At 50.0% G+C, this 70690-nt stretch overlaps 2 protein-coding genes across 2 annotated transcripts; both read right to left on the minus strand.

Moving 5' to 3' along the window:
* Positions 1-17415: 17415 nt before the first annotated feature.
* On the minus strand, positions 17416-29014 carry NT5C1A (5'-nucleotidase, cytosolic IA). Its single transcript, XM_032227785.1, has 6 exons — positions 28901-29014; positions 23105-23272; positions 22657-22786; positions 21679-21801; positions 18156-18340; positions 17416-17781 (listed from the first exon to the last, which is right to left on the minus strand). The coding sequence occupies exons 1-6, from the start codon at positions 29012-29014 to the stop codon at positions 17416-17418; spliced, it is 1086 nt and encodes a 361-aa protein (XP_032083676.1).
* A 7037-nt stretch (positions 29015-36051) lies between these two features.
* HPCAL4 (hippocalcin like 4) lies at positions 36052-38828 on the minus strand. Its single transcript, XM_032227200.1, has 3 exons — positions 38667-38828; positions 37476-37691; positions 36052-37041 (listed from the first exon to the last, which is right to left on the minus strand). Exons 1-3 carry the CDS (start codon positions 38826-38828, stop codon positions 36844-36846), a joined length of 576 nt encoding a protein of 191 aa, XP_032083091.1. The 3' UTR covers positions 36052-36843.
* Positions 38829-70690: the final 31862 nt, after the last annotated feature.

Genomic DNA, 70690 nt, shown 5'->3' on the forward strand with positions numbered 1-70690 from the left:
GTCACAGAGATATCCAGGTCCTAGGCCATCTAGGGCTTTAAAGGTGATAACCAGCATCTTGAAGCATGTTTGGAGACCGATAGGAAGCCAGTGCAGCTCACGGAGGATAGGTGTGACATGGGTGTACCTAGGTATCACTCACACGGCTGCATTCTGGACCAATTGTAGTCTGAACACTTTTCAAGGGCAGCCCCATGTAGAGCGCATTACAGTAGTCAAGACTTGAGGTGACGAGGGCATGAGTGATCATTTGGAGTGCCTCCCGGTCCAGGTAGGGCCGCAACTAGTGCACCAGGCGAACCTGGGCAAAAGCTCCCCTGGTCACAGCTGACAAATGGTGTTCTAATGTCAGCTGTGGGTCCAGGAGAACACCCAAATTGCGAGCCCTCTCTGAGGGGTGTATAATTTCACACCCCCCACACCAGGTTTAACGATGGAATATCTGGACTGTCTTTGGGAGACAGCATCCAAAGCCACTCAGTCTTGTCAGGGTTGAGCGCAAGCTTGTTCATTCCCATCCAGACCCTGACAGCTTCCAGGCACTGGCACATTACTTCCACCACTTCACTGAGTTGGCACGGGGCGGACAGATACAGCTGGGTATCGTCCGCGTACTGGTGGCATTTAATCCTGTACCGCCGAATGATCTCACCCAGCGGCTTCATGTAGATGTTAAATAGGAGGGGGGACAGGACCGAGCCCTGTGGCACCCCATATTCAAAGGGCCTAGGGGTCGACCTCTGTCCTCCGACCAACACCAACTGCGACCTGCCAGAGAGGTAAGAGGAGAACCACTGTAAGATGGTGCCTCCCACTCCCACCTCCACTAGCCGCCGCAGAAGGATACCATGGTCGATGGTATTGAAGGCCGCTGAGAGGTTGAGAATCACCAGGATAGAGGAATGCCCTCTATCCCTGGCTCGCCAGAGATCATCGGTCAGTGTGACCAAAGCGGTTTCGGTGCAGTAGCCAGGCCTGAAACCAGACTGAAAGGGATCTAGATAATCCACTTCATCCAAGGACCGCTGGAGTTGGGAGGCCACCACCTTCTCAACAACCTTCCCTAGGAAGGGGAGGTTGGAGACTGGACGGTAGTTTTTAAAGACACCTGGGTCCAGAGCAGGCTTCTTAAGGAGGGGTCTCACCACCGCCTCCTTCAAAGGACGCGGGAAAGACCCCTCTCGAAGCGAAATGTTAACAATCCTCTGGATCCAGCCTTGTGTCACCTCCCTGCTGGTCAAAACCAACCAGGAGGGACACGGGTCCAGTAAACAGGTGGCACTCATCGCTCCCATGGCCTTGTCCACTTCCTCAGGAGTGGCAAGCTGGAACTCAACCCACAAGGTTTGATCAAGGCTCTCCCTCGGCATTTCTGATGGCACTGTCGAAGTGGAGTCCAGGTCCGTCCAAATCTGAGTGACTTTATCCGACAGAAACTGAACAAATTCCTCAGCTCTTCCCTGTAAGGGTTCACTCGCATCCCTCCCTTTCAGGAGGGAGCGGGTTATCCTAAACAGGGTGGCCAGGCGAGATTCTGCAGGCACATTTTGCCACCCGTATCGCCACTAAGTAAGTCCTAATAAAGGTTCTTAGGAGTGTTCGGTCGGATTCAGAGTTACTAGCCCTCCAGCGTTGATCTAGGCGTCTTTTTTGGCGCTTCATTTCCCGGAGTTCCTCAGTTAACCAAGGTGTCCTCCTGGATCCACTGCTGCGGAGAGGCCGCAAAGGCGCAATCTGATCTAGAGCCCTAGCCGCCACTGTATTCCAGGCAGCGACCAAGGACTCAACCGGATTGTGGGCAAGGGAGTCAGGTATCTCCCCAAGCTCTGTCTGAAGTCCCAGTGGGTCCATCAGGTGCCTAGGGTGGAACCATTTAATCGGTTCCACCTCCCTGCGGTGGGGGAGTAGCTTCCGGAAGTCAAGCCTCAACAGGAAGTGATCTGACCATGACAAGGGCGAGATCTCAATCCCCTTTAATTCCAGATCATGTCTCCACTGGTCTGAGAGAAATACAAGGTCGAGCATGTGCCCCGTCACATTTATTTATTTATTTATTTATTTGTCTTGTATGCCGCCCACTCCCGGAGGACTCCAGGCGGCTCACAAAAGACAAAGGAAAGGGGGGAACGAGACAAAGACAACATATTAAAAACAAAACCAACATTCACAATTTCTGTGGAGGTAGATGCTTCTCAGTTCCCCCCAGCCTGCTGGAACAGCCAGGACTTGGTGGCTTTGCGGAAGGCCGGGAGGGTAGTAAGGGTCCGGATCTCAACAGGGAGCTCGTTCCAGAGGGCCGGAGCTGCAACAGAGAAGGCCCTCCCCCGGGGAGTCGCCAGCCGACATTGGCTGGCAGATGGAATCCGGAGGAGACCTAACCTGTGCGATCTAATTGGTCTGAGAGAGGTAATCGGCAGGAGGCGGTCTCTCAGGTACATGAGTCGGACCCTGAATTACTTGGGTCAAGTCCATGGTTGCCATGGAAGCCATGAACTCCTGGGCCCCATCAGAGCGTTTGCCAAGAGATGGCAGGTTAAAATCCCGCAACACAATAAGTCTGGAGAACTCAACCGCCAGTCCGGCTACTGACTCTAGGAGCGCAGGCAGGGCTGTTGTGACGCAGCTGGGAGGTAGGTACGTCAGCAACAAGCCCACTTGACCCCTAGGTCCAACTTCACAAGGAGGGAATCACATCCGACATTCTCTGGAGCAGGGAGCCTGCGAGGCATCAATGACTCCCGGATTATAACAGCGGCTCCTCCACCCCTTCTCTGGTGTCGTGGCTGGTGCAGCACCTGAAACCCTTCTGGGCACATTTCTGAGAGGGGGACTCCTCCCTCATGGCCCAACCAGGTTTCAGTAATACATGCCAGGTCTGCCCCATCGTCTAATAGTAAGTCCTGGACGAGGGGAGCTTTATGGACCACAGACCTGGCATTCAGCAGCAGCAGCCTGAGACCAGGGCCCTGGTTTCCCATGTCACCTGGTTCCCGAGTTGAGCTTTCAGGGCCGGAACGAGGGATCACTGTGACATAGCGAACCCTCCTTCCCAGGTAATGGCTAGCTCTTAAGCTCCCGTTGTACCTGCCCCTCCCAGTCATAACTCTAATGCTCCAGCCCGCCCCCATGCCCCTAGATCCCCCTCCATCTCCCACGGCCCCCGTTCTACTCGGCAGGCCATTCAATCCAGACACTCTGGGATGAGAGGCGAGTCTGGGCCCCCATCCACGTCTGCTACTGCACTCAGTGGAGGGGGCTCCAGGCCGCACTCTCAATCCCCTCAATCCCGCTCTCAATCCCCATGCATTCTCCACATACATACCCCACTACAGATTAAAAGAATACAACAGTACAATAAAAAATTACACTAATTTAAAAGAATGTGGGATCATTCACTCACAGGCATACACATACACTCCACATACAGAAAAGAGGGGGGTGCACAGATATTAAAATCGGTATTAATGTTGTGCAAGTAGGATTGTTCATTCACGGGGCGGATACACAAAGGTCGGGTCAGTGGTAGGGGAATATAGAAGAAGTCGTTCGTCTTCTTTCCTAGATAGTGTGGCAAAGGGGGAGAGAAGTCTGAATGGTTGAAATGGTGTCTCTAGAGTAGTAGTAGACGACAGTAGTCGTGACAGGGAAACAGGGTCGTAAGTCTGGGAGTCCAGGGGTCCAGAGTCTGTAGATCTGCGCAAACTGTTTTAGTATATGGAGTGTCTCAGTACGTATGTTAATGTATGAGCCCACTTTTTATTGTTTTTAACTTTTATACCCTGTTTTTACTGTATCTACTGTTTTTATTGTTATAGTGGGGTGTGCATGTTACGTATGGCTGTTTGGTGTATATGAGGGGACTGAGACTGTGGCCTCCCCCCCCCCCCCGCTGTGTGCAGAAGCAGAAGTGGAGGGGGGCCCGGAAACCGCCTCTCGTCCCGGAATGTATGGGGTGAATGGCCTGCTGAGGAAAGTGGAGGCCATGGGTTGGGGAGAGGGGTCTACAGATGGGGGGACAGGCTGGAGCATCCCGGTTACGTTTGGGAGAGGCAGGTACAACGGGAGCTTCAGGGCAGGCCATTATCAGGGAAGGAGGGTCCACTACGTCACAGCGGTCCCTCGTTCAGGCCCTGATAGCTCATCTCAAGGACCAAGTGGCAAGGGTGATCAGGGCCCTGGTCTCAGGTTGCTGTTGCTAAATGCCAGATCTGTGATTCACAAAGCTCCCCTCGTCCGAGACCTGATATTAGACGAGGGGGCAGATCTGGCATGTATTACTGAAACCTTGTTGGGCCATGAGGGAGGTGTCCCCCTCTCTGAAATGTGCCCTGAAGAGTTTCAGGTGCTCCACCAACCGCGACAACCGAGAGAAGGGGGGGAGTGGCTGTCATCATCCGAAGGTCATTGGTTCCTCGTGGGATCCCTGCTCCAGAGATTGTCGGATGTGAGTCTCTGCTGGTGAAGTTGAACCTCGGGGGTCAAATGGGTCTGCTGTTAACGTACCTACCTCCCAGCTGCGTTGCAACAGCCCTGCCTGCACTCCTGGAGTCAGTAGCCGGACTGGCGGTTGAATTCCTCAAACTTATAGTATTGGGGGATTTCAACCTGCCATCTCTTGGCGAACGCTCTGATGGGGCGCAGGAGTTCATGGCTCCCATGACAACCATGGACTTGACCCAGGTAATTCAGGGTCCAACTCATACAGTGGGACACATGCTCAACCTCGTGCTTCTCTCGGGGCAGTGGAGACGTGATCTGAAATTGGAGAGCATTGAGATCTCGCCTCTGTCATGGTCAGATCACTTCCTACTGAGGCTGGACTTTCGGAAATTACTCCCCCACTGCAGGGAGGTCGAGCCAATTAAGTGGTTCCGCCCCAGGCGCCTGATTCTATGGGATTTCAAACGGAGCTTGGGGACATACCTGATTCCCTTGCCCGCAACCCGACAGAGTCCTTGGTCGCTGCTTGGAATATAGCGGCAGCTGGGGCTCTTGACCAGATTGCGCCTTTGCGGCCTCTCCGCAGCAGTGGATCCAGGAGGGCTCCTTGGTTCACTGAGGAACTCCGGGAGATGAAGCGCCAAAAGAGACGCCTAGAGCGACGCTGGAGGGCTAGTAACTCCGAATCTGACCGAGCACTGCTAAGAGCCTTTATTAGGACTTATCTCGTGGCGATATGGGCGGCAAAATGTGCACATTTTTCCACTCTTATTGCGTCCGCAGAATCTCGCCCGGCCGCCCTGTTTAGGATTACTCGCTCCCTCCTGAAAGGGAGGGATGCGGAGGAACCCTTGCAGGGAAGAACTGAGGAATTTGTTCAGTTTCTGTCGGACAAAGTTGCCCAGATTCGGACGGACCTGGACTCCACTTGGGCAGTTCCTGCCGAGATGCCTTGATCGGATTTCTTGGAGCAAGTTCCAACCGGTTACTTCTGAGGAAGTGGACAAGGCCATGGGAGTGGTTAGTGCCTCCACCTGTCTACTGGACCCATGTCCCTCTTGGCTGGTTTCGGCCAGCAAAGAGGTTTCACGAGGCTGGTTCCAGAGAATTATTAACACCTCTTTATGGGAGGGATCTTTCCAGCAGCTCCTAAAGGATGCGGTGGTGAGACCCCTCCTTAAGAAACCTTCTCTGTATCCAGCTATTCTTAAAAACTATCGTCCAGTCTCCAACCTTCCCTTTGTTGGGAAGGTTGTTGAGAAGGTGGTGGCCTTTCAACTCCGACGGTCCTTGGATGAAGCTGATTATCTCGATCCCTTCCAGTCGGGTTTCAAGACTGGTTACTCCACCGAAACTGCTTTGGTCGCGCTGACTGATGATCTCTGGCGGGCCAGGGATAGAGGATATTCCTCTATCCTGGTGCTTCTTGACCTCTCAGTGGCCTTCGATACCATCGACCATGGTATCCTTCTGCGACGACTGGGGGAGGTGGGAGTGGGAGGCATCGTCTTACGGTGGTTCTCCTCTTACCTCTCTGACAGGTCACAGTCAGTGTTGGTTGGAGGACAGAGGTCGACCCCTAGGCCCCTCAAATATGGGGTGCCGCAGGGCTCGGTCCTGTCCCCCCTCCTATTTAACATCTACATGAAGCCACTGGGTGAGATCATTCGCTGGCACGGGATTAAACACCACCAATATGCGGATGATACTCAATTGTATCTGTCCGCCTCATGCCAACTCAGCAAAGCAGTTTAAGTGATGTGCCAGTGCCTGGAGGCTGTTAGGGTCTGGATGGGAGTAAACAAGCTGGCATTCAATCCAGACAAGACCGAGTGGCTATTGATGTTTCCTCCCAAAGATAGTCCAGATTTTCCATCTATTAGCCTGGGGGGTGAAGGTCTGTACCCCTCAGAGAGGGCCCGCAACTTGGGTGTCTTCCTGGATCCGCAGCTGACATTAGGACATCATTTGTCGGCTGTGACCAGGGGGGCATTTGCCCAGGTTCGCCTGGTGCACCAGTTGCAGCCCTATCTGGACTGGGAGGCACTTCAAATGGTCACTCATGCCCTCGTCACCTCAAGGCTCGATTACTGCAATGCACTCTACATGGGGCTGCCCTTGAAGAGTGTTCGGAGACTACTGTTGGTCCAGAATGCAGCCGCGTGAGCAATATCGGGTGTACCTTGGTACACCCATGTTAACACCGATCCTCCGCGAGCTGCACTGGCTCCCTATTGATCTCCGGACAGTGCTGGTGATTACCTTTAAAGCCCTACATGGCCTAGGACCTGGATATCTGAGAGACCGCCACCTGCTACACACCTCCCAATGTCCGATAAGAATCCACAGGCTAGGCTTCCTCCGGGTGCCATCGACCGGACAATGCTGGCTGGCGACCACTTGGGGGAGAGCCTTTTCTGTAGCTGCTCCGGCTCTGTGGAACGAATTACCAGCAGAGATCTGGACCCTTCCCACTCTCGTGGCCTTCCAAAAAGCCACCAAAACCTGGCTGTTCCGACAGGCCTGGGGTTACTGATCTCCAAATCAGGTTCAACCCCAGTTAAGCCTAATGTATGTTGTGTTTTTTAAATTGTTTTTGTTTCTTCCCCCTATCTGTATTTTATTTTTATCTTGTATTTGTAAGCCGCCCGGAGTCCTCCGGGATTGGGCGCCATATAAGCCCATTAAGTTACAATTACAATTAGGCAGTCCGAGGTCCATAAATAGGAAGAGCCAGATGGCAGAGATGATAAGGAGAAAAAGGCCCCACAGCCACAAAAAGGGCAAAGGGAGAGTCCGTGCGGGACAGCACAGAGAGAGTCTGGTCGAGTGGAGGGGGGGGTGCCCGAAGGGGCCGTGGCAATGATAAGCACAGTCACATGCCCACCCTTGTCCAGCACCATACGGGTCAGCCACCCCACTCCTTGAAGACAAACAGCGAACCGACACCCCTCCGAAAGCTCCAGGGGCTCTCCCAGTCACAGAAAGCAAGGACGAAGGTCGCCAGGACTGCCATAAGCCAAAGTGTGATGGCTTCCTGGGCAGGACCTTGCTGATGGTAGCAGTTTAACAGAGCTGCTCCCGAGTTCCTGGTCGCGTTATCTGTTTAGATGATCGTCTATCAGACATCTGACAGGTACCTTATCCTTCAGGCAAGAAGGGAAGGAGAGAGGTCCAGCTGGGCAAAGTGCCCTTTTGATCTTTGCAGTTTTTCTGTCTGCGAAGAGAGGGGGGCCAGCCGAAGCAGAACCATCTCCGTGCCGGAATCTCCAGCTGCTTTGCAGCTCGAAGTAAGAATCTCCCACTTAGAACAATATTTGAACTATTTGATTTTAATACAAGCAGAGTTCGTATGCGAGAACTTCATTTGTTTATTTAAATCCTAGCTTCATTTTTACAAGATCTTCCTTTGTTAATTTTGCTTTTAAAATGGCGACGATGAATTCTCCGTAACAATGTTTACCTTTCTAATCTTCTTGTGAAGAACATCTGTAAAACTTCAAAGGAAGGGAGTGAATCATCACTTTGCCTCATAGCCAGCCAGCAGATTTTTACTAATTAGTTTCACTTTATAAGACTGTCTTTTATCAATCTTGCTAATATATATCTCTAATATAGAGAAGCTTAAAATGGCAATGAGTATGCTGAATTGTCTCGTTACGATGCTTATTTACTGAAACTTCTTATAAAGTTATAACGAGCCTCAAAACTCCAAAATAAAGGGGGAGATTCAGTACCTCTTTCCTTAGCTGTACAGTGGGCCAGTAGAGTTTTATTAATTGCTTGAAGATAAAACTTGGAATGGCTTCAAAACCAAATCCGAATTTGAAACCCCCCCCTCAACTCTCAGAAGTACATCTCCAATACCTAACACAAAGTCACAGCCTCCGCTCTCCATGCCCCCTGCTGGCGATTTGTTAACGAAAGAATTATTCGTGAGGGAAATGAGTGAGGTTATCAACACCCTGACAATTAAAGTGGAAGATAAACTTAAAGTCTTTAAAGAGGAGATAAAAGAGGAGATAAAAGAGGAGATAAAAGAGGAGATAAAAGAACTTAAAGAGCAGCTGTATGATAAGATTGATGCCAGGGTTGTTAAGGTTAAGGATGATATGCTGGGGCTGGTAACTGTACTGACAGAACATGTTTCTGGAATTGAAGATAGTCTAGAGGATCTTAATGAAGCTAATACCAACTTGACTGCGAAAACAGAGGTGGTGCAACAAAAAGTTGAACATGCTGAGAAAGAAATTATTATGATACAGTACAGGCAAATGGAACTGGCATTAAGAGTAAGGGGGTTGCGTGAAGAGAAACAGGAGAATTTGAAACAGATTCTTTCAGAAGCTTTTGACTGTCTGGTGGGAAGACCGGGGGCTAAGTTTGACTGGCAAATCGACAAAATTTACCGCGTCAATTCATGGATTGCAAAGCAGAAGCAGCTTCCTCGAGACATTGTTATATATTATACTACAAGAGAGCTCAGAAACACGATATTGCAAGAGTCTTATAATACTAAGCTCCAAATTGGGGGTCAAGATCTGACTGTTTTGAAAGAGATACCACATCAAATGCTAAGAGCCAGGAGAGATTACACTTTTTTAGTCGAAGCACTTAGAAACAGTCAGATACAGTACAGATGGGATGCACCATTTGGTATTATATTTACATTTGATAGGCAAAGATATCGTCTCAACTCAGTGGAAATCTCGAGATTTTTACCATAATATTTTGATGGCTGGACATCCTGCATCATCTGGACCTGGAGAAAGACCACAAGAAGGACAGGACAGACAGCAAACTACACAACTACCAGACAAGATGGAGCATCTTTCTCCCCTAGAAGCGCAAGGTGTTATGGAACAAAGACCTAGCCGTATGATTACTAGACAAATGGAGAAACAAGCTAAAAGGCAACAACTTCAACAATCACCGGCCATCGATCAAGGAGCTACAGCAACAAGTACAGAAGCAGTGGGAGGAGCTAGGCCAAAGGTTAAACAGGCCATGCAGGAGGCTCTAAAAAAGCTTCAGGTAACCAGAGATGACAACTAAGATTTTAACATGGAATGTCAATGGATTGAATTCTCCACAGAAGAGAAAAGAAGATTTCTCGCCAAAACACCAAGATGCGAGCAAAGCTACCTAAATCCTTTTTTGATATGATGGATTACTTTGAACTGAGAGATATTTGGCGAGAAAGAAACACAGAGGAATATGATTTCACTTTCTTTTCTGATAGACATCAATCCCTTTCTAGGATTGATTTCATACTAATCACTAATGATTTACTTTCTAGGGTGAAGAAGACAAACATTGCGGCTAGGGTCCTTTCGGATCATAACCCAGTTTGGATGGAATTGGGAAGGGTGGTACAGGCAAGAAGGTCCTGGAGATTGAATGAAAACTTATTTAGATATGAAAAGTATATCAATGATTGTAAAAAATTGTTAACCGAATACTTTGTTTTTAATATGAATAAGGATACACCTATGGAATTCGTATGGGATGCAAGCAAAGTGTATATGAGAGGAGTACTGATAAATATAAATAAATCACATAGACATAAACAAGGGGTAAAATGAACAGTTTAAAAAAAAAAAAAGAGCCCTGCGCATCTATCTGAAGCAAAGCGTATATGAGAGGAGTACTGATAAATATAAATAAATCACATAGACATAAACAAGGGGTAAAACGAACATGTTTAAAAAAAAAAAAAAGAAGAGCCCTGCGCATCTATCTGAAGCACACGGCGCCCCTCAGGCATTCAGAGGCCTCTTTGTCTCCTTTCAGGTGTCTACCCAGGGAGCCAAGGTTTCCCTGGCCACCATTAGCAGGTGGAGCAGAGCGGCCATCTCAAAGGCCTACGAGGCACGGGGACTTCAGGTCCCAGAGGGCATCACCGTGCACTCCACCAGAAGTGCAGCCACCTCAGCGTCCTGGGCCACCCAGGCTTCCATAGAAGAGATTTGCAGGACTGCCGCCTGGTCCTCTCCCTCGCCTTTCATCAGGCATTACCAGCTAGACCCTTACGCCTCCAAGGAAGCGGCCTTTGGGAGGAGGGTTCTTCAGGGAGTCTTAGACTCTCAGGGGGCTCATTGATCCCTCCCAAGGATATCTAGCTTTGGTTGTCCCATGTGTGACTCCTCCCATGCCTCACTTCGGAAACTGTCAGTTGGTCTTACCTGAACTGCGTGTTTTGAAGTTGGGATGGGAGTAGTCACTTCCCCCCTGTTTTTAGGGCACATTGCGCCAGGGGCCTAAGTTAGTTCAGTGGTCAGGCAGGGCCAGGCAGGAAGGATGTGTGTGTGTTTTCTATCTGTCCCTTCCTTCCAGGTGCTCTGCCATGAACCATCGGTTAATCTGGGAGGTCAGAGGAGGAATGGAGGTGTGGCCTCAAGATTTACCTCAGTCTCCAGGGCAAAAGGGTTAATACCCATGTGTGACTACTCCCATGCCAACTTTGAAACATGCAGTTCAGGTAAGACCAACTGACAGATTCTTGGATCAGTGGTGTCCTCTGGATGCCCAAGAGAGGTTGTCAGCCCTCTTCCAGAGAAAGGTCTCTATTGGTGCCTGAAGACAAGCAAGATGGCCTCGATGGGGCACCGGTCGGTCCGTTCCATCCTCAGCGAAATATCGCTCTAAATCCTGCCCACGGTTGCCAGAATTGTTGCAGAAAATGACAGGCTTCAGACTTCTCAGGATACAGGAAAAGTTTATTTGGGAGCCAGGTTCAGAAAGCTAGCCCATGGCTAGCATTGCAAGTTCTGAACAACCTTCATTATCGAAGCACGCACTCTTATACATTCTCAAAGGCAGCGTAACACAGAAATACTTAACTCATTTCCTATTGGTTACCTTGAGGAAAAGCCTTATAAGGAGATGGGGGTCTTACTTCTCCTTTTGTTACAGGTATGGACTACGTGTCATTAACGAACTTTATCTGAACCTTGTGGTTTGGACTTTTGATATAGGGACGTTGTCAGGCCTGCAGCGGTTCCTTTAAGAATCTTTGGCCTGCCACACTCTCTCTTCTAGCTTCATCTTTAGTATGCATATTCATTAAAGGGGGGAATAGCAAGGGGTAGAATGTGTTGTTTTCAAAATAAAAAATTCCTTCCTAGAAGCTCAAGGTTATTCCTTGTCTCTGAACCTTGGCACCTGACCGGAACCAGCTGGGTGGAGATGCCAGCGTGGAAAGAGAAGATTGGACCATGTGATGGATTTGTGGGTGTTGGGACAAGATCATGAACTTTTAACTGGGTGGAATCCCAGGAAGTTTTTCAGAATTGGGATTCCATAGTACGATGCCAAAATGTCTGTTTTATTATATTGGAACTTTAAGGATAGCTCTGCCTTGGACTCTGATTTAATTCTGCATGATATTTGGAACGCTGACATGTTGGCTAGCACATCTTGTGGTTAGAGAATTTCTTTTAAGCAAGCTTCTAACTATCTTTTTTATGCCATGTCTTCATTCTTATATTTTTAATCCATATTTTATTCTACTTTACTAAGATTTAATCCGTCAGGTCCCGGTGATTGATACTCATCAAGATCAGATAGATGTTCTCTAACCATTTTCTTGCTTATTAATTTCTATTTCTATTCTGTCTTTTATGGTTATGTTTTTGGTCGGTTAGGCTATAGTTTTTTTTGCATGAAGACTGATAGAAAGTATGAGTTAAGCAGTTCTGCTTTCTCTCTGTTGCCTGTTACTCCCTTGCCATCTTCTCTTTTAAGTGGACCTATTGTTTCCTTGACTTTTTTCTTGTTATTTATATGTTGAAATAAACTTTTTAAATTATCTTTATTTTTGTTGCAAGTCTTTATTCATTCTGAGCTTTGTTTTCCTGCCTTCATCTTTGCAAATTCGGGCTATCTGCTGATATTATTCTACCTTAGTTATGTGTCCTCTTCCCATTTTTTGTACTTTTGTACTTTTTGTCTTTCAGTTCATCATAGAGATCTTTGTGCAAACATGCTGGTTTCTTCTTGGATTTCTTGTTTTTCTTTTTCAGTGGTATTGTATTGGACTGGCCTTCTATGATCATATTTTTCAGTGTTTTCCACACTTCTTGAGTTGTTTTCCCCTTTAACAATTTGTTAATTGTTTAGCAAAAAGTTCATCTATTTCTTCTGCTTGGTGGGTGGGCTGTAGTATACGCCTATAACAGGGATGTCAAACTGGTGGCCCGTGGGCCAGATACGTCACGTGGTGGCCACATCCACCCCAGCTCTGCGAAGGGGAAAACGTCATGAAACGTCTCATGATGGCAACATGATGCCGCGAGTTTGACACCCATGGCCTATAGCAACGTCATTCTTTTTTCCTTTTATATTGACCCCTATGGATTCTAGGTTTTCATCCTTGGTTTTGTGGGTTTCAGTACAGATGTCATGATCTTTTATGTATAATGGAACTCCACTTCCTCTTTCGTTAGGTCTGTTTCTTTTCAATAGTTTGCATCCTTCCATCCGTACATTCCAGTCATGGCTTTCCTCCCATCATGTTTCAATAATGGCAGCTATGCTATGTCTGCCTTCATGTACCCACACTTCAAGTTCCCCCCGTTTCTTTCCTAAACTTTGAGCATTTGTGTCTAGGCATTTGAGTCCTTTGTGTTTCTTTTATCTCCTATTTTGTAACTGGGTTTTCGTCCTTCCCATCATCCTTCATTGTGTTTTCTGTTTTTCTTTTTCTTCTTTCTCTTTATTCCCTACCTCCTTATATGATTGGCTACCTCGTGGTTTTTGCTTGGAATAAGATTCTAAAGGTCTTGAAAACTGCCCTCCCCTCCACCCTCTCAATTTAAGTTTAAAGCCCTTCTGATAACATGAGCCAGTTGTTGTCCAAATATGTTCTTTCCGGTTAACTTGTGAGGTGCACTCCAACCCTTGCCAGGAGCCCTTCATATCATCGTGAGGGTGAAGCTATGGCACGTGTGCCACAGGGGGCACACAGATCCCTCTCTGTGGGCACATGCACCATCACCAGCCAGCTGGTTTTCAGGTCTCTGCTGCGCACGCGTGGGGGGGAGGGGTGCATGTGGGAGACACGTGCAGGGATGGATGGTTGTGCACATGCGCAGGGGGCAGGGTACGTGTGAGGTAGTGCACATGCATGTGTGGGAAGGGCGGGGGAGCACAGGGGTCACACACACATTGCATTATTTCTGTTGAAAAGCAAGACAGTTGTTAAATGAGTTTTGACCCATTTTACAATCCTTCCTGTCATGTTGTTAAGTGAATTGCTATGGTTGTTAAATTAGTCACATGGTTGTTAAGTGAGCAAAGTCAGTGGGTTTCTCACTGCAGGTCAGAAGGTCATAAAAGGAGACTATATGACCCCGGACACTGCGACCGTCATAAATATGAAGCAGTTGCCAAGTGTCCCAATTTTGATCGCATGACCGTAAGTCGTTTTCTTCAGTGTTGTTGTAACGACACTGAAGAACGGTCATTAAACGGATGCTTCTAAGTAGGGGAGAACCAGTATTTTTTTTGTTACACAGGTCCAGAGCCTTGGAACGGAATTGAGGAAGAAATGACATTTCTTTTTGCTGCTTTGCAAAAACAGCTCCCGGCCTGTTAACTGCCCCTTCCTGTTTCCTCCCTCCCTCCACACTTTTGCACACACACCCCTCAATTGGCCCTCTATAAATAGAGGCCTCCTCCGGGAAGGCATGACAAGCAGGTAAGCTGTGGCTGGAGCCAAGCCTATTCTTAGCGCTTTGGCAGAGGGAGCTCCGTAGCCCCAAGGCGCCACCCTCCCCTCCCCTTCCCTTAAGCCTCTGCCTCTTCTCCTTTGGGGCGCTGGGACAGCCTCCTACTCCTGTCCAAAGGCTCCGTTGAGAAGATTTCCATGGGCACAGACTGAAAGTCAGCAGGGGGGAGTCCTGGGCATCCAGAGCATTGGCCGCCCATGAAAGAGCTGTGTGTTTGGGTGCTTGTTCCAAGGCACCCGGCTCTCCCCCAGGGATGGGGAAGCCCAGCCCAGCTGTCTCCTGCTGCTTGGTTGGGCTGCCTCCCTGTCAGAGATCACCCTGCAAACCTGCTGCAGGCGAGCCAGGATCAGGACGCTAGCAAAGCAAGGCCCAGGCTGAGCCCCAGGACAGCTAAACTGAGCGGTGCAAAGAACAAGCGGCTGGGGGGTGTTCAGAGGAAGTTATTGGGGCACTGATGAGGAGCCCAAGGATGTGGGGGTCCCTCGATTTCAGCCAGATGGAGGACCCAGGCTGCAGAAGAGGAGGATGGGGCCCTGGGCACCCTGCTGGCCCCAGAATCAAAGCCAAATGTTGCCTGCAGACATCATTAAAAGGGATGGAGCTTTGGTGACCCCTTTATGGCGATTGTTTTGATCCTCTTCTGGCGCTCCAGCTATAGGCAGTCCTTGACCTGCAACCATCCATTCTGTAACCATTCAAAGTTACAATGGCGGTGCACGAATGGTGGTTATGACCCGTCCTCAGAGTTCTGGCCATCCCAGCAGTCCTGCTTTCTTGTGATCGGGGTGCTTGGTAACTAGTACACATTTACGACCATTTGCAGCACCTTGCAATGGGGAAGCCAGCAGGGAAGGTAACCCCACCCACATCCCCTCTGCACTCACACCACACCAGGCACGTGGTCACTCCCATGCATCCTGCCCCACACGCTGTGCCTCTGGGCTGTGCCTCTTCCCTGACCTACACCCACCTCTTGTCTCCCCCTGATCCCCCCCCCACCCTGGCCACACCTCTTGCACATTCCCCATGCAACCTCCACAACCCTTGCTGCGCCTCTCCTCTGCAGCCCCTCGCACCCTTCCCCACCCGGGAGCAACCATTTACCTGGCTTGGGATTTGCAAGTATCTGCCAGTTTCCCCACTGATTTTGGTTGTGGAAAGCTGGCAGGAAGTTGCCTAATCTAGTGACCATGGGATCCAGTTAACGACAGCAATCTGGACTGCAGATTGCTTTCTGACTGCATAACTTAGCAACGGAAATGCCACTTCCAATTGCTGTCATAAATGAAAGACTGCCTATTGGCTCAAGTAAAAGCTGCAGCAAAATCCCCCTCCTTACATCATACAGTAGGCTTTCATAGGCTGGGCTTCACACCAGATGTTTGGCTTGCTGCAGCTGGGGTTCCTATGATATACAGAATCACATTTCAGCTAACTGGCCTGGGTCTGCAACACACCCAAAGACATAAGAGAAGGACCAGGGGCCAGGGGCTGTGTGGATGCAGCCAGAGGACTTAAACCAACCAGTTTTGAGGAAAGATTGGTGGTTGAGGTCTTAGTGCAAGATTGCGGAAGGACAGCCCATTCCCAAGATGCCCTGAGAAGAGGAGAATCACCATGAGGGGCACATTCGCTGTCTTCAGTGCCAAAAGAAGAGCTTGGACTTTGACCACCATAGTTGCACCTGGGAGAGACGTTTCTCGGGAGAATAGCTCAGGTTTTATCTGTTGGGAGGCAATATCCCCCCCCAATTCTACATGCTCCTAGACCTTATGTTTTAAAGATACATTGGCAGGTGACCAGGATAGTGAATAAGATACAAGGGAAGGTGTGGTAACAGAAGGTTTACTACAGATCCTTCCATCGAGTCAGGCAGATGTGACGGTGTTTCACTCACAATCATGAAGATGAAGAAAAATTATTTCTGCAAAAGGAAAGAATGCACTCCTGGGGCAGTGAGTTCCATGGGGAAATTGTTTCTTGGATCTTTTCCCAAGAGTAATGTGCAGTCATACTGAAAGTGGAAGAAACTTCATTGAGGACACCTGCTTTGGGCAGGGGGTTGGACTAGAAGACCTCCAAAGTCCCTTCCAACCCTAGGATCCTTTGATTCCATTCTGGTCTGATGCTGTGGATGAAAAGCTCTCAGGAGCCCTTGGAGGGAGGCGATGGCTTCCACTTTTTAAATTTAATATATTTAGAGTGAGCAACTTGTTCAGACTACCTTCTGAGTTTCCACATTGAGTCGGGATTTGAGCTGTGGCCGTCTGCTTCTGGTCTCAGCCTGCAACCTCAAAGCTTGAAAAGGAAAAGGACAAAAGGCTTTGTGTGTTCTTCTCCTTCCCCCAAAGGGTGGTCAGTGTTGTAAAGGGAGCCCTCTCCCCCTTCTTGCTTGTGGAACACTGTGTGACTCTCACATGGAGCCCGAATTTACCCAAGGCCCATTTTTGCATTCAAAATCAGAGCCAAAGCCCACTTTCCCCACTTTCGCTCCTGCCTGGCTCACAGGAAAGACTGCATCCTGAATGACACGTGAAGTCGCTCCATGTGCTTGGCAAACAAGGCAGCTTCTGTGGCTATGAATATGCTTATAACCTCAGAACTCCTTTCCTGGCAGTGGCACTTTGGAGGGGAGGACAATGAATGGCCCCCTCCCCCTGTGGCCAGAAGAGACGGGAGGCAGGAGAATTTCTCTCAAATGATGAGCCTCTGCTGGCTCATCACAGGGACTTCCCTCTTCCCAAGCAGGCTCCCCTCGGCTGAATGCTTCAAGCTGGTCTCTGCCATGTAACCAGCAACAAATGGCCTTTTTGCAAACAAGAGAAGGTTGCAAGCAGGTCTTTTGACAAGGCTCCCATGGGCCTCATCAGCAATTCCTGCATGCTGTACTTGTGAGAGTGTGACATATGTAAGTTCACTTAGCATAGGTCACAAGAAAATGTCCCCAGATGCAAAATGATCCCATTTTGGAGGAAGAGAAGGCAAGTTCTATCTTGAAGCACTCTTGATTACAGGAGGGACACTAAAAAGCCCCTGCAAATGCTCCAAGGGCCCTGCAGGAGTGTGTGGGACACAGCTATTGTTCTGGTGGGGAAGAGCATAAAGTGCAACATGTACAGGCAGCAGCAGATCCTTCATGGACCACCCCAACACCTTTGCTTCTAGTCATCCTAGAGGCTGGCGCTCAGCAACCGAGACGTCCTTCTCAACCAAGCGCTGACCCAGGCCAGGCCATCCCTGGGCACTACTTGGCGTCCTGAGCTACCTTTCTTTGTCCTGAGAGCTTGTACTTCTGGGCAACCCCATAAGGAACATGGGCGGCGACAGTGCCCATTTCTTTTGCTCCCTCCACGTGAAACATCTGGTCATCAAAGAAAATATGTGGTCGGATCTTCTCCAGCAAGGGGCCTTTGGGTGCGCCGGCCAAGAAGAGGGCCTCGTCCGTTTCTAGTCCCCAGCTCCGGAGAGTCTTTAGGGCTCGGGCCCCGGAACTGGCAGCACTTCGAGCAGTGACCAAGTAGGTGCGGATGGGGCATTCCAGGCGGAGGCCTTTGGTGTAGAACTTCTTCTGAAGCTTCCCCAGCACTTCTAGGAAGCCCTTCAGTGGCCCCTGGACAGAGGAACACACAGCATCAGCCCCAGCATGTGGCCCACTCCCCAGGTAGTCAGGAAATGGGGACCAGCTCAGGCACATCACCCTCTGGAAGGCCCCGGGGCCAGAAGCTTCCCTGCCCTCACCCCAGCCATGCCCAGATGGCCTCCTATTCTTTGAATTTGCCAATCCTTCTTTGGGTCTAATAGAAGCTGTTACACTGAAATGGTGTTGCTGTCTTGTTTTGTTGGCATTTAGAATGTTTTTTCTCCCTTTGTTCTATCTAATGTGTTTGTTAGCAGGGCAGACATAAAAATAATCCTCTTGCTCTTGGCAAAAACAATAATGAAAAGGTTGATTTGGTCACAATGCCACCAGTCCCTGAGTCGCACCTGAGCAAGAGGCTTGTTCTCGTAAGTCTTCTCGTGCTCAAAGAATTTGTCTAGGCCGTGAGCCTTCACAATCTGCTCCGACTCATCTGAAAACAGCACAGCATCTCCATCAAAGGCAACACGAAGCTGCTTCTCTGAGACTTGCACATCTTTCTTGGGGGTGAAAATAGTGGCAGCTGCGATCCCTGGGAAGGGAGGGAGGGAGGGAGGAAAACATCCTTCAATTCCTGTCGCCCGATGCTCTTCAGTTGGAGCAAGAATAAGGTGACCAGATTTTCAGATTGGTAAAGAGGGACACCTTTGACCGGAGGGTGGGGAGGCTTGATTAAAAATTTTATATGGACCAACAAAAATTTTCATAAGACGCAAAAATAGTATTGTAATATGTTTTTTTATTTCAACATAACTACAATTTACAAATATAAATTGTAACTGTTGCCAAATATCAAAATTTTGATCACATGACCATGAGGATGCTGCAACGGTCGCTAAGTGTGAAAATGGTCGCTAAGTGTGAAAAATGGTCATCAGTCACTTTTTCAATGCCATTGTAACTTTGGTCACTATATCACCTTTCTTGCCACAGTTCTTAAGTGAATAACTGCAGCTGGTATTTTGTATTTTGGATAGAATCTTTTTTAAAATAGTCTAAGACAATTTAAAAAAAGAATCCACACAGAATAAATTGAAGTAAAACATTTCAAACTATTCCACACAGAATAAATTGAAGTAAAACTATTTTTAAAAATTCTATGCACAATATATTTCAAAGTATTGTGCATAGAATTTTTAAAAATGGTTTCACTTCAATTTATTTTGGATAGAATCCTTTTTTTAAATTGTCTTAGACAAATTTAAAAAAAGATTCTATCCAAAATACAAAATACCAGCTGCAGTTATTCACTTAGTGACCAAAGTTACAATGGCATTGAAAAAAGTGACTGATGACCATTTTTCACACTTAGCGACCATTTTCACACTTAGCGACCATTGCAGCATCCTGATGGTCACATGATCAAAATGTTGATGTTTGGCAACAGATTCGTATTTATGATGGTTTCAGTGTCCTGGGGTCATATAATTACCTTTTGACAAAGTCAAATGGGGAAACCAGATTCACTTATGTTACTAACTTATCAGCTGCAGTTATTCACTTAAGAACTGTGGTAAGAAAGGTGATATAATGGGCTTAGTGACCAAAGTTTCAATGGCATTGAAAAAAGTGACTGATGACCATTTTTCACACTTAGTGACCATTTTCACACTTAGCGACTGTTGCAGCATCCTCATGGTCACACGATCAAAATTTTGATGTTTGGCAACAGTTACAATTTATATTTGTAAATTGTAGTTATGTTGAAATTAAAAAAAATATTACAATACTATTTTTGCGTTGTATGAAAAAGTTTGTTGCTCCGTATAAAATTTTTAATCAAGCCCCCACCCCCAGTCAAAGGTGTCCCTCTTTACTGAAAATCTGGTCACCTTGCTTTTTAGGATGCTGTCTAGATTTGCCATAGCTTTCCTCCCCAGGAGCAAGCGTCTTTTAATTCCTTGGAATTGGGTATGTCTAGTTTAATGAAAAGAAGGACCGAGGTATTGTATTGTGGTTGCTGCAATTAATATACTTAATAACTCCATTTTTATTCTTTATTTTTTAATAATAATTTTCATAACAGTTGCTCCTGTTTTTGTAATTACTGTTTTATATTATTATTTTAGTGGATTGTTGTCACCCCTGAGAGTCATTTCTATTGAGATGTACACATTTGAACAATAAATGTATTTATTTTCATATTTAAGGAAAGGCATCATCTATAAACTAAGCAAAGGTGTAGCTTCCAAGCTGTGCCCTTGGGATCTTGAAGTTGGTGGGAATCTACTCAGAGATTAATTGAGGAAAGCTTAATAACAGGGAATTCTTAACTTAAATCCACACAGAATAAAACTATTTTAATAAATCCTATGCACAATAAATAAAATATTTTAAAATACATTAAAAAATAAAAGAAAAAAACCCACTTACCAGTAGGCAGACACTCCAAGTCAATCCAGAATGATGTAGATGTTAATACAAAGAACTGAGCAAATTAAAATGGTTAAATAGTCCCAGGGAAATAGTTTTCAAAGAAAAAAGAGCACCATTTTTCCCACACAACACGAGCAACCTCCAAAATCCGTGCCCCTCCCCTCTGGAAAATCCAGGAAGTAACAGTTGCTTTCCTCTCTAGCCAGGTGTTTCCTGCAGCTCTATGGTAATGGTTCATTTTTTCTTATAAAAGTGAGTAAGGGCGGGGGGGGGGGGTGTCCGTTTTCTTGCTTTAAAGTTTTAATATCTTCAATGAAAGTACTGAGACAGAGAGAGAGGTTAGTTAGACAGGGTGTCTTTTGTCTTGCCCCGGTTAGGATTTCTTGCCCCGGTTAGGATTTCTTAAGCAAATCCACTGGGCTTTCAACATACATGAAGCCAGAAAAAAATCGGGACTTTTTTAAAACGCAGAGGGACACGTGAAAAATTGTTATAAAGCGTGCTTGCCACGCTGAAATCGGGACGTTTGGTCACCTTAAGCAAGAAGTTCACAGACTTCAGTGAGGTCTATTTCAGGCTTATCTGTGGATAACTATAGAGTTTGGGAAACAGTAAAAGGAATTTCCAAATCTCATTTATAATGGCAAAATCTCTGAATGATGTGTGAGATCAGTTGTCTCACTTTCTGTATCTTCTCCTTCCATCCCTCTGCCATCCTCCCCACCACTTCTCACATCTGGCAGGAGGATTCCCTAAAAGTCTCTTTCCTGTCAAAGTGTCCTCTAGATGTGTAAGCTTCTGACTCTTTGGGACTTAGCAGCTGGCCAATGCCTTTGATCAGTCTTGTGCCACTGAGCCAACAAGATCTTCACATTCTTTCGACTGGCAGAAATCACAACCTGATTCTAAGCAACCTGATTCTGATAAAGCAATCAAACTTCAGTTAAAGGTTACTTTGCCCCACGAAGGCCTCTCTTACATGCTAAGAGATTGCAACAGATGCTTCACCTCTGTTTCTGTCAGGACATGGAAAGCTAACAAGCACATAATGTGTGTGGGGGGCTGGGGGACGACAACCACTAAATCTTTTTCTAAAGTTCTGGTTCTTGGAGACTGCCTAGACAAGTCCCTGCAGTTTTCATGGCAATTCAGAAATTGGTTTGCCATTGCAAACCACGCAGCTGGCTTTGTGCCTAAAGTAGGACTAGAACTCACAGTCTCTTGCTTTCTGGCCTGATGCTCTAAGTGCCGCACCAAAATGACTCTTTATAAACCTAAACAAACGCATCTAAATGGCTCACAAGACTGTATGAGTAAAATTGCAACGGTCATGATTCCTGGAGTAACAAGTGGTAAAGTTGGCTTTGCTTTGGATTTTAGAAAACGTGTGTCCCCACAGGTACCTACAGACTCAAATCTGTCTTATCTTCCCACTCTTTCAGTCCAAAAGGTCCCCAAACTTCTGCTATGCTTCCACACAAAAGCATCACTCACCCTCTTCTATGGCCTCACTCACTTTCTCACAGTCCGAGGATAAGTAGAGGTTGGTGTGGTAGGCCTTTAAGTAGCAAATGGGGCTAGTCCCACCAGTCATACAAAACCTCTCAATGAAGAGATCTGGGAGGAAAAGAAGAGATGCTTCATTGGTAAACAGGATCTAGCCATCCCCAGGCTTCTTTGTGGATCAAAATCCCTGGCCAGCACGTCTGGAGGACACCATGGTGGGAAGGGAGAAGGATCCTGGAAGTACCTGAAGAGTTGCCAAAACTGGCCGTATTTAATGTAACAGCACAAGCACTAAAGGAGACAGAGAGTTAATCTGGGCAGAAATTTGGCAGTGCAGTTCCAAAAGAAGAATGCCGTATAATGGTACCTTGGTACTCGGCTGCTTTGAAACTCATCAGATTTGGTTCTCAGTGCATTTTGATGTGAAATTTGTGTCCCAATACTCATCATTTGTTTGGTACTCAACACAAAAGCTAGAACCTACCTGTCAGTGTTGGCTGCCTTGTGACTCATCACATTTTTCCTTGTGGGAAAAATTTGTTTGGTACTCAACATTTTTGGTATTCATCATGCCTCCCGGAATTAATTATCAATGAGTACCATGGTTTCACTGTATATTAAAAACCTCTGAGAGGCTGTGTGCTGAAAGCCAGGCTCCTTAGTAGTTGCTCCTGAAAAGAGCTGTTCCTTGGTGTCCAAGACACTGTTTCCTATTGAGCCAGCAGAGTTGTGACACATAATGTGAAATGAATATAAGGCAGCCCATTTCCAGAAAATAAGCTCCCTAAGGGAGTGAAGAGGTAGAGTTTCCTCCTGTCTCGGTGGATGCACTGATGAGAGATGCAGGGCTGTACAAGTGGACAAGCCTTCCAAGCATTGAGCCCACTGCCCCATTTGGTGGACATCGGTGAAGGGATTAGTGGCTGGGTGGATGTTGGCAAGGGATCTTGCCTTCCGGTTACTTACTGTAATGGTTGATGCTGTTGATCAAGCGAACGCCCACTTGCGCATGGTTGTTGGTCACAAGGACAATATCAAAAAGTTCCTCACTGTCTGGGAACAGTTCCCGCAGCTGGATGTTGACCGATTCCAGAGCCTGGGAATCCAGCGAGAGAAAATGGTTGGACCAGAGAGGTAACATGTTCACTTAAGGGATCGTCAGATAAGAACGGCTCAAACTGTCCGTGCCTGCTTACTGACGTTGGCCCAACTAACAATCTCCAGCAAGTATGGGAGTCCTGCTCTCCAAGGCCCAGAGAGGGCCTGCAGATGGGCGGAAGAGCAAGATGGGGGAAAGCCCCAGACCTTGCCTCTGAGGAAATGGCCAGGAGTGCTGACCTCCCCCACCCCACCCCCAATGTGGACCAGCATCTGCAACGTTGGCATGTGTGAACGTGAGCCAAAGAGACCATACCTTGACAAAAGGGAAAGCCGCTCCGGGCAGGAAGGGCTCCTCCTCGTGCTCCAGCTGATACTTCACGTAGGCCTCCATGCCCTGCTCGGTGTAAATCTTCTGCTCTTCTTCCATGCGGAAGAGGGCTCGGGAGGACACAGCAATGGTGATGGCGTGTTGCGGCTTTGGCTGCAAGAGAAGAGTGGTGGTTGCATCCCCCATAAGAGAGGGCAACTGTCCTTGATGACTGGACCAAAGGGACTGAGGGTTCCTCCTCGCCCTTGAAGGCCAGAGGGTCAGCCAGGCCAGCTTCTCTCAATGACTCATTTTCATAATTAGCTACATTTCCGTTTGTGTCACTTCCATATTAGTTTGATAGCTTTGTAAGGTTCTGGTGACCCCTGGAACCTTACACCACCGGCTAGAGGGAGAGAGCCATCCTTGCCAATTTCACATAACTTCAAAGATTCTCTTGCTGTGAAAGGCCCCAGACTTCCTTCCCACCCGAGACCCCTGCAACACCCAGTCAAGGTCAGCCTTGCAGCCTCCTGAGCATAGCAGGGCCATGAAGTCACGGTGCCTCGTTTTTATAGAAATCTTGAGGTTGTGTTGTTTGTGGGGAACGTCTGCATGAAACCTGGCATTGGGTACAGCTGAGAAACTGGTTGCCTGCAGGGTATCTCTGCTGTCGTTATTAAGGAGTTCCCAGCAGCTTGTAAGAGATTTGGATATTATCTTGCTTGATATGTATGTTTTGATGTTATGTATTTCTATCTATTTTGGGGGCTAATAATAAAACTTCAAATCCCTTTAGTTACTGGAGTGATCATTGTTTCTGGATCCAAAAGAACCAATTGTCTGGGTGCCTAATTACTGCCCTGTGTGTGTGTGTGTGTATAAGCTTCTGCTTATATATCCACAGTGGACTCATTGTACATAATTGTTAGGATTGGGCCTTTGTCTGGCAGACCCTGAGCCACAAGATCTAATCAGACTTTCTTGCAAAACTACACAACTCTGGAGGAAAAGCACAATGCCCATTTCCTAGATGTGAACTGCCAGAGCAGTTTAAAAGTCCCAAGCAGTCCTAACATATTCTCCCAGTTCCCAAAAATCAAACTTTGAAATATTATTCTACCATTAAACATTCCAGTTGGATAGCTTTAAGTGCAACTGCTCACAGCCTCCCCAGTTCACTTGACAATTGAAATGACAACTTGGGAGCTACAACGTGCTAAGTAGCAAAATAAATGTTTTTGTGGTTCTTATGAGGATGCTGGGTGATTAATGTATGAGCATTAAGCGAGGCTTTCTATTTGCCACGGGCAGAATTGGCTGGATGAGGAGTCCCAGGGCCAACTGCTCAGGCAGGCCATCCCCGGCTCAGCTTTACTTGCTCCTTGGCTTAGAACCTTTGCTGTCAAGAGTCCACGTGGACTTGGCATTTATTTCTTGTGTAGGTATCTTGATTTCATTGCATCTATCTGTTTTATTAATGTTTTTAAGCTGCCTTTGGGCTCTTACATTTTCAAAAGGAATAATTTCTTCAGAAATAGATTTGCTTACCCTTATAGTTTATTAATTAATAATAATGAAAAATGTGTGTGTGTGTGTGTGTGTTTGTGTGTGTGCTGGTGTTAACAACTAAATCCCTTCCTTCATTGCTGAGACAGTCAGGCCTGCCTGGCATAGAGGCCTCAGTTCAAACAAGGGGATGTGATGGTCAACTCTGCACAGGCACTTGAAGCATCCTCCCCCTCCCCCCAGGTGAGATCCTCACTTCTGGCCTTTCAAGAGGGCTTGAAGACCTGGCCCTGCCAGCTGGCCTGGCCCGGCAAGGGCAAAGGGGCAACTTGGAGTGGTTGATGGATTAGTCCTCTCCACCTTCTCCCCATGCACACTTGGCTCCCTTCCTCTCCATCTTATTTATTTGGATTTTAAATGCATGGTTCTTATTTATTGTTTTAATGTTTTACCTGGTATTTTAACTGTATGACTATAAGCCCCCTAGAGTCACCTTGGTGAAATGAACAGCATTTATTGTGTATTGTTTTATTTTAATTATTTAGTCAAACATGTATAAGATGACAGATATAAGTATAAAGATTATTATGAATACAGGAAATGGAAACAAAGAAGTGGGGATGGGAGGCACACTGGTGTGCTTATGCACGCCCCTTACAGACCTCTTAGGAATGGGGTGAGGTCGACAGTAGACATCTAAGATTAAAGTTGTGGGGGTTTGGGGAAGAAACAACAGAGTCAGGTAGAGCATTCCAGGCATTGACCACTCTGTTGCTGAAATTGTATTTTCTGCAATCAAGTTTGGAGCGGTTTACCTTAAGTTTGTATCTATCCTGTGTTGTTGCGGTTGGAACTGAAGTAGTCTTTGACAGGTAGGACATTGTAGCAGATAATTTTGTGTACTACACTGATAGAACTTTAATTAAAAAAAACAAATTTAGTAAGGGGAGGGAGACAGGCAGCTGTCTCCCAGTCAAAAGGCTCTCCCTCCCTTCCTCCCTGGCCCCAGGGCCCTCTTCCCCTTGCAGCAGCTTCTCACTCCCAACAAGGCCAGAAGAACTGGAGGGAAGCGAAGGCCATTGTTTCTGTCAACCTTCAGCAATTTCACACCAGGAAGCTGCCAGGTGGAAATGCCACACATGGCTGCCACTTAGGGACTCCGTGAACTGCGTGTCCAGCCTGCCTACAGTGAGTTGGGCAAGCAGAGAAGTGCCACTGATTAATGCCAGGAAGTGTTGCCCTTCAAAGGAACAGCTTGTTGTGGACAAGGCTGCCTATGGCATCTCTCCCATCTGAACAGCCAAAGTCCCTCTAAGACCGACAAAGGCGACTGCCTGGAGGAAGAGATTCCCAGCCCAAAACTCTCAGAAAGGTGCACAATTGAGAGTCAAAGGCCGAGACCTTGTTTATACCATTCATTCTGTGGCCTTTTATTTTGGCTTTACTGAACAGTCATCCCTCTTTGGGTCAAAGCCAGGGTTTGCATGCCATCCAAACAACACAACCTAGTTAATGTAGGGCTGGGGACTTTTAACCCTAACAATGCCAGGATTGTTTGGGATTAAATGGTTCTCTCGGACAAGCAATGTTGTGCGAACACCAATATTCAATAAATGATGAGGCAATTTCCAAACTCTACTCACTGCTTGCTCCAGAAAAAGAAAGCAGGGTCCAAGTGGGTGTGAACATCCCAGCTTGTTTGTTCTGACACCAGCTGATGCCAAGGCAGTTCCTTCCAAATGCTGGCTGACTGCGGCACTTGCGGATTGCCTCCTGGGCAGACTGGCAAAGCTTCTTGCCCAGGAGGCAATCCGCAAGTGCCACAGGGGCAGAAGGGGGAACCTCACCAAGACCCTGGCTTGAAGGCATGGTGCATGAGAACGCTTGTTGGGCAGGTATGGGGTAGGGATATGGGGGGAGGTCAGTCCTAGGTTTAATGGCAGAAATTGGCAGATAACGGTTCCCGCCAGACAGAGACAAGCCCCCCACTCCACCCTGCAGAGTTTAAAGGGCTGCAAAAGAAAAAGGGCAACCTCAGTTCTCAGGTATGACTTGCAGGGCTTATTCCAGGCCTGCCTCCACTTTGGCTGAGTGATTCATTCAGTCACGATTTGTTGACTGTGTCTGCATTCACATGGCATGTTGTCATACGTTCCGCTTTATGGCTGGTCTCATGTTACAGTGCATGCTAAACCACAGCAAGCATCCTCCATTTCTAGTGTGGGTGTTGTCTGAACCTGGCAGTCAGCATCGATCCGCTTTCTCCTGGCCAGTACTGCAGTTCCATCTTTCTGCTGCTCCCTATTTCTGGCCAGAAGGTGCCCAACACCCTTCTAAAGAAGCTTTGGAGAACTCCCCACTGTCCACCAGCATTGCTGGGGAAGCTTCCTGGGCCCCTCCAGTAGCTCATTCCCAAATGATGGTAGCTGGGTTTGGGCGGGTGAGGAAGCCTCTGAAAGGGTTCTCACTAGCAAGATTCTGGACATTATTGTATGGTTAGACTGACCGGGTGCTTGGTGTGAATAAAACTATCGTGGTTAGCAAAACATGTTTTAGGGTTTAGTAGGTTGTGGAAACCAATTAAACATGGTTCATTCAGTGAGTCTACTGAGTGACTAGGATGGGAAAGCTGGCTTCACCTCTTGGAACCAAGGAAAACCTCCTGGTTTTTCAGCTGACTTAGGATGTCTTTCTGAGCCACTTGCTGACTAAGGACTCCTATCATTCAGGCAGACCCTCTTTTGCAACAAGTACTTTGCTGCCTTCAAGGTCACCTAAAATGCCCGTTGCTGCTTGGACATCCCAAACCACTTTCTCCCCATAGAGATCGGATGTTCTCCCTAAGACTGATGTGGCGAAGGCTGAGCATAGAAGCCGAATGAGCCTGTTCACAGTGCCCTCCATTTCTACAGATATCATTGTTTCTCCTGAAATCCTTTTCCTCTTGAGCTGAGAACCAGTAATATTTCTGTACAGTGTGTCCCTGTAGGAATTTCAGGGCTTTGGGAGACGATTGTCAGTTCTGTAAGATTTATAAGAGATGGCAGATGCTAATGCTTATGTCCAGCTAGCAAAAAGGAGAAGAGGACAGCGGACGTCAACAGAATTGACTCAATGGCTTCTTGGGTTCTGAAGCTTTGCCTCTCCTCAAGCAGGCTACGATTCAGCAATGGGGAGATTAATGCATGATTTGGGGCAGGGCTCTCCACCCTTGGCAACTTTAGGATTTGTGGACTTCAACTCCCAGAATTTTGTTTTGCTGGCTGGGGAATCCTGGGAATTGGAGTCCACAAATCCTAACATTGCCAAGTTTGGAGTCCCCTGGTCTGGGGGAAGCAGGTCATGGATATCCCAGATTCCCAAGACGTTCCAGATCAAGGGGCTACCCAGAAGAGGCTCCCTTGCAGAATGGGGATGGGTAACCCTTCAACCAAAGCTAGTTTGTTGGACATTGCAAACATCTATGAGAGGGAGGTGCTGGGCACTGAGAGGAAGGGCTCCTCAGCGAGCATTGCCTATTGGAAAAGAGGTTGGCCAGGTTGCTTGATCGAGTGGGGCAAATAAGGAGGGACGCAGGGCTGACTCTGGGCAGACCCTCACAGCAAAATACAGCATGAAATCCCAGGCAGATCATCATACGAGAGAACCTTTTACCGCGGCCGAAGGGACTCTGGGGTGCAGTCTTTCTTTCTGGCTAGGGAGGGTCCATTCCACCTGTTGCTGGGAATACTGAATGTTAAAGGTGCTGCTCAAGAAGAGCAATATTAATATTGTCATTAAAGAATAAAACCAGAATTTTCACTAACGTTTCCTGCAAGGGAAGCCTCTAAATTGCATTTGAGGAGGGTGATGGTGGGCTGCAGCTCCCTCCTTCTCAAACGGGGCGCTACCCTTGCCAGGGGAACACAAAATGATAGCCACAGAAATGAGCAGCAGAGAGATCTGGGCTCCCACAAGGAAGGCTGCTCCTCCTTTCTATCGCGAGTTCCTGTGGGGGGGAGCAATCTTGCAAGCAAGAGCAGTGCTGCCCTGGGAAAACAAGGCCAATTCTGCAGACCAGGGCCATCTATACAGGAAGCGTCTCTGAGCCTCAAAAGCAGCCACCTCTCTTCACACGGCTAAATGCCCCCTTTGGAGCCAAGCCACCAGGCGATGAGCCGTCCTGGCAGCAGATTCTTTCACTTGCCCTGGCATTTCACGCTGCCTCTCACCAGACCAGCATCCCAAGGGCCCTGCATGCAAACAAGGAAGCCTTCCTCCACCCACCCCAGCAGGAAAAACACTCTTTCTTACCGATTTGGGCTTCTTTTGGGGGGAGAGGTTTTCATAAAAGGCCTTGTCATCCTCCAAACCGCCTTGTTGTGGCTGCCCTCTGCTTTCCGGGCATCTGGGTCCAGTGGGCTCCATGGCTCATTCCCTCTACCTGTCCAGGAGCAGGCGAAGATGCAGCCAGCTGGCCACTTGCTTTCCTTCTGCCCAAGACCCCAGCTCAGCTGCAAAAAGAGCCAGCCGCCGCCTCTGCCAGCTGCAAAGGCAGGTTTAACCCGGCGGGAGCGGCAGTAGCAACAGTCAGTGTGCAGGAGACGAGGCAGACGAGCCTCTGTGTGTGTGTGTGTGTGTGTGTGTGTGTGTGTGTGTGTGTGTCGCTCAGAGCACGCTCTTTATAAGGGATCCCGTGAACCTCCTGGGCATTCTTGCTCCCAGAGTGACAGTCCGGGCAGCTGCCCAAGTCCTCCCCCCTTCCTGGCTTCCTTTCCTCAAACCCACTCAAATCTGTGGGCAGCCCCACAGGATGGAGACAGAGAGGCAGGACCCCTAGAGCGTGCTGTCCCAGAAGGAGGGGGTCCTCTGTCTTGGCCAAAAAGAGCCTGGACTTAAACAGCCTGGGAGAGGAGACCTATCTGGGCAGAATGCCCACACTCCAAGACTACATAAAATGGCATGCGGTGTGCTGAAAGGAGACCCTCTCAGATCCAGCAGGGCTCCCAGGGATCAGTGGCCACCCATAGGGGCCAAGATTTGCACCCATTCCTGGAAGAGAAGGTCTTGCATCACCTCCTGATTTTAGGGATCTTTTATTGTTGTCAAAAACAAATGTTCTTTTTGGGTGGAGTGGGGGAGGGGACAGAGATGTGGTTAACACAAACAGTGGAATAAATGGGCTCTTACTCCGTAACTAAAAAGAGGCTTTTTAAAGATTCACATTTTCAAATTATCTGCATTCTTCCGCTGTTACTCTCTGCCCCCCCCCCATTATTCCTGAGAGGAGAGGCATTCCCAGGCTTGCACCCCCCCCCTCACCCCCTTCTCTTGCTGGAATCTTCCTAGGACAGAGTGCTCATCCCTGCCATCCCTTGATTGACTGGTGCCCACTTGCCACAGGCTAGCCAAGGCTCCTGATTTCAAGGGCATTCAGGAGGAAGGATGCTTAGCTCCATGTGCTCTGCCTGTTCCTTTTCCAAAAGCATGTGGTCAATCACAGATTAAAAAGTGAACCTGATGGGGTTTTGGTCTAATCCAGTTGAAAGATCTGAGCCTAAATGTGACCACAATTGCTTAATAAGCTATTAAGGGAAATTAATTGCATGCGCTGAAAATGGGCCGTTGGCAATTGCCTGGAGAAAAGCAGTGCTTTAGTTACAGCAGTCCAAAATCCAGCTGCTTAGAAGGATAAGGATTCTCCTGCTTCGTTTTCATCGAGGGAGGCTTCCCCAAGTGTCCATTTAACTTGCTGGTTTAGTGGCTCCTGCCATGATTTCGGCTGGCTCCCTTTGTCCCACACTCTTGCCTTGCTCAGGGGGCCAGGATGGTGTAGCACTCGATGCTTTCCTCTTGCTCATCCTGCATTTATATCCCACTTTATCCAAAATGACGCTGACTGGGGTCCACAAGCAACAGCTCCAGCTGGTGCAGTCCTGCACACAGCTTCTCTCCCCCCCCCTGGGGGGGGGGAATTTTAGGTGAACCTCCTGGCAATGTGTTGCTCCTGCCAAAAGCGAAGGGCAATCCTCATGGAAACCGCCTTGGAGAAATAGTGGGACAAAAGCCTGACAAACTTGTTAAGGAATGAGTGGATCTTACTGGGAAGTGGAATTTCTCTAAAATGCCACATTGGCACTGGGCTGGCATCATCTGGGGAGGGCACCTTTTGCTGCCCTTTGGCAGTTTTAGCCTGAGCCTTGTGGGCAGCTCCATGGCTTCCCTTCTGGCTATCCTCCCACAGTTGCCTGCAAGGCAGACTCAGCCGAGGGTCTCCCAGGCAGAAATGGCCAAGCTTCTCCTGAAGATGGGAGGAAACATCTCACAGCAAGGATTCAGGGGAAAGCAAGACCTCAAGCTGGTTTGTCCCTTCCCCCTGATGTGTGTGGTACGGCCACCAATCCACAGCATGCATGTACACACACACACACAAACACACTTCTTTCCTTTGACAGAAAGCTTTAGAGAGAGGTCAATGGTTCTCTACAGATCCCAGACACCTCTTCCATGGAAATCTTGTGGACATTACATAAACAAGATATAAATGTCAATGGATCTTCAGAGAAAAACCCAAGTCTATCTGCACTGCCATCTGCATCTGTCACCTCCACTAGACCGATTAGATCCCACAGATTAGGCCTCCTCCAAATTCCATCCGCCGGCCAGTGCCGACTGGCAACTACCCGGAGGAGAGCCTTCTCTGTGGCTGCTCCGACCCTCTGGAACGAACTCCCCGTGGAGATTTGAACCCTCACCACCCTCCAGGCCTTCCGCAAAGCCCTTAAAACCTGGCTGTTCCGACAGGCCTGGGGCTAAAGAGCTGTTGCCCCCGTCTCGAATGGTATGACTGTTGTGTGTTTTTAAATTATGTATTGTTATGTTTCGTCTTTTATTTTCTGTCTGTATCCCCCTTCCCCGATTTGAATTGTGAGCCGCCCTGAGTCCCCTTCGGGGGAAAAGGGCAGCATATAAATATAATAAAATCAAATCAATCAAATCACTGCAGCCAATACCATTCACGTGAATATTCTATATATTATGCAAAGCCAGAAAGATTCTGTTCTGTTATTTGTGTGTTTTGTGAACCTACCTACTTCTGGAGTGAGTCTGTCAATAGCATTAATTAATTCCTTCTTATTGTCCCAGCAAACCATATCTGAGCTTCAATCTGTCCTTGCATGTATCTATGGCATCCATAGATTTGCAATGTTCAGTTAGCCCCACAATCCACCCCAACTGGCTTCCTTCAATCTGCTGCTAAACCAAGCACAAAGCTTGTGCAGTATGTGAATCCTCTACTTTACTTTGGGTATTTGCATCTTGTGTCTGTTAAGGCAATTTGGGGGGCAGGAAGCAATAAAACCAAAAAGAGCTGGTGTTTTGGATAAAGATCCAGAATGCTTGAGCCTCTGCAAGCTGTTTGCACATCCTGCACATGAAAGATGAATGCAGAAGCAGTATTTAATTGTGAAAACAAACACCTCCCTCCAAGCAGACCTGGAAAAAATGCCCCCCTCCCAGTCTACAGTGGAGGCATCTGCTCTTCTCTCATCATGTTTTCAGCTCAGTAGTTTCCAGGGCCCTCTAGCGGCTTCAAGAGCCCCAGTGAGTCTGCACAGCAGTCCCTTGCAAAGAGCCACTCAGGAGTAGCAAGGCTACTCTGACTCAGGTGGTGGGCAGTTTGTGTGTTAGTTTGAAATTGCTGCTTTAAGAGGGCAGAGCAACAATGTGGATTTCTAAGGGCAGTCTGTCCATTTTCATTCACTCATTCCCAAAATTAGCTTTGCCATTTGGCTGCAGCATCAAGTCACCCTCAGACACTAGGTTTCTGCTCCCTTAACAGGAGGGATGCAGTGAGCAGGCCTTTCTCTTGCACAATTGTTGGCAGGCAGCCAAGGAGGATGGCTGGACAATTGTTTTCTAAATGACGTTTGCTTTCACTCTTGGATCCCAAACTGCCCTCTGCTGTTTGCATCTGACACACAGCAGCCCTTTCCCACTTTGGAGTCTCACCTGAACTGTGGAGCCCAGGAGTGAGTGAGCTTTGGCCCAGGGTTGATGCAGATTGAACCTTCAGCCTCTCCTCCACCAGCCACCCATGTCAAACAGCCGCACCAGACCTGTAGCCAGTCAAAAGGTCCACCAGAATGGTTAGGTTGGCCCCTGGAGGCAATTTAAGAAGGGGAATAGCCCACTGCCCCCTCAATTACCCCTTTGTTGCCCATGACTGTCCCAATGGGCAATGGGGTCTTCAGCCACTGGATGGGCACAGCACCAGTTGACTGAACCAGTCTGGTCAAACTTGATTCCAGGTATTTGTGTTGATTCAGCAAATGTACTACACAAACCCAGCCAAAACATTGTATCGCCTACATTACTTTAACAGCTTTTTAATACTTGTCAAAGAAAGTGACTGCACAAATGGCATGACTTTAGTTCAACCTGAGGAGGGGGATCATTTTTGTGAACCTCAAGAATTTAAGGTGTTGTCCTCGTCTCAGAATTTTAACCAATCGAATGATGGTTCCCAGACTTTATTTAGTTCCTGAGTTGATCCATTTCTTGGCTTTGTGTTATGCCTTGAAAAAAAAGCCTTAAAGCCCTTGGTTCACACAGAGGCCCAGCGTGGATGCTGAAGAGGCCTGGCAAATGAAGCTCTTGGGCAAAGAGGCGGCCCCAGGACTGCCCTCCCTCTCTTGGGACTGGAAAGACCAGAAGGAAAAAAGCAACAGGTGCCCATCCATTCACCTCTCTCCCTGTCCAACAGACACCCCAGGAGCACATTCTGGACTTAGGACTGCAATTGACCCCACAATTTCTGTTGCTAAGTGAAACATTTGTTAAATGAGTTTTGCCCCATTTTATGACCTTTCCTATCGCATTTGTTAAGTGAATCACCAAAATTGTTAAGTTGGTAACAGGGTTGTGAAGGGAATCTGGCTTCCACGTTGACTTTGCTTGTCCCAAAAGGGAACCACGGGACCTTGTCCCAAAAGGGAACCACGGGACCTCGGACACTGCAACCGTCAACAACAAGTCATTTGCCAAGCGGTCACCCGGTGGCTGCATCCAGAGTTCCATCATGGGACCATGTGACTCTGGCAACAGTTGTCAATGTGAAAAACAGTCAGAAGTCACTTTTGCTGTTGCAGTATTGAACGATCACTAAGTGAATGGTTATAAGTCGAGGATTACCTACAGATAAGACCATTGGAGAGGTGCTAAGGCTGGAATAGGCCCTCGGTCCATCTTGTTGGCATCCAGAAGCCAAGCCTGCTCTGCAGCTGCCCCGTTAGGCTGCCTACCTGGGAGGCAGGGGGGAGGAGAGGCCAGGGGCAGCCTCTGAGGCCCAGACCCTCCAGAAACCCTCTTGCCCTTTTGGAAAATCACCCAAATTGGCTGCCAACTTCAGAGGCTCAATAGACTGTGATTTTTAATAGGGCAGAAAAGTATAAATATGCCAACTGCTTTTAATTAATTTGCATTATTCTGAAGTAGATAAAACTTTGCTTTTGCTCGGGCTCCAAATCCTTGCTGGAGCTCAGCCCTAGTGTCTGTGTGATGTGGCTCTCAGCCCAAAGGAGCTGCGCCACTGTAGTGGGGGCACCTGGGATGCCTCAGGTGGGCATGCTTTCTCCGTGAAAACACAGGGCACCTCCTTCCAAGCATGTGTTGCTCCCAGATGCTGACTGCTTTCACCTGCAATCTCCCTTTCCTGTAGTTTTTTCATCTGTTTCCTCACTGCAAATCATTTGGGAAAGCCGCAAAGGCAGGCAAGCCACACATGAGGTGAGACTGGAGACCCTCAAGGGTTCCCCTCCCTTCCCTGGTATGCAGAGACAGACCCAGCCCATTGATCATCCTTTTATTCAGAGACCAAATTGAAAACTCCCGTGGGATAAGGATACCTTTGAACACTTAAATAAAAATAGATTTACGTGTGTGCACACATACACTCTCTCCTACCTACCTCACAGTTCCTAAACAAGTACAATACTCACAACCACAATAAGCAATAGGACAATCTCCAAAAGCAATGTTCAGTGCAGGACGGGGCATGGAAGGGCGGGACACGGCAGCCGAAGGGATTGCCTTGGCACAGAGGGTGGCTGCCTTGTGGTGGCATGAAACCTTCCTGGGACTCTAGGCCAAGCCCAGCTCATTTCTTCTGCCCCACTCAAAGAACTGCCAAGAAGAGACCGAAGACGTCCATTTCAAATTCATCCCCACCACAAAAAGTGCAATTAACTGGAATTCTGCTTGGACAAAGTCGGTTTCATTCAACCTGGCTTGTTTCCTCCCACACACAAACTCCAGGCCTTTGATTCACACAGCAAGCCAAAGCTAACTTCCCATCCCGCAAAACCTGTCGGTGACCCACAGCTGCCTGTAACATTGCTCTGTCTGGGTTTTTTTTTTTTTTTTTGCCCAGTCCGTCCACTGCTTTGCGAGGGAGGGAACATTCTTCCCTCCTAAGAGTGCCTGAAATTCTCATCATACTTCTTCTTGGGGCTTCTGTACTTTTTCTTTTTAGCCACCCTAATCAGACACTTCAGTGCAGGGGGAGTTACTATCATCTTAGCCTCCTGGAGTCGCCAATTCACATTTTGCCCTAAATTTCACAGGGCATCAATCACAGGGCACTTCTGCTCAGCTGCAAACCTTAAATGCTATGGGGGGAGGGGAGAGAGAAGGGATGGAGAGTTGAAGGGCATCAGAGTTGCCAGAATCACTGGAGAGCTACGGCAGGTGCTCCCTGCCGCATGGGGAATACATGTGCACGCATGCAGCTGTGCAAGCACAAACCTCCTTTTCCTCTTCACCTTAGGAGCACAGCTAGTTCCCAGGTGGCAAGTTGGAAGGAACAAAAAGCAGCTTATTTATGTCTGTCCCACAACAGAGCATTTCTCCACAGAATTCCCAGCCTCTGGCAAGGCTCATCGAGAGTCCTCTCTGGTGCCCTTTACTTGACTCAACATTTTACTTTTAACACACTGCTGAGCCAAGAACAATCTTTCTGGGGGTCTCAGACTGAGGATCCTGCAATCTCCACCAACTAGGGGTTCTCGGCACCGTCTCGGCTCTTTGGAAGAGCCAGCGCCTCTTCCTCCCCCTTCTGTTAGAGCCCATTAATTATTACAAGGAACTATTAGCGGAAGCAAAAACGAAAGCAACCTGTACTTTTCCATATGATAAGATTAGTGCAGAAATATACTTTTTAACGAGAGCTGTAATGGTAAACTGAGGTCCTTCTGCTTCCAAAGATGGAGAGCCCTCGGCCAGCCCTCCCAAAACAAACCTCTACAGAGAGATGGGAATGCAGCTCCCCCATCCTCAGTCAGGACCTTTTGGCTGGCTGGAGGTGGGAATTATTAGAGATCCAGAAGGTAGATTTGTGCAGGAAACAAAGGTCAAAAGCTGGGGCTTTCCGAACTCAGCAACTTTAAGATCTGTGGACTTCAACTCCCAGAATTACCCAGCCAGCCAAAGCCTCAGCCAACTCTTCAATTCTGAGAGTCGAAGTCCACCAGTTTTAAAGTTGCAGAGTTTGGAGATCCTTGATCTAAAGTGTGTGTGGGGGAGAGTTATAGCTTTTTGTAAATTTCCAAAAAGAAATTTTGGCTCCCCCAGGCCAAAAACGGTTGCATCTGCTATTGGCTCTTCAGGGTATTGAAGAAGTGATTTTGGGGGGAAGGAATAGAGGAAAGAAACATCTCCTCTTTTTGGCCTGGGGGGGGGGGATCCTCAGGACACTGAGTGGAAAACGCAGCCCTAGACCTATCATCAAACAGGGTAAAGATTTGTTGTTATGGGGGACACAATGGGGGGAGGGGGTGTAGATTTTTTTCTACCCCTAAGAGCTAGTAATGTAAGAGAACGGACCTCGTAGCTGCAGCCATCTGGGTCTCGGATTCAGGCAGCCCATCAGAAGTTAAATTTGCTGCCAGAGTGTTGGGAAAACTTCCTGTCCAGGGAGAAAAGCAGAGGCCAGAGACTCCAGCCAGAGAGGAGCCAGTGGACAGAGGGGACGTCTTCTGGCTGAAAGGCTAAGGCACCTGGCCAAAGAGCCATCGCCTGGACCTCCGTGCTGGCTGTGCCAAGAAGGGCAGGTGGCGCAAGTGCTGGGAAAGGCACTTGCAGACTCATGTGGGCAAAGGCAGCAGGCCTCCCTCCCTCCCTCAAGAGGGGGCTTGCAGCCCTAAAGAGAAAAGAAAGACAGTGCACAGCTGGGCAGGCTGACCGGAGTCCCAAGCCTTCTACTTCTGCATGTCACACTGCAGCAGGAGGACAATGGAGGGATCGCTCTTGGCTGCCTCCTTGAACTCTTCCAGGCTGATCTGGTCATCTTTATCCTTGTCCATCTTGGTGAATATCTTGTCAACCCGCTGCTGGGGTGTCAGCCCATCTTGATCCATCCGCATCATAATAACAGTACCCACCATCTTGTAGATAGCCTGAAAGACAGATGGGAAAAATGAGGCTCTTCCAGTGCTGATCACAAGACCTCATACCTATATTGCTACCCTCTCCCACACCTGCAATGAGCAGCCATAGGATAGACTTCTGGATGCCTGAAGGTAGGACCACCAGCATGGGATCAGCCTACGGGAGATATGGAACCATTGCATTGATCTGATCTTCACTTTGGGAAAGGACAACTTTGGGGGGATTGGGAGTCCCAAGGATTCTCTGATTTTCTTGGTTTGGTCAGGCCTGTTTTGGGGGGTTCCCAAGGGGGGGGACTTTATACAACTGTAGCAAATTGTGTCTCCTTTGAGTGATGATCTGCTGCGACTTCAGCAACATGATTTCAGCTTGGCCACCCCTGCATTGGCCCAATTCTGAACACCAAGCAAGCCTGAACTCCACCCGAGGGAATGTCTGCTACCTCGATGATCTCTAGCATCTCTAAGCGTGTGATCTTCCCGTCGCCATCCAAGTCATACATCTCAAAGGCCCAATTCAGCTTTTGCTCAAAGCTGCCCCTGGAAGTGACAGACAGAGCACAAATGAACTCCCGGAAGTCAATGGTCCCATCTCCGTTCTTGTCAAATGTGCGGAAAGCATGCTGAGCGAACTTGGATGCATCACCATAGGGGAAAAACTGCAAGAGGAAAAATGAGAGAGATATCGTCACAAGGGCTTCTGTTAGCAACAGGACACCCTCAGGTGGTGAATCACCTATAGGTACCCCAACAGCAGCAGTCTCCCATCCCTCCAGAACCTCACCCAATCAATGCTGCCCAGAAACACCACTTCTACTCTGTTGCTTTTCTTAAGGTTCATTCCAAAAAATCACCAATGGCTTGAAGAGGGCATCCCATCCCTTGCAAAGCCAGTAGAGTGACATGGCTAATCTGTTGGATTAGGAGTGATGAAACTCAGATTTATTTATTCATGGTCTACTGAGTCTTGGGGTCAAGTTGTCTTGTAAACCAGAAACTTGCTAGGTAACCCTGAGCCAGTTGCTCTTTCCTGCCTCACAGGACTGGTGTTACTGCACATAATACAGGACATAAGAGCTGTGGCGGAGCAGTGGTTAGAATGCAGAACTGCAGGGCTAACTCACTGCCCACTGCCAGGAGTTCGATTCTGAATGGTTCAAGAATGACTCAGCCTCCCATCCTTCCGAGGTTGGTAAAATGAGAACCCAGATTGTTCTGGCTCTGTAAACCACTTAAGAGTGTAAAGTGCTGTAAAGCAGCATATAAGTCTGCTATGGCTATAATGACCACCTTGAGCTGCAGATGGGAGGCTTCACTAATAAGCCAACATTATTAAAGTGAGCTTCATTGGATCTATAGTACTCGGAAAGTAGAACAGACTAGAACATTCTTTATTGGCCAAGTGTGCTTGGACACACAAGAAATTTGTCTCCAGTGGGTAAGCGCTCAGTATACACATGAGCAACAAAGTGATCAATCGTACATCATAAGATACAACCAACACACTTTTTAAAATGGGACAGCCAAGTTTCCCAGCCTTTATGGCTACTCTGAGAGCTCTGATGATCAAGAGCACGCTTGGTTGAGACAAGTTGCTACCCCAACTCAGCTGCCCTCTCCTCTGCACACCATACCTTGATGTAAAGTTGCTGGAATTCCTCCAAGTTGAGGATCCCTGTGGGGCAATCTTTCAGGAAGCCCTTGTACCATTGTTTCAGCTCCTGCTCATTAAATTCGGTGCTCCTCACCAGGTCATCCAACATCTCTGGAGCCAACTTGCTGTTGTGCTTCCCCATTGTGACTTCTGGAAAGAGAAATCTGTTAGCCATGCCACTGCCCTGGCACAGTTTTCAGGTGCCTCTGTCTCCCTTCCTCTGCCACGTGCCCACTATGGGACATAAAGCTACATGGGGTGGAATGTCCCCACTTTTCTTCTGATGGTGCTGCATATTTCATAACAAAAAGGGAGCCAAATGGTGATTCACTAACACCAGGAGAAAAACATGAAAAAGGACTGCCTACACCAAGCAAGCAGTCCACATTGTTCTAGGATGAAGCAGTATTAACTTTGCCATCTGAACAATGACACAGAGAAAAGCAACACTGATCTTCAGCATTTGGGCAGCAAATAGTTATTTGAGGTTGAACTGCAGCATTGCCAACTTCAAGGTAGCATCTCACATGACAACCAATCAAACCGTGAGGCAAAGGAAGGGGAACTCTGATATAAAAGATGACACAGAGGAAGCAAATGCAGGCTCAGTCATAAAAGGCTCAGATTCCTCTATACCACGGGTTATCAAACTGGCGCCCTGTTCTGACCTAGACTTCCTGATAGAGTAAAAAGCACACACTTGGTCCCTAAAACCCGCTTTTTATTTTAAAGGCTGTGAATTGTGTTCATTCACAACCTGTAATGAGTCCCAAAAAGCCTACAGTAGGCTGCCAAAGTCTTTCGGGATAAGGTTGATAAGCACCCACCTTTATCTTCTTTGAAACACTGCCAAAGACTTAATTGGCAATTAGCTTGGAAAGGCCACACGGAGTAAAGAGTCTAAACGGAGCTTCAGAATTTAAACTGACCAGCATGAACCAAGTTGCTTCCTGCAAAGGCTCACGCCCATCCCAACTTCGTGAAGGGAAAAAACATCATGGAATGTCACATGATGGCAATGTGACACCGTGAGTTTGACACCCGTGCTCTATACGAAAGCTCAAAGTATGAGGAGCTAACAGGGAGAACTTGAGGGTAATACAATATTGTTGCCATTACTTGGCAGATTGGTCGGATGAAAATTGACTGGAGTGTATGTACGCTAGTCTAGAAGGATATAAACAGTTCAAAACAAACATACCTGACAAAAGAGGAGATGAAGTTGCATTATATGTAAGAAATCACTACACTTTTACAGAAATCCACAATACCAATTGTGAAAGCCTTCTTGAATGCATTTGGATTAATATACAAGGAAAAAGGAATGACATGGCCAGGGGATATAGTACAGGCCATCCAACCAAGCAGAGGAAATAAATGAACATTTTCTTACTCATCTACAAAATAACAGAGCTTGCAGCTCTTCTAGTCCAACCCACTGCACAAGCAGCAGACTGTAGATCAGTGATGGTCAACCATTTCAGCACCAAGTGCCCAAAACAGAATGCATGCACGTGTATGAATGTGCCCCGGAGTGCTAGAAGCCTGAAGACCAGGTGGCCAGTGCGCATGCACACACCAGAAACCACAATAGCAGCTGGCGACGGTGCATGCCCAAGAGAGGGCTCTGCATGCCACTTGTGCCATAGGTTCACCATCACGTCCCTATACAATTTCAGACCGCTGGCTGACCAGTCTCTGCTTAAAAGCCTGCAGTGCTTAAAAGCCTGCACTGCTTCTGAAGGGAAGCTGTTCCACTGATTTTCCTCAATCTTGGGAAGTTTCTCCTTACTCCCAGGTTCCTTCTCTCCTTGATTAATTTCCATCCATTGTTTCTTGTTTTGCTACCTGGTAATAGGTTGACTCCTCTTATGTGTGGCAGCCCCTCACATATTGGAATGCTTCTATTACTCCACTCCTTCAAGGGACTAGACCAGGAGTGTCAAACTCGATTTCACTGAGGGCCACATCAGGTATTTAACCTCGGGGGCCGGGGAGGACCTGACATCTCTCATGTCGGAGGCACCTTTGGTGGCCTGAACAGTCTGCCAGCAGAGAGAAAATAGATGAACTCTTTGCTAATCAGGTAGCTGAGATGTGCAGGAAACACATGGCTGTAGTAATGTGGGGGGGGGAGCAGAGGGTGCTGCATGTACACTGAACTGCACAGCACAAGAATTTTCTCCCCTTCAGCTAGGAAGGGCTCCACCTCCCTTTCTTCCAAATGCTGGTTCTGCCAGTTAAGACAGGCGACAAGAAGCCTTCCTGTGTTTTGGCTTGTGAGGCACATGATTGTTGTGAGAAATGGCACAGGGAAGAGAAGCTAGATTTTACACACCACCAGACACTCTCACACAGCCCGGGGGCAGGAACCTTCTAGGCAAGTGTGGTGGAGAAAAGGCTTTGAGGATGCCACCCTCTGCCGGTCCCTCTCACCCACCGATTTCTCACTTCTGGGAACCGCAAGAACCCTGAATGATCTGCTTCCTTTCCCTGGAAAAGCAGATCCATGGGTCTTTCAGGGGCTGCCCCTCGGGAAAAGAGGGAGCATCTGAAGCCCCGAAAGCTGGGCCAGGATCACATCAGCTAAACTTCCGGCAGGAGAGTAGGCATGGGACGCCCAGTAGGCAACGATCAGCTCAGGCAAGCCTCCTTCTGGGGTCCTCCCCAGTTTGGGGAGTCAGGAGCCCCTCTGTTCATTGGGGCTCATTCACTGACAATTGGCATGAATGAGGGGAAAGGAGACCCGATGACTCTGCCAAATCAGCCCTCAGACGAGATGGAGAAAGAGCGTTGGTACTTACCTGATACGCCTCTTCTCATAATGGGGGGAGGAGTATCCAGATTGGGTTGACCTTGTCCTCTCATTGATTGGATTGAGTCAGATAAACTCTCTTTGGGCTACACCCCTTGGCCACCAGGAAGACCCTAGTTATTGGCAAAGAATTCTATCCGACTCGTTGCACCATTCACTCCAGACTCATATTTCAGTTATTAGCTTTTATTGTTATCAACATCAATATTTATATAATTTCTATAAACAATGAACATAACTCTTGTCATACAAACGTAGTCAGGGAGGGGCTGGATACTCCTCCCCCCACTATGAGAAGAGGCGTATCAGGTAAGTACCAATGCCCTTTCTCCATAGTGAGGGAGGAGAAGTATCCAGATTGGGACATACCAAAGCCTGCACGTCCCTAGGGAGGGAGACCCCTGAGGCCACATGCCCCCCACTCATACCTGTTGAGGCGTGGCCCCTGCCCTGAGGACCGCCTGCAACATCCTGTGGCTAAACGAGGCTTCTGCTGAGGTAAAAGAGTCCAATTTATAGTTCCTAACAAAGGGAGAGGGGGAAGCCCACGTGGCTGCCCTACAGATTTCGGCCAAGGATGCCTGCGTGCCCCAGGCCGTGAGGTGGCTGCACTCCGTGTGGAATGAGTTGTGATATGATTTGGTGTCTGTATACCCTGTGATTGGTAATCAGTGGTAATGCAGGTTCGCAGCCACCTGCCTATTGTGCTGGCAGTTACCTTGTTACCCAGGGACCCTGGTTGGAAGGAGACAAACAGGACTTCGGATTTCTTGCTTGGCTGGTTCTCCTGAGGTAGATCCTCAGAGCCCTCCTTACTTCCAGAGTGTGCCACTTCTTCTCCAACGGGTGAGAAGGGTCTGGGCAGAAGTTGGGCAAAATCAGTTCCTGGGCTCGATGGAAACAGGAACACACCTTGGAGATGAAGGATGGATCCAGTCGTAACACCACTCTGTCTTGGTGAAAGACGCAGAGATCCTGCCTGGTGGACAGAGCTTGCAGCTCGGATATCCACCTGGCGGAGGTGATGGCCACCAGGAAAGCCACTTTAAGAGTCAGGAACTTAAGGGAAACTGTTCATAAAGGCTCAAACGGAGCGCCTGTTAGAGCATCCAAAACCCTGTGTAAGTCCCAGAAAGGGTACCTGTGTACCGTGGGCAGTTTGAGATTGGAAGCCCCCTTGAGGAATTGCCTGACCATAGGGTGGTGAGTCAAACTCTGGTTCCTGCCACCCAGGAGAACTGACGAGATGGCTGAAACCTGTCTCCTATTCATGTTAGGAGCTAACCCTCTGTCCAGGCCCGCCTGGAGGAAGTCCAGAACATGTGGCACCGTGGCCTGGATAGGATTGTACCCCCGGGAGTTACACAATGAGGCAAAGACCCGCCACATAGAGCTGTAGATGTGCTCCCTGGAGGGTCAGCGGGCAGTCTGGATAGTCTGTATCACCTTGGCGGAGAAGAGGTCAGGATGCTCCGCTCAATTGCCAAGCGGTCAACTGGAGCCATTGAAGGTCTGGGTGCTCCAGTAACCCCTGGCTGAGGGATATCCTCTCCTGGGGGATTCTCCAGGGCCTCTCTACTGACAGTGACTGGAGATCTGCAAACCACGGCCTCCGGGGCCAGTGAGGGGCCAACAGAACCACTTCTGCCCCCTCCCGAAGGATTTTCCGTATGACCCTGGGGATCAGGGGTAAGGGAGGAAAGGCATACAGAAGACCTCTGGGCCAGGGGCTCTGCAGAGCCTCTGTCGCTTCCGCCCCCCATGTCTGGTACCTGGAGAAGAACCTCAGGAGCTGGATGTTGAGGGGAGTGGCGAATAGGTCGACCTCCGGGTGCTCAAAGCGCTCTGCCACCTCCTCGAATATTGCCGGCTGCAGCCTCCACTCCGAGTTGTCCATCTCGGCCCGGCTGAGCCAGTCGGCTCTGGTGTTGTCCCTCTCCCCCGCTATGTGCTCTGCCTCAAAGACTGGAGGTTCCTTTCAGCCCACTGTCCCAGACGTTTGGCCTCCTTCATGAGGACCCTCAATCTGGTTGCCCCTGTCTGTTTAAGTGGGCCTTGGTGGTGATATTGTCTGTGAGGACTAATATGTGATGGCCCCTGACTGAACGCTTGAAGTGTAGCAGGGCCAGGCGAACCGCCCTGAGCTCCAACCAGTTTATGTTGTGAGTCCCTTCCGCCTGAGTCCATTGTCCTTGCGCCATCTGAGCCAGCAGGTGGGCGCCCCACCCGCTCAGACTGACGTCCGTTGTTACCGTCATGCGGTCTGGTGTCCAGAAGGATTCGCCCTTCGTAATTGCCGGGGACATCCACCAAGTCAGGGAGCGGGAGACCTCTGCAGGAAGAAGTACCTTGGCCTGTGAGCAGCTCGTGCGCCTTTGCTGGAAAGGCAAGAGGAACCATTGGAGGTTTCTGGTGTAGAGATGAGCCCATGGGACGATGGCAATGGCAGAGACCATGGTGCACAGCAGTTTAGACAGAGTGGCTAAGGGCACCCTACGCTTCCTGGCTACTGAGGATGCTAGCTGTCTAAGCACTAGCTGTCTTTCAGGTGACAGAAAGACCATGACCATCTGGGTATCTATTCTGGCTCCTAGGTGGATCAGACTAGTAGAGGGGTGGAGGTGGCTCTTGGATAGATTCACCGTAAACCCGTGATCTCTCAGGACTGTCATGGTGATGTCTAGATCCCGTAGGGCACCCTTAAAGAAAGATGACTGCAATAACAGGTCATCTAGGTAACATTGGATGTGCACCGGGACCTGCCTCAGGTGCACTGCCAGAGCTGCCATTAGCTTAGTGAATACCCTCGGGGCCAAAGCCAACCCAAAGGGCAGGGCCCAGTATTGAAAGTGGTGTCCCATGTAGCAAAACCTGAGATACCTGCGTTGTTCCTGGGCAATGGGAATGTGCAGGTAGGCCTCTGTGAGGTCTATGGTGGTGAGAAAGTCTCCCTGCCTAACCCCCTCCAAGATAGAGTGCAGAGAGTGCATCTTGTACCTCCTATAACAAATGGAACGGTTCAAGCATTTCAAATCAAGGATCGCTCTCCAATCCCCCGAGGCCTTGGGAATGACAAAAAGAATAGAGTAGTGCCTCTGACTCTATTACTCTGGAGGCACCGACTGGATTGCCCTGATTTCCAACAGGTGTTGGATGGCCTCCTGCATTAGTAACCTCCAGATCAGGTTCTTTGAAACCGGGCACATCCGGAAGAAACTCGGGGGACTGGAGAGGAATTTGAGTGAAAGGCCATGCCTGATGGTCTTCTGCACCCACTTGTCGGAGGAGGTGAGGTCCCAGCGGTCGGCGAAGTGCACTAAGCACCCCCCAATGGGAGGAGCGCTGAGCTAGATTTAATTTTTGAGGAAGGAGCACCCCCTCCGCCTCCTCCGCCCCCTCGAAAGGGCCGCTTCTGCTGCCTGCCTCTCTGCTGTCTGTCTGGGTACCTCTGCCTAGCAGGGAATCCCCCCCTGGTACTGCCTGTTCCCAGAGTACCCTGCCTCTGACCCCCTGAAGGAATCCTGACCCCGAAAGAAGGATCCAGAGTCTTGACCCCGGGAATAGGAGCGTCTGGGGTATGGAGCCATCCTGAAGCTGGCCTTCTTCGGGGCAGTGGGCTGGACTTTCCTCTTGTCCTTGTTCTCGATCAGGAAAAGCTCCAGAGCTGAACCAAAGAGGGAGTTCCCCTGTGAAGGGGGCCGATGCCTGGCACCACTTGTTACGAACCTCCGCCTGCCAATACCGTAGTCACAGCAGTCTGTGTGACGCCACCAACGAAGCAATCGCTCTGGAAGCAAACCTGGCTGCAGCTAAGGTGGCATCCGATGAAAACTGGATGGCTGCCACCAGCTTGTTGATGTCCTGATGCGACCGGACATCTGCTATGGGGGTGCATTGCTGTAGCTCCTACAGCCACAGCAAGGATGATCTGTTAATGAAGGAGGGTGTGGTGGCTACTTTCACTGCCCAGGCAGCTGCTTGGTGACCCCTCTGCAAGGTGAGGTCTGCCTTCTTGTCCTCCAACTTCAAGGCATCCTCTGGCTCCCCGGGCATGTTGGTAGAAGTATGGAGAGCCATGACCAGAGCATCGATGGAGGGCTGTGCCAGCAGCTTAGCCAACTCCTGTTCCACATTAAAGAACACCCTGTCTGAGGATGAGGGTGAGGGACCAGTGATGGGAGATGCCCAATGGCGCCTGACCATGTCAAGGAAGGTCTTGGGCGTAGGGACCATGTCCGCCTTGATGGCCTGCTCGTTGAAGATGTTCTCAGCTGAGAAGCCCTGGCATTGAGGTGGCACCTCTGTTGCCCTGCTGCCTAGCTTAGCTGTTGTCTTGGCCTTGAAGAGCAGGGACTTGAACAGTGAGGGCTGGAACAACCCGATGAATGTAGGTTTAGGCGGAGGCATGTCTTCGTCCTCAGACAACTTGTCCTCCCTGATCTCGCCTTCCTCATTTTCCAGATCACTGTCCTCCTGGGATGAGGCTGAGGAGCTGGGAAGCTCTTCCTCCTGGGCTTCTAGGTATTCAGGAACCCTGGGGGGGTGGGGAGGCTGTGGCTGTAGCTGTTGGAATGCTGCTGCCATGCATTGCTGTAAGGCCTGCATCAACTCCTGAAAGTTGGGAGCCCCTGTGGAGGGTGTCTGGCTGGAGCAGGGCATGCCTAAGTGAGGAAGTCCAGTGGGCAAGGCTGACCCCATAGCAGGATGGGGTGGGGATTGCCACCCCTGAGTAGAGCCCCAAAGCCCTGAGGTGTCTATAGGGATCCTTGCTGGCATGGCTGGATTCTCCTCTGTGACTCCACTGGGTAAGGGAGTGCCTGGAGCTTTCCCCCCTTTGCCTGGGGTGGCCTGATGGCCTTCTTGCAGAGCCTCTCCAAAGTCTTGTGCCGTCGCATCTCGTACTTAGAAGACTTGTGACCCCCCCCCCTCCTCTGGATCTGCCCTGGGGAGAGGTGCTTCCTTTTGGATTTAGCCTTCCTTTCCCCATCCCAGGCAGTCTGGGGAAGCCACTGACCTGGATGGTTGCTCCTCTGCCCCTCCGTTGGGGCTGCAGGCCATGTTTGCAGCTGTCTGGGTTTCTTCTTCATGGGAGCTGCTGGGCACCACCATCTTGGACAATGCGGGTCCTCCCAGCTTCAAAATGGCAACAGAGGTGCAAGTTTTAAAAAGTACCTGCAGAGCTGCTTGTGCTCCAAGGAGCTGCCGCACGCCATCTCAGCCCAATTTCTTCTTTCTGCCTCCTCTCCGACACCGCTGTGGCCAGGAAAAGCCTCTTCGAACCCTTCCCGGTCCTCTGGCCATGTGGAGGCAGCACTGGCACTCCACGGCATTTGGGAAGCCGCGATTCGTCACTCAACCCCTGTGGGGAGCGACGGAGCGCTCCAGTGCGTGTAGAGCCTCCGCGGCAGGGCTTGCCTCCAGGAGGCTTGTGCCCTCTCCTCCTGCTTGCCCAGCAAAGGTCCTCACTGAGTGACTCCGGTCTCACTCAGTGACCAGGGCAGCGTGCCACCCCAAGAGGCTTGTGGCAGTCCCATTCCTGCAGGAGGAGGCTGTGTGCGGTGCAGGGAGGCAAGATTTGTCGGGTCCAATCTTATTTTCTTTTAATCCTCTGATAAATGCTGGAGATCCAGAATGGTGCACCTTCCAGTGAGTGGATTGAGTCAATAACTGGGGTCTTCCTGGTGGCCAAAGGGCATAGCCCAAAGAGCTTATCTGACTCAATCCAATCAATGAGAGGACAAGGTCAACCCAATCTGGATACTTCTTCTCCCTCACTATGGAGAACACAGGAACCCATGACTCCCTTTGTGCCACCCCTCTCCCCGGGGGAAGATGGGGCCATGGATTAACCCAGTGAGATGCCTCCACCGCAGCGAGTGCTTTGCATGGTCCAGGAACCTGGCTCTTCTCCGCTGCCCCTGAACAAAGCGCAGTTCCTCAGCTGCAGCTGTCCAAGGAGAACCAAGGACCCCGAGAGCCTGCACCACTGGAGGGCCCAACAGGAGCCCCAGGAGATGGCCCTGGGGAGGGCAGCCCATTTTGCCCTGGAGGCAAGAGGTCTAAAGTGCACAGAAGTCCAACATTTGGGGGACCCCGCAGCCTTCTCCCCACTGGCCAAGGGGCCTGCTTGGGATGCTGTTGACAGCAACGCTTAGAGGATTGCAGGCTTCCTCCTGGCACCTCCCCTCCCCCCAGTAAAGCAGCCCTTGGAGGGAATAATGGGGGCATCTCTAGGTCCAGCAGACCCCTGCAAGCTGAGCGTTTGGGGGATCGAGAGGAGGCTTTGGCACAGAGGGCAAGTGCCACCTGCTATGGGAAGGGCCCTGCCCTGCCCCCTTTGCAAAGGGAGAGCGGCTGCTAGACTGCTGTTTCGAGAGGAGGCTTTGGCACAGAGGGCAAGTGCCACCTGCTATGGGAAGGGCCCTGCCCTGCCCCCTTTGCAAAGGGAGAGCGGCTGCTAGACTGCTGTTTCCACTTCTCAGTTCAATTTCTCTTCCACGCTCTCCTTTCAGTGCCAAGGAACTGACAACACAACACTTACTTTGTTTGCCCTTCTCTCTTGAAAGGCACAGATTTTTCTGACCTTCAGGGAAGTTAAGGGCAAGGAGAGGAGATCTTGTTTTTCTTGTCAGGTCTTTGTTCCTGAAAGTGCCCGGGAGGCTGCTGTGCCAAGTAGCACTAAGAATTACAATTTCTTCTTCGCCACCCACCATGGACCATAATAGCTCATTTTATGCACATTCCACAACCCAGCCACCGGCAAGCGATGCAGATGGGCGTAGAGAGGAATTTTGTCTGCAGACCAAAGACTGACCCAAGAAACGCCATTTCTTGGCACCCGGCCCAGGTGGCCCAGCAGCAAAATATGATGCAAACAGTTTTCTCCTTGCGGTGGTTCTGCAGCAAGTGAGGGCAGAAGATATACTGCCCTTGAACTTGGATGTTTCATCACCATGCCTAATAACAATTGTGACTTTACTAAGGCGACCACCCTGGTTTCTGAGGACAAATTTTGTGATTTGCTGTCTGACATTCTGGGCAACACAGGTAATTTTACAGACTAAGCTACAACCGTTCACTTTTTCCCGACCTGCAGTCACATCTTGAGCAGGCCAGTCTTCACAAAATTCTTGGCTGCTGCTATGTATTTCATGTGTCTCTTTCCTTCTACTGCATTTCACCCAGAACCTCTTTATCTGAGGGGGGGGGGGGCTTCGTTTATTCCACCTTTTTTCCCAGGTGATAGACACCACACTCTCTTCTCCAATTATTCCCAGACAGCAACTCTGCAAAGAGGCACTGATGAAGAGGCACCGTGGCTAAAATCAGGGGGGTATTTAGACCTCCCTTTCCCCATTCCTTAACCAGCACATCAGAGGGCTCTCTTGGACCAATTGCGTTGGAACCATTGTCTGCTATGGCAAAGTCTAAGGAGATGGAAACAGGAGTTGCTCCCTGAGGCTCAGCTACAGGATGGCTGCTTTGCACCCTTAGCTGCCGCCTCCTCCTCCTCCTCCTCCTCCTCCTCCTCCTCCTCCTCCTCCTCCTCCTCCTCCTCCTCCTCCTCCTCTCTCCCAGGCTGGATACCTGGTGGATGATCTTTGGAGGACAGAAAAGAGAAAGAGCAGCCATTTCACTGTCCCCTTCCTCTGTTGCGCATGGCAACAGATGCGGTGGCTGTCATGGCAACTGCTGCATTGTTGTGAGATTGACAGCAGCAGCAAGCATCTTCCCTGCCTGAAGCAACTGCCCGACTGGCCCTTTCATCCATGCACCTCTTCTTTGTTGTCCCTGCTACTTGTTTATGACCAAGCAAAAACCGCCACAGAGATCCCCTTCTGATGGTCACTGCAGCTCCAGGCAAGAGACAATTGCTGACATTTTTAAAGCCCTCCTGATCCTAACTTGCAAGGCCCATTTTCAGCAGAACCAAAGATGGTGCAGCCAATTTTTCGGGCAAGGGGTTGCTCTCCTTCACTGGGTGCAGTTAAGCAGAAGCTGCACCACCATCTGTGAGGTCTGCTTCAACAGGGACTTCCTCACTGAACAGCAAGTTAGTCTTGATGGCAACAATGACTCCTCTCATTCCCATTATGTCTGTATCCAACACTCTTCAGGCCAAATATAGCAAGCATTGACTTGATCGGTAACACAAAGCAACACATGGTGAACTCACAGGAGCGAATCACCTGAGATTGTGCTGGACATCTGAAATAGAGGAGGCAATCTCCCAAAAACCTTACAGGTGGCCTTGGGGGACTGAGGAACTTCCAGGCTCTTGACAAATCTTGCAGAAAAGGTCTGCTAGATAAACAGCTGACTAATTGAATGTGCAGCTTCTCAACTGTGCTACGGAAGAAAGCAAAATAGAAGGAGACCTAAGTCCTGAAGCCCTACCTGAGCAGAAGACTAGCAGAACTTCTTTCAGAACGGGAGGCTGACTTGAGTTGCAACCCAGCTTTTTGCTGAATTACTTGAATGAGAAATGTTTCATTATCAAGAAGACATCTATGTGTACATGGGGAGGGGCGGGGGGGTTGCCCTTTCCCAAGGAACTCCCACAGCTTCTGCTCCCCAGGCAAACAGAGATGCAGCAAAGACCAGTTGGCTGTCCCAACCACCATGCCAAGCAGGTTCTCCTTTCTATCTGACTGGGCAACTGCTTCAGATGCCAATCCTGTCCTCGCTCTCTCCATACCGTCAGCAGCAAAGGTATCTTGGAGTCAACTGTTCCACCTAATGGACCATCATGCCCACATCTCTGGGCTGCCTTCCAGCTCCCTATTAGCATCTGAGATCACTCTGCTATTTAACATGCTTCTGTTACATAGAATGGCTGCCAGGCTCTACGCCATTCTGCCCTTTGTGCTTCTTGGCACAGGTGCACCCTCGGAAGGCAAGCACAGCCCCACAGGTATGGCCACCACTGGAGTGCAGCTATGCTAATCACTCCCCTTTCTACTTTGATCCGTGCCCTATGTTGGTCCAGACAGCGGGCTGGACCGATTGTCTTATTTTTTGCTTCAGGAACTGTAATAGGTTGCAAAGGAGTGGCTATTTGCATAATTCCGCATAAGAGATAGAAAAATGGTCTGCTAAGGATGGTGTTTTGTCTTCCCTTCAAACTCTCCTGGGTCTCTCTGATTTACAGCTAGATGTGGTGCTTTTAAAACCAAAACGCAAAGACCACTTTGCTTGAGGTGTCATTTTGCCATAAGTGGTTGGCTTCCTCCCGGTGGCAGTTTATACAGACCTCTAGAACAGGCCTGGGAAGAGGCAGTAGTAGCCTTCAGGGCACCCCAAGTCCTAATGCTGAGCCCTCCCCTTTAGCCACAGGTTGCCTTTCTTGGACCTCTCTGCATATTGGCTGTTTTCTCCATAATCATGCTGGACAAATACTGAGCAAAAATAGACAAGAAGGGTAAAAAAAAAATCACTCCTCCAGGAACAGAATCTCCAGCAGACACAGGGATGTCCTGTCTGGGGCTGACCCTCTTGCCTTTGGTGAGAGAGATCCTAACCCAAAGAGATGCCCACAGAAAGGAAGCCAGTACCTCTCAGAGCAAGAAGCAAGCTCTCCAAATGACAAGGTCAGCCTCTTCCAATTCACTATCCTGGGTGCCAACAGACACAATCCTCATCCAGCATGTTCAAAGACTGGCAAGGAGAGGAGCCACTGTGGTGGCCCAAGAACAGGAGGATCTGGGCCAAAGGAGGTGCAACTGATACCTTTTAATAGTCAGCTAGTGGGAAAAGCTGCTGATCTGCTTCGTCTTAGCCTCCCTCTGAATTTTCGTGTTAGATCCGTGATCTCAGAATCAAACTGAGAAGGGCCCTTTGAGGTCAGCGAGCCCACCCTTGGCTCAGTCTACAGGCCAACGCCCCTGACAGATGGTTGTCCAGCCTCTCCTTGGATCCAATCCAGGAAGGGGACACTGTGGTCTCCCTGGGGAATTGGCTCAGCTCTCAACTTGTCCTTCCAGTTGGGAATCTTTTCCATTTGGTTGGAACCTGCCTTCCTGTTGCCTGGAACAGCGTATTGTTCCGAGTCCAGCGCTGTGGCGCTCCAGACGTGGGCCATGCCCATCCTCTGGGGGTGCTCTTTTGGGAAGCTGGATGCTTTTTAGTAGGAAAGAGCTGGGCCTCGACACCCCTAGGACTGCCGTGCATTCACAGCAGGAGCCATGAAACACTCCACCCCCTTCGCTTTGCCACAGGAGAAAACGCTGATCTCATTCAGCTTACAAGATGTTCTGAACATGAGAAAATGCTCCATAAGGACTCCCCATTCTGGCTGCTGCTTGGCATTTTCTGGGCAACGGAGATCTCTGTACAGACCTCCAGGAATTCATCCTTTAAACTCCAGGAGGAAGAGTTTCAGCAAGTGGACCTCTCTCCCCTTTCCCTCTGACTTGCCCTCAGACATCTGCAGACTTTTTTCTTGCTCTGTTTTCCAGTCTGGTGCCCAGAGGCATCAAGAGATGGCCCTGACTGTTCAGGGCAAAAGGGCTTGTGTTGCTTGTGATCCAAATGATTTGATGACCAATAAAGACTTTAATTTAAGCTACATTAGTGTTCTTATGCTGGTTATTCTCTGGGTTCACATAAACAATTCAATCAGAAGCTAAATCCATTGGTGTGGGCCCACTTACTGAGCCCCATCCAAAACAATACCAAGGTAGCTCTCTTGTGTTAATGCAGCTGGCTGGGGTTTGTAACTGATCCATCTAAAGATGCTTATAAAGACCATCCTGTACAGTCACTTGCAAAATAAGACATTCTGCCCATTCTCAGCCCACACCAAGGGCCTCTGCTGAACCCGTGGCTTCTTCCCTAGCAGATAACCCTGCCCACTTTTACCCCCTCGCCCTCCGATCACCATCCTGCTGGATAAGATGGATAACTGGCTCTTAAAGACAGCCCAGAGGAGAGCAGGCCCACAACTGCTGCCCTCCCAGGAAAGGGTCTGACTGGCTCTTCCAGTTCCTGACCTAAAGACAGCCGGGGGGGGGGGTGGCAATTACACCCAGACTGGCTCATGGTTGGTCATTGGCTGCAGTCAATGAAGAGCACCCAGAGTGGCAGTCAGTCAGCTTCCCTTTCATAAAGATGTTCACACCGGGTATTTCACCTACATCAGCAAAGGAGGAGCCTGTTCTGTCCCCCTCTTTGAACTCAGGCACAGCTGGATCTCCAGAAGATGCTATGCGGGTGCTGTCCTTGAAAATGCTGGCAGGAGGGTTTCAGATCAAAGACCCCCTCGCCTGCTTCCCCCAGGAGCCTCCTGTTGCAAGGGGCGCATACATGTGTGTGAGACACAACAATGGTTTGCTCACCAACCCCAGCTGCAAGTTTTTGGGACACAGCAAGTCTTTTCATCAATTCCTCTGCCCAGCCAATGGTTGCGAAGACCCTGATAGATAAGGGAAGCCTATGTGACCTTTTGGATGCAGAGAAGCAGGTTACAGTCAAAGGTCAGCACATCCTTCTCTAGGCCATTGTAAAAATGCCTGAAAAGCTGGAAAATAGGAATATGCCTCTCTTCCCCCCAACCCCCCAACCCCGACTTCAGAGAAGAGGCTCACCATTTCTCTCCCTGGCTGAGAAGAGGCAACATCGCAGCTCCTTTGCCTCCCCTCCTCCCGGTTTGCAAAGGCAAGAGCCTCACCCTGCACCCCCCACCCCCGCCAAACGGGGAGTTCCTAAGATCAGGCGCTGCCTTGCTGCAGAGGGGGCGGGCAGGCGGGGGTGGGGGCGAGGGAGGAGGGAAAGGGGGCCGCTCCGCATCTGCTCCTTCCCTCCCTCGGGCCTGAGGGTACCGCCCGCTTCGCGTCCCAGCGCTCGGCTCCACAGCGGCCGAGGAAGCCTGAAGGCGCGAGCCCCTCTTCTGCCCGGCACTCACCTGCGCGCACCTTGGCCGGGGGTGTCCTGCGAAGCCCTCGGGCAGGAACCCACCGCAGCCCCGCCAGGCAGAGGCTCCGCGGCCGCCCTGCCAGGGATGTGGCCCGCCTGCCGCCCCTCATCCCGGGGGCGGCGGAATTGCGCCAAGCGGCCCCTCCCGAAGCGCCGGCGCCCTCCCCGCCCTTCTCCCGGCGGCGGCGCAACTCACCTGGCGGTCACGGGCCGGCCGGCTTGCTTGCTTGCCTGCCCTCTCTCGCAGGCGCACCCGGTGTGGAGCGGGAGCCGCGGGAGCCGCGAGCGCTCCACCGGGAAGCGGAGGAGGAGCTCCGCCGCGCTCAGCCCCACCTGCGCCGCCGCCGCCTTCGGTACCTTCCTTCCCCGCCTCCCCTGGAGTAGAACGTGGCTCGCCCGCCGCCTTCGCAGGAGCTTCATTGGTTGCGCCGAATGGCACTCACGCCTCTTTCGCTCCTGGAGGGGCAGCGGAGGGCCCCGGAGCCCCCTTCGGGGCGTTGGTGGGGCGGCCGGCCGCGGCTGCTCGCTGCGGAGCCGCCGCTCCTGCAGGAGCCGCCGAGGGCTGTCGAGCCTGCTTGGTGAAGCAAGGGCTGCCTGTCCACAAGATGGCTGGGGGGGGGGAGTACGGAAGGCCACCCAGATTCACCTGAAGGCTCCTTGCTGCAGCCCCCTCTCCCTCCCTTCTTCTGCCCCCTTTCTGAAAATTTGGAGGGCCATTGGCAATAAAGAGGCTGCACTGGCTCGCTAGCCGTTTCCCTGGCCGCTTCGAATTTTTGAAACGTTGAAATCGTTTCCCGTTAGAAAGAGAAAAGAAGAGAATCCTTTATTGGCCAAGAGGGATTGGACACACGAGGCGTTTGTCTTCGGTGCAGATGCTCTCAGTGGGCATAAAAAGACACAATACATTCGTCAAGAATCCTAAGGTGCAGCACTTAATAACACAAATAAGCAACCAGGGCACAAATAAGCAACCAGGAAACAATCAACACCAATAGAAATCCTAAGGATCCAAGCAACAAAGTCACACTCCTGCAGTCATAAGTGAGAGGAGATGGGTGATACGAACGATGAGAAGATTAATACTAATAGTAATGCAGCCTTAGTGAATGGTTTGACAGTGGTGAGGGAATTATTTGTTTAGCAGAGTGATGGCATTGAGGGGGGGGAGGAACTGTGCTTGTATCTAGCTCTGGTGTGCACATGCTCTATAGCCTCATTTTGAGGGTAGGAGTTGAAACAATTTATGTCCAGGATGCAAATATTTTCATGTCCCCCTTTTTGACTCATGCAGTGTACAGGCCCTCAATGGAAGGCAGGTTGGCAGTAATTGTTTTTTTCTGCCGTTCTGATTACCCTCTGAAGTCTGTGTCTGTCTTGTTGGGTTGCAGAGCCAAACCAGACAGTTATAGAGGTGCAGATGACAGACTCAATAATTCCTCTGTAGGACAGAATCAGCAGCTCCTTGGGCAGTTTGAGCTTCCTGAGTTGGTGCAGAAAGAACATCCTTTGTTGTGCTTTTTGATGACATTTTTGATGTTAGGTGTCCATTTTAGGTCTTGAGATATGATAGAACCTAGAAATTTGAAGTCTCTACTGTTGATACTGTGTTGTCTAGTATTGTAAGAGGTGCTAGTATAGGAGGGTTTCTCCTAAAGTCTACCACCATTTCTACGGCTTTGAGTGTGTTCAGTTCCAGATTGTTCCAGTTGCACCACAAGGCTAGTTGTTTAACAGCTAGTATATAAATAGTAGCTGTCTCATGTAACCTTTAGGTGGAGGAGCCCAGCAGGGGCAGAGATAGATTGCAGGTGCATTGGCCCACCAGCTGTAAAGCCTATCTTATCAATCACATTACCAAGAACACCCCCCCTTGCTCTACCATGTCTTTGGTTTGCCTTGGGATATGTGTATCCTCCTATCTCTGTTCTCTTTGGGGGGGGACTGCCCCCCCACTGCTCAAAGCAAGGAGCTCAGCCCTTCATGGCCTCCTCTCCATTCCTCCTGTCCTTCCTGTTGACAGGCAGAGCCATCCTGCTGCTCTTTCTAGGATAAGCGGTTGCACCTTGAAAGTTCACTGGAGCAGAAACTGCTACCTACAGAGATAAGTAGTGATTGTGTGTGATTGTGTTGCCATCAAGCCAGGGTCCACTCTTAGCAACCAAATCAATAGATTTTTTTCCCCAGAGTGATCTGTTCCTAACCTGATCCTTCCCTGCTGTGTTGGAGTCCATGCTTTGCAGCTGGTCACCTCTGGAAAAGTGGTCTTTGCATGATGAATGGGTTGATCTTGTTTTCCTGCCTGTCTGTGGCATTCTCAGGAGTCTTCTCCAACATCAACGTTCAGAAGCATCAGTACTTACCTATCTTGCTGCTTCTTCAAAGTCCAGTTTTATATTTTATGGGCTGGTGCTGGATATAAATAGCGGCCAAATGAGACCAGAGGGGTGACTGATCTTCTCCATGAATTCTGGAGGTTGCTTTGTGCTTTTGTAGCATAAGCTCACGTGGTGAATCTACTCCAGGTCTGGGGCCTCACTGCTCAGGGCCTGCCTGGGTTGGATCATCCTCTACCCATCACTTTCCAGAATGGAAGATACAGCTCCTGTTAGCGAATTTTGCAAACTCAGATAAAGTGTTTCTATGACAACCAGGCAAGATCTCTGTCCTGACATCCTCAGCACCCTTTGTGGCAGCAATCTAGATTGGTGGCAGTTTGGGATTTTTGGGGCTCCTTTTGGATAACAGTGGAGGGGGGGTGAGGTGGCTTTTGTGCTGCTGCTGCCCCCGTTCCCTGGGTGATCCTCTTCCAGACCCCATCTGTGTCTTGGACCCAGGTGTCCTTGCAAGGTTGAGGCTGGTGTCACCCGCCACAGACACTCTCTGCTGCTGCCATTCCCAGCTCAAAGGAGGAGGGAAGTGGAACAGCCCTTCTCCAGGGCAGAGGCCTTCCACCCTCTGAGGACCAGCAATCTGATACAGCAACATTTAAGCCCAGCAGGAGCAGCTTGGCTCAATGGCACCTTGCAGAAAAGCCACCAAGTGGGTAACTCCTAGGGCACGTGTGACCCACTGGCATCCCAATATCACATCGCTCAATTTTTGGGTGATTATGGACATGAACAGTAATAATATCTTCCCAGAGGCCTCCTCCTTCCATCCTGAAACTGCCGCTAAAATGAACCCCAAAATGAATCTGTGTCATTAGATGGCCTGAAGAGATTCAGCTACAGCCCTTCCTTGTTCAGATGTTGCCTACAAGACCTACCTGGACCACTGCCCATTGGTCAGAAAAGGTATAGTTGTCAGAGTCATCCTACTTGAATGGGGGAAAAGTTACCTGCTGAAGTGCATCTGTTTTTTTGTCCTGGTTACCAAGGCTGTTCCTTCTGGCTTATTTCTAGAGTCCCTGGTCAACTCACTAAACTTTTTAAGACTCATGATTGAACAGGAAGTGCTCTAGGAATTTAGAGATAATGATAAAATAAGAAAATGAGAGGCTCATTCAGAGAGTTGTTGGTTCTGAGGGATTCTGTATGGGGTGAAAAGATAATGTCCTAAGCAGTTGCTGAATGCTTTGGTCACTAGTTGTTGCCTGCTGTGGAATGGCTTCCTATTGAGCAACCAGAGGCTGGTGCGGCAGGGCAGCCAGCTTTCAGGGTTAAGCTGAAACCCAGAAAAGAAAAACAGGGAGAAATAAATCTTTCTATTGGTGGAAGCAGGCAAGAAGACCAATACAGACAACTTTGCAGTTGTAACCTGCAGTGCTTGTGGCATGTCTGTGTTCCAGCCTGAAAATAAGCATGTGTTTGCAGCAGATGCATGAAGGAAATGAGGAGCAGCAACTTGCCATCTTTCAATTCATGAGGAGAATTGATTTATTAGATCAAGCAAAGCTGACCCTATAACAAGCGCAGACAGAGGAAAGAAATCTCCAGAAGGAAGGGTACCAAACAAAGGAATAAGGGCAGTGGATGAAAATGACAAGCAGATATTCACTAGTTTCCACAGGAACGGCTGTGAGGTAAACGGAGCAAGTTTTGAGCTTGAGAGAAGAAAAAAAAAACACAGACCTCTAATCAAAGAGAGAAGAATGGATGCCTGAAGAGTGGGATGATCTCACAGTGTCTGGCAAGAAGACTAAAATATCCCTGGAAGCTTTGATTAATTGCCATGAGGTTCAGAAAGAAATGGATGCTAGGGATTGGGTTCGGGGAAGATGGCTCTGTGATGCCCATCCATGCCTTTCAACTGCTCTGTATATCCAACTCTTTTTCTTAGAAACCTGACAGGATGGGATTTAGAGGTAAAGGTTTCCTCAGTCCAGTTGTGACTCTGGGGGGTGGGGGAGGCTGGGGCTCATCTTCATTTCTTAGCTGAGGAAGCCAGGATTGTCTGAATACATTTCTGTGGTCATATGGCCAGCATGACTATACTTGGAGGTGCACAGAAGAAGTGATATCTGATATGTGCAAGACGAGAATGGCCGCCAGGCTTTTTCGCTCCGGCTTGGGTGGTCGAAAAGCACTGGAAACCCTTCGGAACTAGCCTGGAGACCATGCGGGAGGGGGTTCCTGTGGAAGATTGCGATTCAGGAGACCCGAAGAGGCAGTTAGCTGGGGGGTCGCCGCTTTCGGGCGGCTCCTGGTCCGTGCAGCCGCCCTTGGCGGCTCTCGTGCTGCTCGGCAGCGAGGATGGTGGTGTCGCGCTGACGGCGGCGTTTTCAGCTGTCTCGGCATCTTTCGGCCTTGTTTTCTCGACCGTGGGGAGCCCCTGGATCTATACCGGATTGTCGTCGCCCCAGGGAGGGGTGGTCGGCCTGTGACGGTGCTGGGCGAGATCGGGTGGCTGGCTCTATCTGCCGCCACCGCAGCCCCTCCGGGAGCCCCCCCTCGCTATTCAACTTGGCCTTCCCTTCAGCAAAGCCTCTCCTCCGCTTTGCCCTTGCCGTTGCGGGACCTCCTCTTGCTTCTCTTGGTCGACATCTGGCTCTTTCTAATTGCAGCCTCTGGGCTCCTGGACTTGCGATCTCAGCCCCATCTATTATGACCACTGCCACCCACCGCTGCCCCAGGAGTACCACCTCGGATAGCGCCATTACTCAATTAACTTTACTTCGGCGCTATGGATTTTGGATGGGTGGGAGCACCTACAGCGAGTGTGTGGGTCCTTTGGCATGTTGGCGACGCCTGCAGCTTGCTCCCTGTTGCACTCTTTCAGTGGAAGGGAGCGATGGAAGATGGTGAAGACATGGGTGGTGACTTAACGCCTTTTCAACCAATGTATCCCCCCCTTCGATCCGCCTCAGCCACCCCAGACTTTGGACCCCTCTGCTACACGGTTCCAGGTCCACAGGAGAGGAGGGAAGACGAAACACCCTCACCCTATACCACCGCTGGTTTCCAGCTATTCGAACTTTATGAACCGCTTGCACGATATTAATACCTGCGCAAATTTTTATTTATGTGGAATGTGTGTTTGTATGCATGTGGATAAATGATCCCACGTTTTTTAAATTAATTTTAATTCTATATTCTCTGTTTTATTGTACTATTATATGCTTTTAACATTATAGTGGGATATGTATGTGGAGAATGCCTGTGTGGTATATATGAGAGGACTGAGAGTGCGGCCTGGAGCCCCCTCCACTGAGTGCAGAAGCAGAAGTGGATGGGGGCCTGGATCCGCCTCTCGTCCTAGAGTACATGGTATGAATGGCCTGCCGAGAAGAACGGGGGCCGTGGGAGGGGAGGAGGGGTCTACGGGGATGGGGATCGGCCGGAGCATCTCGGTTACGACCGGGAGGGGCAGGTATGACGGGAGCTACAGGGCTACCATTACCGGGGAAGGAGGGTTCGCTATGTCACAGCGATCCCTTGTTCTGGCCCTGAAAGCTCAACTCAAGGACCTGGTGACAAGAGAAGTCAGGGCCCTGGTCTCAGGTTGCTGTTGCTAAATGCCAGGTCTGTGATTCATAAAGCTCCCCTCATCCAGGACTTAATATTAGACAAGGGGGCAGACCTGGCATGTATTACTGAAACCTGGCTGAGCCACGAGGGAGGAGTCCCCCTCTCAGAAATGTGACCAGAAGGGTTTCAGGTGCTCTACCAACCACAACACTAAGGAAGGGATGGGGGAGTGGCAGCTATTATCCCAGAGTCACTAGTTCCTCGCAGGATCTCTGCTCCAGAGACTGTTGGGTGTGAGTCCCGTCTAGTGAAGTTGGACCTAGGGGGTCAAGTGGGCTTGTTTTTGACGTACCTACCTTCCAGCTGTGTTACAACAGCCCTGCTTGCACTCCTAGAGTCAGTAACCGGACTGGCGGTTGAGTTCCCCAGACTGATAGTACTGGGAGACTTCAACCTGCCATCTCTGGGCGAACGCTCAGATGGGGCTCAGGAATTCATGGCTTCCATGACAACCATGGACTTGACCCAGGTAATTCAGGGTCCGACTCATATAGCGGGACACATGCTCGACCTTGTGTTTCTCTCGGGGCAGTGGAGACGTGATCTGGAACTAAAGGGTATAGAGACCTCGCCCTTGTCATGGTCAGAACACTTCCTGCTGGGGCTTGATTTTTGGAAGCTACTCCCCCACTGCAGGGAGGTGGAGCCGATGAAATGGTTCCGCCCCAGGTGCCTGATGGATCCATTGGGATTTCAGACGGAGCTTGGAGAGATACCTGACTCCCTTGCCCTCAATCCGACAGAGTCCTTGGTTGCTGCTTGGAATACAGCGGCGGCTGAGGCACTAGATCGGATTGCGCCTTTGCAGCCTCTCCGTGGCAGTGGATCCAGGAGGGCACCTTGGTTTACCGAGGAACTCCGGGAGATGAAGCACCAAAAGAGACGCCTAGAGCGATGCTGGAGGGCTAGTAACTCCGAATCCGGCCGAACACAGCTAAGAGCCTTTATTAGGACTTATTTAGTGGCGATACGGGTGGCAAAATGTACTCATTTTTCCACTCTTATTGCGTCCGCAGAATCTCGCCCGGCTGCCCTGTTTAGGATAACCCACTCCCTCCTGAAAGGGAAGGACACGGGGGAACCCTTACAGGGAAGGGCTGAGGAATTTGCTCAGTTTCTGTCGGACGAAGTCACTCAGATTCGGACGGACCTTGACTCCACTTGGACAGTACCAGCGGAGATGCCGAGGGAGGACCTTGATCAGATTTCTTGGAGTGAGTTCCAGCTTGTCACTCCTGAGGAAGTGGACAAGGCCATGGGAGCGATGAGTGCCTCCACCTGTTTGCTGGACCCGTTTCCCTCCTGGTTGGTCTCGACCAGCAGGGAGGTAACACATGGCTGGCTCCAGAGGATCCCGAACACCTCCCTGCAGGAGGGATCTTTCCCGCCACCTTTGAAGGAAGCGGTGGTAAGACCCCTCCTTAAGAAGCCTTCTCTGGACCCAGCTATCCTCAAAAACTATTGTCCAGTCTCCAACCTCCCTTTTTTAGGGAAGGTTGTTGAGAAGGTGGTGGCCTTTTAACTCCGACGGACCTTGGATGAAGCAGACTATCTAGATCTCTTTCAGTCTGGTTTCAGGCCTGGTTATTGCACCAAAACCGCTTTGGTCTCTGGCGGGCCCAGGATAGAGGACATTTCTCTATCCTGGTGCTCCTTGACCTCTCAGCGGCCTTCGATACCATCGACCATGGTATCCTTCTGCGACGGCTAGAGGAGGTGGGAGTGGGAGGCACCGTTTTACGGTGGTTCTCCTCTTACCTCTTGGGCAGGTCACAGTCAGTGTTGGTTGGAGGACAGAGGTTGACCCCTAGGCCCCTTAAATATGGGGTGCTGCAGGGTTCGGTCTTGTCCCCCCTTCTATTTAATATCTACATGAAGCCACTGAGATCATTGCCAGCATGGGATTAAATACCATCAATATGCGGATGATACCCAGCTGTATCTCTCCGCCCGGTGCCAACTCAGTGTAGCGGTGGAAGTGATGTGCCAGTGCCTGGAAGCTGTCAGGGCCTGGATGGGAGTGAACAAGCTTGCACTCAATCCTGACAAGACCGAGTGGCTATGGATGTTGCCCCCCAAGGACAGTCCAGATATTCCATCTCCAAGCCTGGGGGGTGAAACTTTACACCCCTCAGAGAGCGTCCGCAACTTGGGTGTCCTTCTGGACCCACCGCTGACACTAGAACATCATTTGTCAGCTGTGACCAGGGGGGCTTTTGCCCAGGTTCGCCTGATGCACCAGTTGAGGCCCTACCTGGACCGGGAGGCACTTCAAATGGTCACTCACGCCCTTGTCACCTCAAGACTTGACTACTGTAATGCGCTCTACATGGGGCTGTCCATGAAAAGTGTTCGGAGACTACAACTGGTCCAGAATGCAGCCACGCGAGCGATATTGGGTGTACCGAGATACACCCATGTCACACCTAGCCTCCGCGAGCTGCACTGGCTCCCTATCGGTCTCCAAACGCGCTTCAAGGTGCTGGTTATCACCTTTAAAGCCCTACATGGCGTAGGACCTGGATATCTGTGAGACCGTCTTCTGCCACATACCTCCCAACGGCCGATAAGATCACACAGGATGGACCTTCTCCAGGTGCCGTCGACTAGACAATGTCGTCTGGCGGCTCCTCAGGGGAGGGCCTTCTCTGTAGCTGCTCCGACCCTATGGAACGATCTACCCCCAGAGATCCGGACCCTTCCCACTCTCTCGGCCTTCCGAAAGGCCACTAAAATCTGGCTATTCCGGCAGGTTGTTGACCTCATGAATGAGGTCCAGCCCCGCCTAGTTTGAGTGCATGAAGTGTTTTTTAATCTGCTTTTCTTCTCTATTTTTTAATTTTTATCCTTTTAGAGATGTATTTCTGTAAGCTGCCTGGAGTCCTTCGGGATTGGGCGGCATATAAATTCATTAAATTTGAATTTGAATTTGAATTTGTTAGATACCAGAAATAATGATAATGGTTTTCACCAAGGTCCTCTGTTCCAGCAGGAACAGAGATTCAATCTGATTGGTCAAAGGGTCTATAAAAGGGCTGCTGTCAGACTGAACCTTCACTGGATTGTACATAGTTGACTTGTACTAATAAAGAGCTGTTTATTACTCTGAAGCCTGAGTGTACTTTCAATCATCCAATCTAACACTGGTGACAAGGATGGGATTGGAAGGCAACTAGGCAGACAGAAAGAGCATGACAATCCAGCAAGTAAATCCAGCCCAGAGTTCAGCATGGCATTGAGCAGCCATCTTTGAGCAGCAAATTCAAACACGCTCAGAAACACAAGATGACAATGCACACCTCACCAACTCCGTACAATCCAGCCATCGAACACTGGGAATCCTACATGATGAGGTTTGATTGCTTCCTCGAAGCCAACTACCTCATGGGCATTTCTGAAGGCCAGAAAAAGAATATGTTCCTGAGCTACTGTGGACCAGAGGTGTTCGAGATGGCGAAGGATTTGTCCGAGACAACGCTCTCCAATTGGTCGCTTGGTCGGTTCTGCAACAGACACTAAGGACACACTACACTCCCAGACTGTCTAAATACCTCCGGAGGCATGAATTCAACATCCGTAATAAAAAAGAAGTGGAATCCATCAACGAATACATTGTGGCGTTCAGAAAGGCGCAGCGTACTGTGAATTTAGAGACCTTGATGAACTACTACTTGACCGCATCACATGTGGTGTTAGGGACATTGGCCTGCAGAGGAGGTTATTAGCAAAGTATAATGTCACGCTCCAAATCGCCCTAGACGAAGCCAGGGCTACAGAGTCTTCAACCCTGCAGTGCCAAAATAGTCCAAAGAGAATAGAATAGAATAGAATATACTTTATTTGTATGTCGCCCTTTTCCCTGAGGGGACTCAGGGCGGCTCACAATTCAGGGGGAGGGAAGGACAAGACAAGTATACACATGAAGACAATACATCGTTAAAAAGCACAACAGTCATACTATTCGGGTGGGGTTGAAGTCTTTAACCCCAGGCCTGTTGGGACAGCCAGGTTTTAAGGGCTATGTGGAAGGTCTGGAGGGTGGTGAGGGTACGAATCTCCACGGGGAGTTTGTTCCATAGGGTCGGAGCAGCCACCGAGAAGGCTCTCCTCCGAGTAGTTGCCAGTCGACATTGACCGGCTGATGGAATTCGGAGGAGGCCTAATCTATGGGATCTTATTGGCCTAGTGGAGGTAATTGGCAGTAGGCGGTCTCTCAAGTACCCAGATCCAATACCATGAAGGGCTTTGTAGGTGACAAGTAGCACCTTGAAGCGCACCTGGAGATCAACAGGCAGCCAGTGCAGCTCGCGGAGGATAGGTGTTACGTGGGTGAAACGAGGTGCACCCACGATCGCTCGCGCGGCTGCGTTCTGGACCAGCTGAAGCCGCCGAATACTCTTCAAGGGCAGCCCCATGTAGAGCACATTGCAGTACTCCAGCCTAGAGGTCACAAGGGCACAAGTGACTGTTGTGAGAGCCTCCCGGTTCAGGTAGGGATGCAACTGGTGCACCAGGCGAACCTGGGCAAATGCCCCCCTGGTCACAGCCGACAAATGGTGTTCAAAAGTCAGCTGTGGGTCCAGGAGGACTCCCAAGTTGCGGACCCTATCTGAGGGGCATAGTATTTGATCCCCCAGCCTGAGAGATGGAACACTTGGCCAATTAGTGGGAGGGAAGCACAGCAGCCACTCGGTCTTATCTGGATTGAGTACAAGCTTGTTAACTCCCATCCAGTCTCTAACAGCCTCAAGGCCCTGGCTCATCACGTCCATCGCTTCATTGAGTTGGCACGGGGCGGACAGATACAACTGTGTATCGTCCGCATACTGGTGGTATTTTATCCCGTGCCGCCGAATGATCTCGCCCAGCGGTTTCATGTAGATATTAAAAAGTAGGGGGGACAGGACCGAACCCTGCGGCACCCCATATGTTAGGGGCCTAGGGGTCGATCTCTGCCCTCCGACTAACACTGACTGCGACCTGCCCGAGAGGTAAGAGGAGAACCACCGTAAGACAGTGCCTCCCACCCCCACCTCCCGCAGTCGTCGCAGAAGGATACCATGGTCGATGGTATCAAAAGCCGCAGAGAGGTCAAGGAGTACCAGGATGGAGGCATGGCCTCCATCCCTGGCTCTCCAGAGATCATCGGTCAATGCGACCAAAGCGGTTTCTGTGCTGTAGCCAGGCCTGAAGCCCTACTGGAATGGATCAAGATAACTGGCTTCCTCCAAGGACCGCTGGAGCTGAAAGGCCACCACCTTCTCAACAACCTTCCCCACAAAGGGGAGGTTGGAGACTGGACGATAGTTGTTTAGAACGGCTGGATCCAGAGATGGTTTCTTCAGGAGGGGTCTCACCACCGCTGCCTTTAAAGCGGGGGGAAAGACCCCCTCCCGAAGGGAGGCGGCAACAACCGCCTGGATCCAGCCCCGTGTCACCTCCCTGCTGTTAACAACCAGCCAGGAGGGGCACGGGTCCAGCACGCATGTGGAGGCACCCACAGCTCTCATAGCCTTGTCCACGTCCTCAGGGGTAACAGCTTGAAAATCAATCCAGCGATGACCTACCAGATTATCCCTTAGTGCCTCGGCTGGTTCTGCAGGATTGGAGTCCAGGTCCGCCTGAAACCGAGCAACTCTATCCGCGAGGAACTGGACGTAGTCCTCAGCCCTGCCCTGCAAAGGATCACCCGTATCCCTCTTATTTAGGAGGGAACGGGTTATCCTGAACAGGGCGGCTGGGCGCGACTCAGCGGAAGCAATCAGAGTGGCAATGTAAGTTCTTTTTGACGTCCTGATTGCCCGGATGTACTCTCTGATGCAGGATGTTAAAAGTGCTCGGTTCGATTCGGATTTACTGGATCTCCATTGGTGCTCTAGGCGTCTCTTTCGGTGCTTCATCTCCTGGAGTTCCTCAGTAAACCAAGGGGCCCTCCTGGATCCACTGCCTCGGAGCGGCCGTAGAGGCGCAATCCGGTTAAGAGACTCCGTCGCTGCCGAGTTCCAAGCAGCAACCAGAGTCTCTGCCGGACTGCGGGCGAGGGTATCAGGGATAACCCCAAGCTCCGTCTGGAACCCCAAAGGGTCCATAAGTCGCCTGGGGCAGAACCACCTGGTCGGTTCCTCCTCCCTACAGTGGGGGTTTGGTCTCCGAAAGTCAAGCCTCAGTAGGTAGTGGTCTGACCACGACAGGGGTACGATCTCACTTCCCTTCAGACCAAGATCACAAGTCCACTGCTCCGAGAGAAATACGAGGTCGAGCATGTGACCTGCCGAGTGGGTTGGGCCCCGAATTACTTGGGTCAAGCCCATGGCTGTCATGGAAGCCATGAACTTCTGCGCTCCATCAGAGTGTTCACCGAGCGAAGGCAAATTGAAATCCCCCAGAACCATAAGCCTGGGGAACTCAATTGCCAGCTCGGCTACCGACTCGAGGAGCGAGGGGAGGGCTGCTGCAACGCTGTTGGGAGGCAGGTACGTTAACAGCAGACCCACTTGACCCTTGAGGTCCAACTTCACCAGCAGGGACTCACACCCAACAAGCTCCAGAGCAGGGATCCTACAAGGTACTAGAGACTCTCGGATAACAATGGCCACACCCCCACCCCTTCTCTGAGCTCTCGGCTGATGGAGCACCTGAAAACCCTCTGGGCACATCTCTACGAGGGGGACTCCTCCCTCCGGGCCCAGCCAGGTTTCAGTAATACATGCCAGGTCTGCCCTCTCGTCTAAAATTAAGTCCCAGATGAGAGGAGCCTTGTGAACTACAGACCTGGCATTTAGCGACAACAGCCTGAGACCAGGGCCCTGATTACTCGCACCATCTGGCCTTGGAGTGGGACTCATAGGGCCGGAAGGAGGAATCTCTGTAATGTAGTGAGCCCTCCTTCCCCGGTAATGGCCAGCCCTAAAGTCCCCGCCATATCTGCCCCTCCCTGTTAAGACCGTAATGCTCCGGCCCACTCCCGTGTCCGTAGTTCCATCAACCACCCCTATGGCTCCCGCGTTCCTCGACAGGCCCTCCGAATCAAACACACTCATTTGTTCACCCAAGCAGTCCCCACGTAGTAATTAAAACACATAGAATACAGTAATAATAGGATAATAAAAAGTGGGATCATTCACTCAATCACATGCAGGTCCCATACACTCATCATACCAGTTAAAAATTGCGCAACCGTACAAAGTTCGTACAAGGCTTATGCAAGGTCCAGTAGAGAGGGCAAGGTCCAAAGAGGGCTCCTCCGCCCCACTCCCTTCCTCCGAGTCCCAAAAAGGTGCCCAAGGCCAAAGGTCCAAAGTCCGTGTTGGGCGAGGTGGTTGCAAATGGAGGGGGCAGGGCATAAACGCCAGATTTTAACAAGCAATAGCTTCGTAGTCTCACCCCCTCCAGGTCAGGATGTAACCCAAAACAAAAGCCAACAACGGTCCATGGAAGGTATGTAGATGGTATGCAGGGGAGTGTCTTGTCTTCCCCTTTTCCTATAGGCCTGAGAGGGTCCAAAGTCTGGGGGTGGTTGGAACAGGTTGAGAGAGAGGAGGGGGGTGCGTCGGTTGTTAAAACGCCAAGTCCCCACCCATATTTCTGCCATCCTCTATCGCTCCTTCCGTAAAACGAATGCACCGCAAAAACACAGTCCATGGCGTCCTAAGAGTTGTAATTAGGTGGGCGCTGTCCGAGTTGGTATTCCAGGGGCAGTGACGGGTGGCAATGCGGTCGGAGGAGGTCGGATGTTAAAGGGCCAAAAACAGATGGTCACAGGCCAGGATAGTGGAGAGGCAATGCTAGGCAAGGGAACAGGAGGAGGCTTCGCAGCAGCGAAGGCAAACAGAAGAAAGGATATTGCCAAAGGACAAAGCCTGGACACAAAGAGTGAAGGGGAGAGGCTGCGACGACGATGACGAGGGAGCCGAGTGAAATGGAGGGAAGGGGGGGGCATCCAAGGAGGGCTACGGCGGCAGCAACCACAGCCAGCTGCCCGATCCGCCCGGTCCCCGGTCAGTCCAGATAGATCCCCGCTGTCCGGGGCTATGATGGTGAGTAGTAATGTCAGATTAATAGGGCCCCCAAAGCTCACCGCTCAGCTAGATAAACTAGCAGTCACCGAAAAACAAGGTAAAAACGCCGCCGTCAGCAGCGCGGCGTCGCCATCTTCCCCTCCAAGCAGCGCGAATAACTCCGAGACTGCCGAGAATTGCACCATCCGGGAATGCCCAAGAGTGGAAATTCTTCAAGATGTTCAGTCCTCTCGTGTTCCCTGGGCTCCAGTCCACCCAGGGGACCTTTTTAGGTGGATTTTCAGCAGGTTCCGAAGGCTCTCCAGGGCTTTCTTCGCCGAATTTCTGCAGAGCGAGGAAAGCCTGGCAGCCATTCGTTTGGTTGCATGCGCAAGAGTCCGCGGAAGAGAGCAGGCATGCATCACGAGGCCACAGAGCCTGAAGGCTCGGAGAATGAAGATGACAGCTACTGCATGCGCAATGACCACACCAAGCTGGTGCAAAATTTTGAACCATGTTTCCCACCTTGCGCTGGCTGCAGAGGAAACCACTTCAGAACACATTGCCATTTCCACAATGCCATCTGTCAATGCTGCGAATGCAAGGGGTACATTGCCAAGGTCTGCAGAAATGATTGCCCCGCTACAACCTGGAAGCCCAGAAGCATACCTAACCGCCAGCAGAGGCCCAATCAAGGGGCATGGCAGCCGCCACCACGGCGAACAGAAGGCGACACCACAGTCACCTACCACACCTCCATAGGCCAAAAAAGCTAAAAGTCACAGTCCTCATTGAGGACTCTCCATGCAATATGGAGATTGACCCAGGGCCATCTTTGACCATAATGTCTTGGGCAGCGGTCAAACAGGCTATCCCTAGCCGTAAAAAGCATCAACTGCGGGTTCCAGACATCTGTCTTCATGACTACCAGGGGAACCGAGTCCCCATCGTGGGCCTAGGGACTTTCCAGGTGAGGTTCAAGACCTTCTGTGGCCAGCTACCAATGACAGTAGTCAATGGAGACCTACAGAGCCTCCTGGGACTTAACTGGTTCGAAGCCCTGGGCCTAGAAGTGACTGGAATCAACGCCATATAAGACGAAAGCACTGAGGAATTCCTTAAGGAGTTCGAGAATGTCTTCGGCACCGGTCTAGGTAAGTATAAGAGGACTCCAATATCTTTTAACTTGGACCCCAATGTAGTCCCCATCAGGCTAAAACCCAGGAGAATACCTTTCACTCTCCGCCCTAAAATTGATTTGGAACTAGACAAATTGATTGGCCAGGGAATTCTAGAGCTTGTAGATCACACATGCTGGGAGACCCCTAGAGTGACACCTGTCAAGCCTGATGGGTCTATCCGCATCTGTACGGATAACAAATGCACAATAAACAAAGCTTTGCAGCAAAGCGCTTATCCTGTATCCATTGTACAGAATTTACTACACTCATTAGGCCCCGGAAACGTTTGTGCAAAATTAGATATGACGCAGGCATACCAGCAGTTGCCTGTAGATGACACCATGGCAGAGGCCCAAACCATTGTGACGCACAGGTGCATTCAAATGCACCTGCCTTCAATTCGAAGTTAGTATAACCCCTGAACTGTTCCAAAGCGTCATGGAACGGCTTTTGCGGGGATTCCAGGAGTCGTCCCCTATTTTGATGATATATTGGTGTCGGCTGCAAATAAGGCGCAATTATTTAAAAGATCAGGAACTGTTCTGGCCAGAATCAGAGACAAAGATCTCTGCCTCAAAAAAGAAAAATGCCAAATTAATGTGCCAAGGGTTGAATTCCTAGGGTACCTCATCGATGGCTCTGGGATTCACCCGACCAACAAAAAAAAATAAGGCAATCCAGGACACCCCTACACCTTGTAATCAGACCAAACTATAGGTGTTCCTCGGGCTCCTTAACTTCTACAGTGTTTTTCTAAAGCAGAAAGCCACGGTTGCGGAATCTTTGCATCAGCTTCTGAACAAACACACCAAGTGGTCCTGAAGCAGCCGCATTTGCCGCGGTGAAGAAACTACTGTCAGCGGACATGTTTTTGGTCCAACATAGCCAGACCCTGCCACTTGTCCTAACATGCGATGCTTCCCCGTTTGGCATTGGAGCCGTCCGCAGCCACTGCATGTCAAACGGAACCAAGGCACCCATCGCCTTACTACTCACAAACATTGTCTGCTGCCAAGCAGCCAACTGGACCATGAGGCTCTGGCTGCAGTCGCCGGCGTTAAATGGTTCCTCGAGTACATCTACGGCCGTGACTTTGAAGTTATCATGGACCACAAACCATTGCTGGGACTACTGGCTGGAGACCGGCCTACCCCTGCTTCTTTGTTGCCGCAAATGACCAGATGGACAATCTTTCTCGCTGCCTACAGTTATCACCTCGTCCATCAACCAGGGTCTACCTTGGGGCATGCCGATGCCTTGAGTCGATGCCCTTTGCCTGAACTGCTTGCAGACTCTACCCCCGAGACGCCAGTCCTCCTCATTGACTGTCTTGAGGCTGGTCCTGTCTCGTCTTGTGACATTGCCCGCCACTCAGCAAAAGACTCTACATTCTGACAGGTTTTGAACTAGGTGTGGAGGGGGTGGCCTAAGGGGCCTGTGGGGTCTGAATTTAAAATGTTTTACTGCAAACATGATGAACTGTCAGTAATAAAATGGCTGTCTACTGTGGGGAGACTGGGTCGTTGTTCCACCCAAACTGCGCATTGCAGTATTAGAGGCATTGCGTGTAGGGCATCCTGGAATTGTCAGGATGAAATATTTGGCCAGGAGTTATGTGTGGTGGCCTAACATGGACAGGGAGATAGAGGAATGGGTGACTACCTACACACCATGCCAGGAGTCCAGACCAGCTTCCCCAGAGGTGCCTGCTAGGGAGTGGGAGCGACCTCAGGCACCGTGGTCTAGGGTGCACATAGATTTTGCTGGCCCTGTTCATGGCCAGACATTTATGGTAGTTGTGGACGCCTACTCGAAATGACTAGAAGTAGTTCTCATGACCTCTACCATGGCAGAAGCGGTCATCAAGGCACTACAGAGACTTTTCTCCACTCATGGCCTTGATCTCTGACAATGGACCCCAATTTATGGCCATGCAATTCAAGACCTGTTTAGCAGCACAGGGAATCAGACATGCCCTGGTCGCTCCATTCCATCTGGCTTCCATCCGGTCAGGCGGAGAGAATGGTGAGATCTGCAAAAGAAGCCCTATCCAGGATGGGCCCGGGAGATTGGCAAACACGGGTTGATCAATTCCTCCTCATACAGCACATCACGTCAAATGCTACCACTGG

Source organism: Thamnophis elegans, chromosome 12, assembly GCF_009769535.1.
Source record: "Thamnophis elegans isolate rThaEle1 chromosome 12, rThaEle1.pri, whole genome shotgun sequence".
In the NCBI taxonomy this organism is placed as follows: Eukaryota; Metazoa; Chordata; class Lepidosauria; order Squamata; family Colubridae; genus Thamnophis; species Thamnophis elegans.

Excerpts from the sequence above, each read along its gene's own strand:
- NT5C1A (XM_032227785.1), bottom strand. The coding sequence starts at position 29,014 with ATGGAGCCCACTGGACCCAGATGCCCGGAAAGCAGAGGGCAGCCACAA. Across the intron at positions 23,273-28,900 it reads CCCAAAAGAAGCCCAAATCG|CCAAAGCCGCAACACGCCAT; the intron begins GTAAGAAAGAGT and ends CTTCTCTTGCAG. Across the intron at positions 17,782-18,155 it reads AGAACAAGCCTCTTGCTCAG|GGGCCACTGAAGGGCTTCCT; the intron begins GTGCGACTCAGG and ends TCCTCTGTCCAG.
- HPCAL4 (XM_032227200.1), bottom strand. The coding sequence starts at position 38,828 with ATGGGGAAGCACAACAGCAAGTTGGCTCCAGAGATGTTGGATGACCTG. Across the intron at positions 37,692-38,666 it reads TCCAGCAACTTTACATCAAG|TTTTTCCCCTATGGTGATGC; the intron begins GTATGGTGTGCA and ends TTCCTCTTGCAG. Across the intron at positions 37,042-37,475 it reads AGATGCTAGAGATCATCGAG|GCTATCTACAAGATGGTGGG; the intron begins GTAGCAGACATT and ends TCTGTCTTTCAG.